Source organism: Antennarius striatus, chromosome 12 (assembly GCF_040054535.1).
Source record: "Antennarius striatus isolate MH-2024 chromosome 12, ASM4005453v1, whole genome shotgun sequence".
Classification (NCBI taxonomy): Eukaryota; Metazoa; Chordata; class Actinopteri; order Lophiiformes; family Antennariidae; genus Antennarius; species Antennarius striatus.
In genome coordinates this window covers 20887864-20959338 of record NC_090787.1, presented here as the reverse complement: position 1 = coordinate 20959338, position 71475 = coordinate 20887864, and the positions used below count along the sequence as shown (strand labels likewise).

General features: G+C 45.2%; 3 protein-coding genes across 7 annotated transcripts; 2 read left to right on the top strand and 1 right to left on the bottom strand.

Annotated features, from left to right (window-relative positions):
* Positions 1–21705: 21705 nt before the first annotated feature.
* Positions 21706–33533, top strand: LOC137605179 (organic cation/carnitine transporter 2-like). Of its 3 annotated transcripts, none has more exons than XM_068329654.1 (11): positions 21706–22189; positions 22651–22869; positions 24559–24662; positions 25924–26078; positions 26243–26414; positions 26650–26776; positions 26853–26953; positions 27439–27653; positions 28592–28774; positions 29605–29740; positions 32231–33533. In XM_068329654.1, the coding sequence occupies exons 1-11, from the start codon at positions 21980–21982 to the stop codon at positions 32331–32333; spliced, it is 1725 nt and encodes a 574-aa protein (XP_068185755.1). In that variant the 5' UTR covers positions 21706–21979; the 3' UTR covers positions 32334–33533. The 3 variants fall into 3 exon arrangements, with proteins under 3 accessions (XP_068185755.1, XP_068185754.1, XP_068185756.1); XM_068329653.1 differs by having other exon boundaries at positions 22648–22869; XM_068329655.1 differs by lacking the exon at positions 32231–33533 and having other exon boundaries at positions 22648–22869; positions 29605–30041.
* A 140-nt stretch (positions 33534–33673) lies between these two features.
* Positions 33674–58860, top strand: sestd1 (SEC14 and spectrin domains 1). The gene is made up of 19 exons (XM_068329128.1): positions 33674–33902; positions 37388–37457; positions 37542–37650; positions 38790–38880; positions 38981–39094; positions 41476–41589; positions 41858–41952; positions 42036–42091; positions 45412–45483; positions 50110–50267; positions 53337–53459; positions 53670–53864; positions 54695–54809; positions 54910–55075; positions 55166–55247; positions 55364–55486; positions 55571–55762; positions 55880–55983; positions 57375–58860. The coding sequence occupies exons 2-19, from the start codon at positions 37388–37390 to the stop codon at positions 57661–57663; spliced, it is 2268 nt and encodes a 755-aa protein (XP_068185229.1). The 5' UTR covers positions 33674–33902; the 3' UTR covers positions 57664–58860.
* A 2-nt stretch (positions 58861–58862) lies between these two features.
* Positions 58863–63637, bottom strand: dnajc15 (DnaJ (Hsp40) homolog, subfamily C, member 15). 3 transcript variants are annotated; one of them, XM_068329129.1, is made up of 6 exons: positions 63505–63637; positions 62805–62856; positions 62578–62651; positions 61804–61972; positions 61649–61714; positions 58863–59377 (listed from the first exon to the last, which is right to left on the bottom strand). In XM_068329129.1, the coding sequence occupies exons 1-6, from the start codon at positions 63610–63612 to the stop codon at positions 59307–59309; spliced, it is 540 nt and encodes a 179-aa protein (XP_068185230.1). In that variant the 5' UTR covers positions 63613–63637; the 3' UTR covers positions 58863–59306. The 3 variants fall into 3 exon arrangements, with proteins under 3 accessions (XP_068185230.1, XP_068185231.1, XP_068185232.1); XM_068329130.1 differs by having other exon boundaries at positions 61649–61719; positions 61804–61880; XM_068329131.1 differs by having other exon boundaries at positions 59313–59377; positions 61804–61880.
* Positions 63638–71475: the final 7838 nt, after the last annotated feature.

Here is a 71475-nt window from a genome sequence, read left to right as displayed (position 1 = left end):
TTTAAGACTTCAGCCAATCACTGGAACTTTTTAACGACAGACAACAGCAGTGGAACATTTTCCTTAAATAAGCTTATTTACTTTCCATTGTGTTGCTGCTTTTTGTGCATGCTAATATTTTAATTTAAAGGATGTGTTGTAAATAGTCTCCTGAAAGCTTATTTATGATTTTCAAAGAACCGTACAGTTAGTCCATCTGAGGTCCGGCTCTGGACAAACCCTTTAACTCCACCTCTGTTGCCTGTCCTGTGGCGCCACCCTCAGGATAAACCTCACATCCACTGCTCTTAGAATAGTCTAACGATTATGTGTGACAAAATAATCCCTTCAATTTACTGTCCACTGACCAATGGGACATAACCATCGCCCTCTTCCCAGTCGATACGAGACCAGTGCTCACAGATACCAGTGTGGCTGAAAGCCTAGAAAACCATCAGTAGATGTTTTTTTTTTTGCATCCATCATATTAATGTTGGAAAGCTTTAAGCATTTCAAGACATCAACATAATGAAGCTAACACGATTTAATGGTAGATTGACAATCATGAAAAAACCAGGAAAAACCACAGAAAAAATGCAAGTTTGACAAAAGTCTGAAAATCAGTCAGTCGTCATTTGTTCTGTTTCTTAACCAAGAAGTACATCAGGAATTGGAGCAATGAGGGTTTTGTCTCTTTGGCTGGAGGAACTTTAAAGATTTATTACCTACAGAGACACCAGACACAATGACAGTGGTGTGCATGTGCTTTAATGTGTTTTGAATACAACAAATGTTAAATATATATCAGTGATTGCAGCTGCTGTTTTTTGTAAATCTAAAAATCTTAATTAGACACAGTACAAAGCACTTTCTAGGAATTATTTCCGTCATGATCTGTGTACAAACCATTTGAAAAACGTCCAGCTGCAGTCTGTCAAATGTGAAGTGTGCATCCAGACGTTCAGGTTCGGGTCTGGTCCGGCTTTGGTGACTGGTTTAAGGCTGAAGTTTGTCCCAGGAAGCTGCGCTGCTTTCTTCTGAGTGTGACTGCATGCGACAAAAACACATTCTTCTTTTCATTTTGAAAATGAGCACTATGGGATAAATAATACAGGTAGAAACACGTGATGTCATAGTCTAACTGGAAAATGTCATCATCACGTGAGGGTGAATGTTTCGATGGTTTTAAATGATCAGTATTGTTCTCTCTGTCTTCTCGCCTCCTCCTGAATAACTTGAAGCATCTCAGTCTTCCAATACTGAACAAACACATTTAAGGACATTATTTGTGCGTGTCTATCTATGCAGTGTTTGGTCTCACCATGCAGTAATGCAGTCTGTATCACCAACGTGCGGCTGTAGGGTCAAAGTGTCAAATACATGTTGATTTCGCTTGTCAAGCTCCACGTACGCTGCTGGACAATAACTTGCTGGAATCAAAGCTCTGAGCTCTTCAACTGAATTCCCTACATTGTCTGATGATGTCATCATGATGCAATAATGTACAGCTGCTGGGTTTTTTTTTTCCTTATCAGCAATACTGACGCCTGAGTTGCGATGTAGGACTGAAACAATCATGGATGTGTAACTGCAAGCCGTGTTTGTGTTTGAAATGATGCAAAATGAGCATTTCTGTTGAAACAATTGTGATGTTTTATTGAAAAATTGAGATGGTGTGTCTGTGTGTGTGTGTGTGTGTGTGTGTGTGTGTGTGTGTGTGTGTGTGTGTGTGTGTGTGTGTGTGTGTGTGTGTGCGCGCGCGCGCGTGCGTGTGTGCATGTACGCGCGTGTGTGTGGAGTCACTCCTTGCTGGAATTGTACATTTACTGTCTGAGTTAATAATTGTACTTGCAAAATAAAATCTCATTTTCCATTAATCCATAGCACACACAGTGTCACACTGTTCTATTCTGAACCAAACATTACATAATTTTCCGGACTATAAGGCGGGGAAAAAAAGCCTTTAATTTTCTCAAAAACCAACAGTGCGTCTTACAATCCAGTGCGCTTTATATATGGAAAAAGTTTTTAAAATGTCGTAGTTGTTTTTTTACACATCAGTTACATTTAAATAATAGACCAAGAATACATTAAAAAAAAATTTTTTTTATTTATTTGATTATTTATACAGGAAAGGATTAAAAGTTACATCATAAACAATCAGTTACAATTAATCGGGCCTGACTCAGTTAAAACTGGTTTACAGCAGGTTCCTGTTCTATAGCACATGAAAGACAGAAACACATCACAAAACAGTCAACAAAACAGACCACAAAACATTTAAAGAGGCAGGGGCTTGAATGAAGTATGCACACGTTGTGGGTTAGGTTTGTGGTTGCAAGTGTATCCTTCCATCAGGTAGTGTTTATATGTCTGTTTAAAACGTGTAACAGAGGTTCTTGTTCTAAGATAATATGGTATATCATTCCAGAGTTGGGTATATGTGTGAAAAAATGGTCTCTGACCATAGCTATTTTTGTAAGCCGGTACTGGGATAAGTGTTTGGGAGACTGATCTAGTGAGACGTTCCTGTCTCATGTTGGGTCTTGGAACCAGATCAGTGAGTGTTGAAGATGTGTTAATGTTTTGAATCCAACGGTAAAATTTCATAGCCTGATTATTTGTATAGTTCTGGAAGGTCAGGGCATTAGAATGAGAAAGTGCAGTACCGTGGTGAGTCCAGAGTGGACATTTACCATGAATCTTATAAACTCTGTTGTACAGTCTTGCTATTGGCTCAGTAGTTTCCTTTGTGGTGAGGGACCAGATTGGGAGGCAGTAAGATAGTGTTGAAAGAATTACTGCATGAAGATACGTATGTGTTAGAGACAGTAATGGTAAGATATGGTCTGATCTTGGTATACACGTACAGTTTCTGGTTGAGCTTCTTTGTTAAATAATGAACATGATTTCGGTAAGTGAGATGTGAATCAAGAACTACTCCTAGATATTTATAGGTTTCTGTAATGGATAGCTTATGACTAGCAAAGTGAATTGGGTCTGAGATGAATATGGATTTCTTAGGAGAGTGGAAGTAGATGCATTTTGTTTTCTTGATATTAATAGTTAAATGGTTAGCATTCAACCAGTCATGTAGGATACCGAGATCAGAGCAGAGTTTAGAGTTTACAATATTAGGGTCTGGGTCAGAAAGAAAAAGGACAGTGTCATCGGCTTATAGCAAACAATTGGAGTATTTACACACATTTGGAAGATCATTGATGTACAGTAGAAAGAGTAAGGGTCCCAGTATGCTACCCTGTGGAACTCCCATATCACACGTTAAAGGGGACGATGTTACATGATCAATTCTAACCACCTGAGACCTGTTTGATAAATAGGAGTAGAGCATCATTACCAAGAAGAAAGTTGGAATGAGCTAAACTTGTGCAATTAAATCTAATGATTCACTGTATCAAAGGCTTTACAGAAATCAATGGAAATGGCTCCAGTGACATGACCTTTGTTGAGTGAAGTACGTATTTGTTCAGTAAAAAATAATAATGCAGACATGGTTGATCGTGTGGAACGGAAACCATGTTGGGAGTCACTGAGCAGGTTATTACTTTCAAGATGGTTGCTTAAGTGATTACAGAGGATTTTTTCCAATAATTTAGATAAAACTGGGAGAATTGATATTGGCCTGTAGTTTGAAACTAAGGTTGGATCTTCAGATTTGAAAATGGGGGTGATTTGAGCTGTTTTCCAGCCACAAGGGAAAACATAAAGCCTGATACAGAGATTTATCAGATATAGTAAAAGACGTATGAAGCTGTCAGCATGAATCTTTAAAAAAAATATATTCAAACCATAAATATCATGGGCATGTGAATTTTTCAAAGAATTCAAGGTCTCTAACAGCTCTGTTTGTGTAATCTCAAAAAACATGAAGTGATGTAAGGTAGAAGAATAAACCAATGGGGGGCAAGAGGGAGCATCAAAATTTGATGCTAATTCTCTAACAGATGAAACAAAATACTCATTGAAAGCGCTTGCAATTTTTTCAGATTCAGGGATGAGAGTTCCCTGTAGAGAGATTTGAATATTGTCATTCTTTTTTCCTCATTTTCCCCAGTGGTGACTTTAAGTGTCTGCCATAATGTTTTAGGTTTAGAGGCAGCTTGAGTAATTTGTTTTTGGAAGTAAGCAGCTTTAGCCTTATATAGTTCAGTCGTATAAGGAACCATCACCTTACCGTGGTGGAGAGGTTTGTGTGCCCTAAGGATCCTGGGAGCTATGTTGTCGGGAGTCTTGTACTCCTGGTAGGGTCACCCAAGGCAAACAGGTCTCAGGTGAAGGGCCAGACAAAGAATGGTTCAAATATCCCATGAAAAACGGAAAAGGGAAAAATGTGACCCTGCCCGGAGGAAGCCCGGGGCCCACGTCTGAAGCCAGGCCTGGACGGAGGGCCCGTCAGCGAGCGCCTGGTGGCCGGGTCTGCCACGGGGCCCGGCCGGGCTTAGCCCGAAAAGGCAACGTGGATTCTTCCCACCCCTGTGGACCCACCACCTGCAGGGCAGACCGATGGGGTCGGGTGCGCTGCCATATGGGTGGCAGTGACGACAGGGGGTCACGACGGACCAGACCCGGGCGGCAGAAGTTGGCTTTGGGGACGTGGAATGTCACCTCACTGGCGGGGAAGGAGCCGGAACTTGTGTTGGAGGTGGAGCGCTACCAGTTGGATCTGGTGGGGCTTACCTCCACGCATAGCCTCGGTTCTGGATCCAAACTCCTGGATAGGGGTTGGACCTTGTTTTACTCCGGAGTTGTGTCAGGCGTGAGGCGCAGGGCGGGTGTGGGGATACTCACAAGCCCCCGGCTGAGCGCCGCTGTGTTGGAGTTTACCCCGGTGGATGAGAGGGTCGCTTCCCTACGCCTTAAGGCTGTGGGGGGGAAAACTCTGACTGTTGTTTGTGCATATGCACCAAATATCAGTTCAGAGTATTCGGCCTTCTTGGGGTCCCTAAATGGGGTCCTTGAAGGGATCCCTGCAGGGGACTCCATTGTTCTCCTGGGGGACTTCAACGCACACGTCGGCAATGATGGAGACACTTGGAGGGGCGTGATTGGGAGGAATGGCCTCCCTGATCTGAACCCGAGCGGTGTTATGTTGTTGGACTTCTGTGCTAGTCACGGATTGTTCATAACTAACACCATGTTCGAACACAAGGATGCTCATAAGTGTACCTGGTACCAGAGCACCCTGGGTCGGAGGTCAATGATTGATCTTGTGATCGTATCATCTGATCTTCGACCGTGTGTTTTGGACACTCGGGTGAAGAGAGGGGCAGAGCTGTCAACTGATCACCACCTGGTGGTGAGTTGGGTCCGTTGGCGGAGGAAACCTTTGGATAGACCTGGTAAGCCCAAACGAGTAGTGCGGGTGAACTGGGAACGTCTGGAGGAGGACTCTGTCCGTGAGGCCTTCAATTCACACCTCCAAAGAGCTTCTCGTGCATCCCTGTGGAGGCTGGGGGCATTGAACCTGAATGGTCGATGTTCAAAACTTCCATTGCTGATGCTGCAGCTGAGAGCTGTGGTCTCAAGGTCTTGGGTGCCTCAAGGGGCGGTAACCCTCGAACACCGTGGTGGACCCCGGTGGTCAGGGAAGCCGTCCGACTGAAGAAGGAGGCCTTCAGGGGCATGTTGTCCCTGGGGACTCCTGAAGCAGTTGCAGGGTACCGACAGGCCGAAAGGACTGCAGCCTCGGCTGTGATGGAGGCAAAACAGAGGGTGTGGGAGGAGTTCGGAGAGGCCATGGAGAAGGACTATCGGACGGCACCAAAGTTGTTCTGGAGGACTGTCCGACACCTCAGGAGGGGGAAACGGGGAACAATCCAAGCTGTATACAGCAAAGATGGGACACTGTTGACCTCGACTGAGGAGGTTGTCGGTCGGTGGAAGGAACACTTTGAGGAACTCCTGAATCCAACTACCCCAACTGACCCGTCCTCTGTTGCAGAGGCAGAGCTGGAGGATGATGGGGGATCAGAGTCAATCTCTCGGGGCGAAGTCACCGAGGTAGTTAAACAACTGCACGGTGGCAAAGCCCCAGGTGTTGATGAGATTCGCCCGGAAATGCTGAAGGCTCTGGGTGTTGAGGGGCTGTCGTGGATGACACGCCTCTTTAACATTGCGTGGAAGTCTGGGACAGTGCCAAAAGAGTGGCAGACTGGGGTGGTGGTTCCTCTTTTTAAAAAGGGGGACCAGAGGGTGTGTGCCAATTACAGGGGCATCACACTCCTCAGCCTCCCTGGGAAAGTTTACTCCAAGGTGCTGGAAAGGAGGGTCCGGCCGATTGTCGAGCCTCAGATTGAGGAGGAACAATGTGGGTTCCGTCCTGGTCGTGGAACAATGGACCAGCTTTTTACTCTCACGGGGATCCTAGAGGGGGCTTGGGAGTATGCCCATCCAGTCTACATGTGTTTTGTGGACTTGGAGAAGGCATATGATCGTGTCCCCAGGGATATACTGTGGGAAGTACTGCGGGAGTATGGGGTGAGGGGGCCTCTCCTCAGGGCCATCCAATCCCTGTACGCCCAAAGTGAGAGCTGCGTTCGGGTTCTCGGCAGTAAGTCGGACTTGTTCCGAGTAGCTGTTGGCCTTCGCCAGGGCTGCGCTTTATCACCACTTCTGTTTGTGATTTTCATGGACAGGATATCGAGGCGTAGTCGTGGTGAGGAGGCTTTACAGTTTGGTGGCCTGAGGATTGCATCACTGCTTTTTGCAGACGATGTGGTCCTGTTTGCGTCATCAGCCTGTGACCTGCAGCGCTCACTGGTCCGGTTTGCAGCCGAGTGTGAAGCGGCGGGGATGAGGATTAGCACCTCCAAATCTGAGGCCATGGTCCTCAGCAGGAAACCGGTGGAATGCCTTCTCCAAGTGGGGAATGAGGTCCTTCCACAAGTGAAGGAGTTTAAGTATCTTGGGGTCCTGTTCACGAGTGAGGGAACAATGGAGCGTGAGATTGGACGGAGAATTGGGGCAGCAGGAGCGGTATTGCAGTCGCTTTACCGCACTGTTGTCACAAAGAGGGAGCTAAGCCGAGAGGCAAAGCTCTCCATCTACCGTTCAATCTTCGTTCCTACCCTCACCTATGGTCATGAGCGATGGGTCATGACCGAAAGAACGAGATCGCGGATACAAGCGGCTGAAATGGGCTTTCTCAGGCGGATAGCTGGTGTCTCCCTTAGAGATAAGGTGAGAAACACTGCTGTTCACGAGGGGCTCAGAGTAGAGCCGCTGCTTCTTTGCGTGGAAAGGAGTCAGTTGAGGTGGTTTGGGCATCTGGTGCGGATGCCTCTGGGACGCCTCCCTAGGGAGGTGTTTCTGGCACGTCCAGCTGGGAGGAGACCTCGGGGCAGACCCAGGACCAGGTGGAGGGATTATATCTCAACACTGGCCTGGGAACGCCTTGGGATCCCCCAGTCAGAGCTGGTGGATGTGGCCCGGGAAAGGGAAGTTTGGGGCTCCCTGTTGAAGCTGCTGCCCCCGCGACCCGATTCCGGATAAGCGGTAGAAGATGGATGGATGGATGGATGGATGGAGTTCAGTCGTACATTTATTTCTGATCTCAATAAAATGTGTTTTATTTTCCAACGTTTTTAAAGATCTATACATTTTAAGAGAAAATGCCTTCTGTTTGAGTGACTGTAAGATTTTGGAATTTACCCACGGTAATTTACTCTGCCGAGACCGTACCTTGTATGCAGTAGTAAATTTTTTACGTACTGACTCCATTCTTTCATAGAGTTGAGACAGGATTTGTTTTGGGTTTTCAAAAGTCAGTTCATTGCTCCAATCAATATCATTAATTTCGGCATTAAACTGAGGTAGTTTTGAGTTTGGGATTTTTGAGAAAGAACGACAAGTATGGCTTCTTGAAGGTTTTACATTTTTTCTAATGGCATAGATTAATGAGTGATCTGATATTGCAGTATGAATTACACCAAACAGTGCATATTTAGATGGTTGATTTGTAAAAACGAGATCAAGGACTGAACTGCGTGTATTCCTGAATCTAGTGGGGTCTTTAATTAATTGATAGAGACCAAACTGTTGCAGCAGCTTTCAGTGATTTGTATGAGCTGGTATTCCAGTCCATGTTAATGTCACCCAAAATAACAAGCTCTTTCGTTTTTACTGATTTTATTATATCGATAAATAACCCATTGGTAACTTTTAACAGTTAATTATTCATTTTCCTCTCCAAGGAACCATCACCTTATCGTGGTGGAGAGGTTTGTGTGCCCTAAGTATCCTAAGAGCTACAGTATGTTGTCGGGAGTCCTGTACTCCTGGTAGGGTCACCCAAGGCAAACAGGTCTCAGGAGAAAGGCCAGACAAAGAATGGTTCAGCAGACCTCATGCAAGAACTAAAAGATCCAAACTCCTGGAAAGGGGTTGGACCTTGTTTTACTCCAGAGTTGCATCAGGCGTGAGGTGCAGGGCGGGTGTGGGGATACTCACAAGCCCTGGGCTGAGCGCCACTGTGTTGGAGTTTACCCCGATGGATGAGAGGGTCGTCTCCCTACACCCTAACCTGCAGGAGGGAAACTCTGACTGTTATTTGTGCCTACGCACCAAATACAGTGATGAAATTAACTGGTTCTGGAAGAAATTTCTTAACTAGAAAATTCCGTAAGTAGAGACGCGTTTTCCATGCAAATGCCCTGATCCGTTCCAAGCCCCCCAAATTCAGACATAAATATTTTATAAAGCATAAAAATGCATCGAAATATGTAACAAATAAATGTTTCACTTAGATTATTACACAATAAATGAAAGTTGTGCATAACATAAAAAACAAAGAATAAAGATTAAAAATGATGGTCATTTACCTTTTAACTACTGTCCTCATTGTTTTTTGCCCTCTTTGGTTCATGCGCTCCTATCTCATGATGCTGAACAACAGAGTGAATTCCAGTCCTCCTTCTGAACTTCTCCAACCACCCACGTGATGCCTTAAACTCCCGGTGTTCTTTTGCCGACTTTCCATCGCCTGAATCCTCCTTCACGAGGTCATTATAAATGACAGTTGCCTTTTCGAAAAATTATGGCCTCGGTCACTGTATCACCAGCCGTCTTTCTCCTTTATCCACACGAGTAACAACCTCTCCATCTCATCGTTCACTGCTGACCTCCTCTTTGAAATTATAGCAAGGCCTTTGGAAGGAGTTATAGCTTTTATGGCTTCCTTTTGTTTTAATAATGTGGTGATTGTAGATGCATTACGGCCATATTCTTTGGTGAGATCAACCAAACGCATCCCTTTTTCATGCTTTTCTATTATCTCTTGCTTTGTTTGTATGGACAAACAAGAGGCAACATTTTCCTGTTGAGGTGTTTCGTAACTTGAAAATTTTGTATGAAGAGAAGTTTGTAAGTAGAAGTACCACTGTATCAGCTCAGAGTATGTGGCCTTCTTGGGGTCCCTAAATGGGGTCCTTGAAGGGATCCCTGCAGGGGACTCCATTGTTCTCCTGGGGGACTTCAATGCACACGTTGGCAATGATGGAGACACTTGGAGGGGTGTGATTGGGAGGAATGGCCTCCCTGATCTGAACCCAAGCGGCGTTATGTTGTTGGACTTCTGTGCTAGTCACGGATTGTTCATAACTAACACCAGGTTCGAACACAAGGATGCTCATAAGTGTACCTGGTACCAGAGCACCCTGGGTCAGAGGTCAATGATTGATCTTGTGACCGTATCATCTGACCTTCGACCGTGTTTTGGACACTCGGGTGAAGAGAGGGGCAGAGCTGTCAACTGATCACCACCTGGTGGTGAGTTGGGTCTGTTGGCGGAGGAAACCTTTGGATAAACCTGGTAAACCCAAACGAGTAGTGCGGGTGAACTGGGAACGTCTGGAGGAGGACTCTGTCTGTGAGGCCTTCGATTCACACCTCCGAAGGAGCTTCTTGTGCATCCCTGTGGAGGCTGGTGGCATTGAACCTGAATGGTCGATGTTCAAAACTTCCATTGCTGAAACTGCAGCTAAGAGCTGTGGCCTCAAAGTCTTGGGTGCCTCAAGGGGTGGTAACCCTCGAACACCGTAGTGAACCCCGGTGGTCAGGGAAGCCATCCGACTGAAGAAGGAGGCCTTCAGGGGCATGTTGTCCCTGGGGACTCCGGTAGCAGTTGCAGGGTACCGACAGACCAAGAGGACTGCAGCCTCGGCTGTGATGGAGGCAAAACAGAGGGTGTGGGAGGAGTTCGGAGAGACCATGGGGAAGGACAATCAGAAGGCACCAAAGCTGTTCTCGAGGACTGTCCAACACCTCAGGAGGGGGAAATGGGGGACCATCCAAGCTGTATACAGCAAACACGTGACACTGTTGACCTCGACTGACGAGGTTGTCGGTCGGTGGAAGGAACACTTTGAGGAGCTCCTGAATTCAACTACCCCAACTGACCCGTCCTCTGTTACTGAGGCAGAGCTGGAGGATGATGGGAGATTCGAGTCAATCTCTCTGGGCGAAGTCATCAAGGTAGTTAAAGAACTTCACGGTGGCTTAAGGCTCTGGGTGTTGAGGGGCTGTCATGGATGACACGCCTTTTTTTCCCCTTTTTATCACCAATTCTGTTTGTGATTTTCATGGACAGGATATCGAGGTGTAGTCATGGTGAGGAGGGGTTACAGTATGGTGGGCTGAGGATTGCTTCGCTGCTTTTTGCAGATGATGTGGTCCTATTTGCGTCATCGGCTTGTGACCTGCAGCACTCACTGGTCCGGTTTGCAGCCGAGTGTGAAGCAGCAGAGATGAGGATCAGCACCTCCAAATCTGAGGCCATGGTCCTCAGCAGGAAACCAGTGGGCTGCCTTCTCTGAGTAGGGAATGAGGTCCTTCCACAAGTGGAGGAGTTTAAGTATCTTGGGGTCCTGTTCACGAGTGAGGGAACAATGGAGCGTGAGATTGGACGGAGAATTGGGGCAGCAGGAGCGGTATTACAGTCGCTTTGCTGCACTGTTGTCACAAAGAGGGAGCTAAGCCGAGAGGCAAAGCTCTCCACCGAAGTTCAATCTTCGTTCCTACCCTCACCTATGGTCATGAGTCGCTTGTGCTTTCTCTGGAGTGCATTGTTGGCTTTCTATCTGTAAAGCGCTTTGAAATGTCTTCTGATATGATTCAGCGCTATATAAATAAAAGTTGATTGATTGATTGATTGATTGAACAAGGACATGAAGGTAGTTGGTGTGACAGAAGAGGATGCAGAAGACAGGGTTAGATGGAGGCAACTGATTCACTGTGGCGACCCCTGAAGGGAATAGCCGAAAGGAAAAGGATAAGGATAGGTAGAAAGAATGAGCAGAACCCTGAAGGATGTATTGGCTAAAATAATGTGTACGCAAAAGATAAACTGGCTAACTGCATTGCCTTTACCTGTCATGACAGTTAGAATGTCGGTGAATTCCCGGATGGGATTCACACCTTTTGAACTAGAAACTGGAAGATGTTTTCCTGGGCCCTTTGCACCATCACCACCTCCATTGGAAGAGGGTATGAATCTACACACCTCGCACTATGAAATTGTTAAGTTCTGTGGTTCCAGGTTCTTCAGATAGACGCCTGAGTGTGGGGCTAATTCCGAGTCCAGCCTCATTGACTTGACCCGAGGTGTGGCTGAAGGTGCTTATGAGGAAGTGGACTGAGCCTTGTTGGACTGGTCCATACAAGGTGGTCGAGACGAAGATGCAACACTTGGTTCCACAAATCACAGTGTGCACCACACAGGAATTCCTCAGCCGAAGGTTTCTTGCCCCAGAGTGATCAGCTGGCCCCTAGATCAGCGAGCCAGCTGACTACCACCACCGTCGCTGACGAGAGGAGGAGACGACAGCAGTGATTGGTGAAGTCAAACTCATCACTGCAACGAGACCAATATCTAGACGTCCGATCTTTTATTTGTTAACCATTTACATGGTCAAAAGGGGGACTTGAAGGAATATTAGTTTCATTGTCCAGGTCTTTACCAGGGAATAGCATTTAAACCCTTTCATCATTATCTCACCCTTAGGTTTTGTCACAATCAGCTCCTGGTTTTCCCCTCATCCGCCCAGCTCTACCTGCCTTCCACTCCAAACTCATCAGTGCAACTGCCTTCACCTGTGTTTCCTCACCTGATTATCACCTGCCTGCTCAGTACATATACCCTCCCATTCCTCTCAGTCTCTGCCAGATTGTCTTTGTGTCATGCATAGCTCTCTCGCGTTGATCTCCGGACTGCTTCCTCGGTTACGACCCTGCCTGTCTTCAACCCGTCTTCCTCGTCTCTGCCCCGGTAAACTGACCAGCCTTCTGTCGTTGACTACTCTGCCTGCTCGTTCCTTGTCTGATACCTGTCACCTGGGATTCCTGTTTACGGAGACTGTTTGTCTGGAATATTGCTGCCATTCTGTGCGAACCTCAGAATAAACTGTTGGACTATTCCTGCTCTGGTCTCAGTCTGTGCTGTACGTGGGTCCTACCTCTGACCCGTTACAGTACAATCTGGCCATAAATGGATCCAGCACAGGTTGATCACCGGATCTCCCAGATGGAGGACATGCTTAACGAGCTGGTTGTGAATTCCGTTGCGGCTGCAGCAGAAAACCAGCAGGTTCTGGCACAAGTTCGGTGTGATGTAGCAAGTCTCCACGCCCGCACCCAGGCCCTGGGGCTAACTCCGTCTGTCTCACCGGGAGCCACGTTCTCGTCACCTGCCTCGGCGGGCGCTGCTGCTCCGCCGTCCGCCTCAGCGGGTGTCGCCGCCATTCCACCTTTGATCCGGGAGCCTAACGTGGGAGCACCGGAGCGTTATGACGGCGATCCTGCCACCTGCAATGCCTTTCTCTGCAACTGTTCCATCATTTTTTCCCTCCAGCCGCTCACCTTCTCCTCGGAGGAGGCTAAGATGGCTTACACCGTCAATCACCTCACCGGGCGGGCACGTCTGTGGGGCACTGCGGAGTGGCAGAGAGGGACTCCCGCCTGTCGCTCTTTCCGGTCCTTCGCCGACGAGCTCCGGAAGGTTTTTGGTACTGGACCTCTGGGGGCCGACGCCGGACGAGAACTGCTGGATCTGGTCCAGGGCAGCCGTTCAGTCACGGATTACGCTATAGACTTTCGTACTACGGCCCCTCTGTGTGACTGGAACCCGGTCGCCCTCCGTGATGTCTTTTTGCGGGGCCTGGCTGGATACATCAAGGACGAGCTGGTTGCGTATGAGCTGCCGTCAACACTGGAGCACCTGATTGAACTCGCCACCCGCATTGATCTGCGCATCCAGGCACGCCGGAGAGAAAGACGCTCTGAGCTCCCACCACGCTCTGCCCGTCCCCGCAGTCCTCCTCGCTCCAAGCCTACAGCGGCGCCGACCTCTCTCCTGTCTGCTTCAGTTGCCCCTGTGTGTGAGGGGGATCCGGAGCCGATGCAGCTTGGCCGCACCCGCCTCTCACCTGAGGAGAGGGGGAGAAGACAGCGCTTGAACCTCTGTATGTACTGCGGTCAGCCAGGGCACTTCGTCAGCCGGTGTCCAGTAAAAGCCAGAGCTCACCAGTGAACGGAGGCATACTGCCCTTATGACTGTGCGATTGACTTATTAACGGGCACATCTCCTCCCAAAGGACGTTTGTACTCTCTCTCTGCCCCTGAGAGAAAAGCCATGGAGGTATACATTAAAGACTCCTTGGCGGCAGGGATCATCCGCCCCTCTTCTTCACCTGCTGGTGCAGGATTTTTTTTTGTGGAAAAGAAGGATAAGACACTGCGCCCCTGCATAGACTATCGTGGACTTAATAATATCACGGTTAAGAACCGCTACCCCCTCCCGCTTCTCTCCACGGCTGTTGAACTGCTCCAGGGGGCGACGGTGTTCTCAAAACTCGATCTGAGGAATGCTTATCATCTGGTTCGCATGCGGGAGGGAGATGAGTGGATGACTGCCTTCAACACCCCGACAGGGCATTACGAGTATCTTGTGATGCCCTACGGTTCAACGAATGCCCCTACAGTTTTCCAAGCCCTGGTGAACGATGTGCTCCGAGACATGCTGAATAAGTACGTCTTTGTGTATCTGGATGACATCCTGATCTTTTCCCGCAGCCAGGAGGAGCACATCGTCCACATCAGATCCGTCCTCCGCCGCCTCCTGGACAACGCCCTCTTCGTCAAGGCGGAGAAGTGTGAGTTCCATGTACCCTCAGTCTCCTTCCTGGGGTACATTATTGCCAAGGACTGCATAAAAATGGATCCTGCTAAGGTTTCTGCTGTAACCTCCTGGCCTGTCCCGGAGACACGCAAGCAACTGCAACGTTTCTTGGGGTTTGCCAATTTCTACCAGCGCTTCATCAGAGGTTTCAGCTCCATCGCATCTCCCCTCTCTGCCCTCACCTCATCCAAGACCTCTTTCCGTTGGACCGATGCAGCTCAAGGAGCCTTCGACACCCTCAAGACTCGTTTCTCCACTGCACCCATCCTCTAGATCCCAGATCCAGAGCGCCAGTTCACCGTGGAGGTGGATGCATCCAGCGTGGGGGTGGGGGTGATCCTGTCCCAGCGCGCCGCCAAAGACCAGAAGCTCCATCCCTGTGCTTTTTTCTCTCGCCGTCTCACTCCCACGGAGAGGAATTATGACATTGGTAACAGGGAGCTTCTGGCGGTAAAGGCGGCCTTGGAGGAATGGCGCCATTGGCTAGAGGGGGCCGAGGTGCCATTCATTGTGTGGACTGATCACCGCAATCTGGAGTATATTCGCTCTGCCAAGAGACTGAACTCAAGACAAGCCCGCTGGTCACTGTTCTTTGAGAGGTTTAATTTCACGCTGTCTTATCGGCCAGGCTCCCGTAACACCAAGCCAGATGCACTCTCCCGCCGATTTCCTGAGAGCCCAGATGAAAGACCTGAACCCTCCACCATTATTCCAGCCTCCTGCCTCGTCGCTTGCGTCACCTGGGAGATCGAGGAGAGGGTGCGGGCAGCCGCTGAGGATCAGCCCGGTCCTAGTTCCTGTCCTCCTGACCGCCTGTTTGTTCCGGCTAGGCTCCGTTCCGATGTGCTCCAGTGGGGGCACGCCTCCCGGCTCACCTGTCATCCAGGCATTCAGCGCACCTGTGATGTCCTGCAGCAGCGCTTTTGGTGGCCTTCGCTGGAGGAGGATGTCCGTGGCTACGTCAACGCGTGTCCTGTTTGCAACCAGAATAAGACCCCTCGTCACCCACCAGCCGGCCTCCTGCACCCCCTGCCTGTCCCTCATCGCCCTTGGTCACACATTTCCCTGGACTTTGTTACCGGTCTACCCCCCTCCCGGGGTCACACTGCCATCCTCACAGTGGTAGACCGGTTCAGCAAAATGGCACACTTCATTCCCCTTCCCAAGCTTCCTTCTGCCAAAGAGACTGCCAGTCTGGTCCTCCAACACATCTTTCGGCTCCATGGTCTGCCCACCAACATCGTCTCTGACCGGGGCCCCCAGTTCACTTCCATCTTCTGGAAGGAGTTTTGCAGTCTGCTGGGGTCCTCAGTCAGCCTCTCCTCTGGTTTTCACCCCCAGTCCAACGGGCAGACTGAGAGAGCTAACCAGGACCTGGAAACCACGCTTCGCTGTCTCACGGCTGACAATCCTGCTTCCTGGTCGGAGCAACTCATCTGGGTGGAATATGCCCACAACACCCTCACCTGCTCCTCCACGGGCCTTTCCCCCTTCCAGTGTGCCTATGGGTATCAGCCGCCGCTCTTTGCTAACCAAGAGAGGGAAGCTGCCTGCCCGTCAGCTCAAGCCTTTGTCCGTCGTTGCCGGCGCACCTGGGAACGAGCACGCACCGCCCTCCTGAAGTCTGCTGACCGCTATGCTGCCGCCGCCAACAAGCGCCGTAAGCCTGCTCCCGCCTACCAGGTCGGCCAGAGGGTCTGGCTCTCCACCCGTGACCTGCCCCTCAAGGTGGAGAGTCGCAAGCTGGCTCCCAGGTTTGTGGGGCCCTTCCCCATCTCTCGCATCATTAACCCGGAAGCGGTCCGCCTGCAGCTCCCAGGGTCCATGAAGATCCACCCGACATTCCACGTCTCCAAGATCAAGCCTGTCCGGGTGAGTCCTCTTGTTCCCCCTACACCACCCCCTCCTCCTCCTCAGCTTGTCGATGGTGGTCCTGTGTATGCTGTCAAGCGCCTCTTGCGCTCTCGCCGCCGTGGACGTGGTATGCAGTATCTGGTGGACTGGGAAGGTTACGGTCCGGTGGATCGTTCCTGGGTTCCGGCCCGGTTCATCGTGGATCCTCGGCTCATCGCGGACTTTCACCGCCTGCATCCGGACCAGCCTGCTCCATCCTCCATCCCGTCCCCTGGGGGACCTGCTGCTGATGGGCCTGCCGACCCACCGGAAGATGGTGGCTCGGATGTGGACACTTCCTCCGGCTCATCTTCCTCTTCTGCAGACGACGATGTGGACTCCGCTGTCTCAGAGGAGTTTTAGCCCCCCTCCGGCCTCCCCCCTCCCTCCCCGCTCAGTCTGGGACGTCTGGAGCCGTCCCTTGAAGGGGGGGTCCTGTCACAATCCGCTCCTGGTTTTCCCCTCATCCGCCCAGCTCTACCTGCCTTCCACTCCAAACTCATCAGTGCAACTGCCTTCACCTGTGTTTCCTCACCTGATTATCACCTGCCTGCTCAGTACATATACCCTCCCATTCCTCTCAGTCTCTGCCAGATTGTCTTTGTGTCATGCATAGCTCTCTCGCGTTGATCTCCGGACTGCTTCCTCGGTTACGACCCTGCCTGTCTTCGACCCGTCTTCCTCGTCTCTGCCCCGGTAAACTGACCAGCCTTCTGTCGTTGACTACTCTGCCTGCTCGTTCCTTGTCTGATACCTGTCACCTGGGATTCCTGTTTACGGAGACTGTTTGTCTGGAATATTGCTGCCATTCTGTGCGAACCTCAGAATAAACTGTTGGACTATTCCTGATCTGGTCTCAGTCTGTGCTGTACGTGGGTCCTACCTCTGACCCGTTACAGGTTTGTTCTCAAGGGTTGTTGCTCAGGTTTATTGCTCAGGTTAATTACACAGGATACTGGAAGTAAACATTATCTAGACCTTGTAACCTTTAGGGTTAGAAGAACTTTAGTTGAACCCCTTCCATAGAATTTATCCTACACACACATACACTGGCTTGCCTTTAGGCAGTGCAGGAACACATGCACTCAGGCTGTCAGAAAAGCCAAAGTCACTCATTATCTGGACAAATTTGCATCCTGTGGTACTGATTCCCAGACATTCTGGAAAACGGTCAAGTCCATGGAAAATAAGCTTACCCCACCCCGTTTTCCTAGTGCAATGACCTTTGGTGACACTGTTGTCACTGATAAGTCTCACATGGCCTCACTTCTCAATCAACACTTTGTAAATACAGTCCATGCCTCTTCTGTCAAGTCCCCCACTACTGCCCCCTCATTTTCACCTACACCTTCCAGCTCAGGCACCTTCTCCTTTAATCCCATCCTGACCTCGGAGGTTTTAGAGGAACTCACCAAACTCGACTCTAACAAGTCAGCTGGATCTGATGGGCTCGACCCCTTATTTTTAAAAACTGCTGCTCCTGTCATTGCCACCCCCTATTCAATTTATCTCTGGAGCTGTCTGTTTTTCCTTCAGATTGGAAATCTGCCTTGGTCGTTCCACTTTTTAAAGGTGGCTCTAGCTCTGATCCCAACTGTTACAGACCTATATCCATCCTGCCGTGCTTGGCCAAGATCCTAGAAAAATTGGTTCATAGACAGCTCGGCCACTTCATTGCTTCAAATGATATTCTGTCCAACCTACAGTCTGGTTTCCGGCCTGGCCACGGGTGCACTACAGCCACTTTGAAGGTTCTGGATGATGTTGTTACCTCCTTGGACTCCAAACAGATCTGCATTGCTGCCTTTATTGACTTATCCAAAGCCTTCGACTCTGTCATCCACTCCATCCTCCTGCAGAGGCTCACTAGCATCGGTCTGTCATCACACTCCTGCAACTGGTTCGCTAGCTACCTAAACAACAGTTCAGCAAGTAAAGTCTGTAAATGTCTTGTCTGACCCTCTTCCCATCGTGAAACGGGTGCCTCAAGGTTCCATCCTGGGCCCAACGTTGTTCTCCATCTACATCAACAATGTAGCTAGGTTTGCCGGTAATTCCAAGATTCATCTATATGCCGATGATACCATCTTATACTCAGAGGGCCCTTCTCTCCACTCTGCAGCATCCACACTCCAACTCAGTCTCACTTCTGTCGAGCAGTACTTTCATGGCCTTCATCTCTCACTCAATTCCAAAAAAACCAAATGCATTATTTTTGACCGGAAACACGATTCCACCGCTGCCCCTAAAATCCTCTGTGCCGATGGCTCTGAACTGGAGTTTGTGACCAGCTATAAATACCTTGGTCTCTGGTTGGACTCATCTCTCTCCTTCTCCACCCACATCAAGCACCTGCAATCAAAAGTCAAAGCTCGCCTGAGCTTCCTCTACCGGAATAAGGCCTCCTTCACCCGTTTAGCCAAACGCACGCTTGTGAAAATGACCATCCTGCCCATATTCGATTATGGTGACACCATCTATAGGATGGCTTCTCAATCTACTCTTAGCAAACTGGACACTCTCCACCACTCTGCCATCCGTTTTGCCACAGGAGCTCCATTCAGAACTCACCACTGTGACCTGTACAACCTGGTAGACTGGACATCCCTCCACACCAGACGGCTCCACCACTGGCTTCACCTCATTTACAAATCCATACTAGGAAAAACACCTCCCTACCTCTCCTCCCTTCTACACCACTTCCGTCCTGCCCGCAATCTTAGGTCCAGCAAGCTCATCAAACTCTCCATCCCTAAAGCCCGTACTGTCTTTGGTCGCAGTGCCTTTCGATTCGCTGCAGCTAATGATTGGAACAATTTTCAAAACTGCCTCAAACTCACTGTCCCCATATCACTCACTGCTTTTAAACAAAACCTACATGAATTTGTAGCTGACAGCTGCACTTGTTGAGTGTCTCTCTCTCTTTTTCTCTCTCTCTTTCTCGGCCTCGTTCTCTTGTCTTGTATTTATTTTTCTTATATTTTCTGTATAGTATATGTTTTTGTGTTTATTTTAGACTTCCTCCCCTCCCCCACACCTCTAAGAGCCACTGCTCTTAGCTCAGGCAGCATTTGTAAATAAGAACCTGTTCTTAATTGCTTGCCTGGTTAAATAAAGGTTAAATAAATAAATAAATACACACTTTTTAAACATTTATTTATAAGCCCTTCATTGAAGGTGCGCCTTACAATCCAGTGTGCCTTATGGTACAGAAAATACTATAGTTTTTTTTTTTACACATCAGGTACATTTAAATAATAGACCAAGAATACATTAAATAACCCATTGCTAACTTTTTGTAACAGAGTTAATTATTCATTTTATTAAATGTGATGTTTTTGTTGTCCAGCTCAGCACAACTAACGTGACTTTAATGGTTCGATTCTCAGTTTGAGTTTAATCTGATGAAAAAGATAAACGAAGCTTTAAATTCTGTAATTATATTACGTGAGTAAGTGCACTGCAAACAAACCACCAAATATATCAAGTCAAAGTTTCATTGGCCTTTTATATTAAATTTCAGGCTCTGTTGTGTTCATTCTGATATATTCATGATCAGCCTTCTGGTGATTCACAACCTGCAGATGTTTGTACTGGAGGACTGACCAGTACTGTCTTTGTAACAGAGATACACGGGACTGGAAACTTTGACTGTTTTAGAGTATCAGATTAAATCCACACGCTTCAGGAAACTCCAAGATCTAAATAGATGTGAAAAACCACACACCTTCACTCAGATCTGTGTTGAGAAAAGTCAGCTGGGCTTGTAGGAAATGCTTGAAGGTGTTCCACCTCCCATCTAAGGGACTTCTGAACAGTATTTATCTAGTCAACACAGAGAAATACAATGACCTGAATGACCAAGAAAGTTCAGTGTCGGGCTGGTACCGAAACAAACTGGAAATGCTGAGATTGTCCAGTAACAGCAGAGAGAAAACTGGATAAACTGGAAACATTAACTGGTTTGACGGCATCACCTGTTTCCTGCTCCGGATCAGACCAGTTCAAACAGGATAAGATGTATCTCATAGGGAAATATGACAATGAATAACTTTGAATAACACTGTAAAAACAACTATCTTATAGTTTAAAGCCTCGCTGTCATTAATTAATTTTTCTGTGACCAATTGTCCTAAGCAGGTTTGCTGGAGCTGCGCCAAGCCGCCTCCAGCAGCCCAAAGTCAGCTTTAGACGGATCTGGATACATTAGTTTATCACAGGTCACGTACACACACAACTTATCATACTCAGATTCAAACTTTTGTGCAATTTAGAAGTTTAGAAGTTTACATTGAGGTAAAAAAATTGACATCTACATCTGTGTTTCTTGAAGATCAGGTTGGGACCAAGTATCTTCATCGAGGAGATCTGGGAATTAGTTGGTTTGTCAGTAGGATTATAATTGCAGATGTATCTGGATCCATACCAAAATATGCATTTTCTTCACTTTTTTAACAATTTAATTTTTTTAAAAAATTTTTAAACATTTTTTTAATTTTATATACTGGTTTGATCCCCGAAGGGAAATTAAGAAAGCACACTCTAGCTACTGATTACAAACGCATGCATACATATATGTGAGTACAGGCCCCTGTATCACACACACACACAAAGGGGCCTGTAGGCATGCAGGGGAGGTAGAGTGGCAGGCAGCTCCTTCTTGGTGCGCCTCAAATGAGCAATTTGTAAAGGGGACGGCACCTTGCTCAAGGGTGCCTCGGCAGTGCTCCGGAGATGAGCTGACACCTCCCACTGTTAGCTCACCTCCGGGTATTTTTGGGGGTATTTTTGGGGGGGCGGGAGCGGGAATCGAACCGCCGATCTTAAATCATAGGACGACCCGCTCTACCGCCCGCTTTACCACTGAGCCACTACCGCCCCCCTGAGCCACTGCCGCCCCCCAAAGCCACTGTTATGATGTAACATTTATAAATATTTTTATTATTTTGTCAGAGAATGCATGGCTCTCAGTGGAAGAGGTCAGGAATATCGATGTCTATCTATACATTTGCTTGTCTACAGCCACTAATATACCTGGTGGGGGGCGGGAAGGGGTTCACAGCTTATTCTTAGAGTATATCTCAGCAGACTATGGGTGAGAGGTGGGGTACACATCGGACATGTCGCCAACTTGTTGCAGGGCCATACGAAAGACAAACCACCACTCACACACACATTCACACCTACGGTCAATTTTGAATGATTATTCACCGAAATTACATGGGAGGTGAGTAGATCCAATAAAATAAAATAGAATAAAATATAAAAATAATTGATTTCAGGCTGTCAAACCTCCTGCTACATAAAATCATGTTACAGACTGGCCTTTCCAACCTATTCCAACAATACAACCTTTTTGGAGCGTCCAGGGGAAAACATTAATAGAGACATAACATTATCTAATCACATAACCCATTTCATAAGAACTTCTATTACACTTCACATGTGAAATATTTCCAAACCACACTTGTGAAAACTAGTTTCACACATTTATTAGTACTGTACTATCATAAAGATATCGTCATGTACCAACATAACAAGCAAATCTTTTCATGTCCCCAAAACCCATTACATTCACCTCGAAAAGGCACACAGCAATTTTCCTTCCATTGTCTTTCCCTATTTCTGACAGAAGTGTAATATTTCTAGCAGGAGTACTCGTGAAAAGCAGTTTATGATATTTACAGAACATACTTTGCAGAGGAGGGGGAAGAGAGGTGGAGTTTGCTTCAGCTGCTTCAGGTTATAAACCTGTGAAAACCCAGCAACCTTACATAGAGAAGACGGCACCGCTGCAAAGGGAGTCCTGACAATATTTATGCTCCTAAAAGCGACATAATTGCTCAAGTAATACTTGGAAATCTGAGGTCCTGACTGCAGCTGAGAAAATCTCCACATAGAACACAATTGGAGAGGATGCAGGACTTTGAGAAGACTGTGTCGTTCCTGAGGACCTGGGGTCCATTCCAGAGGAGAATCCTCTTCCTCCTCTGCCTCACGGCCATTCCAAGTGGATACAATCTCTTGTGTGTCATCTTCCTGCTGGCGACGCCACCACACCACTGCCGTATCCCCGCCCACAGCAACCTGACCCCGGAGTGGACACAGGCCATCATCCCTGTGCAGGTCAGAACCACTTAGAACGGTACCCGGAACATAATGTTCATTTAATCATTTTTAAATCAAAAATCATATGATGTATATAATTTGTCCACACCACCAGAATGGAATCGATTATAAAATGGGAAATTATACTGTTAGTGTTGTTAGTGTGATCAGTACAGACGTCTTCAACCATGAGACACGTTTAAATGATGTGACTGTCAAGGCTCATTTAAATACTTTATTTACTGGTAGTCAGTGTAATCTACAGTTTACATTGAGTACTTGCGTGAGTATAACTATGTATTTCTTTAAAAGTGATTTTATTGTGAAATAGACCACAGCTGAAGTCTGAGCTGAGCAGCAGAGAGTCTTCTACAGACTAGTACATTTAACTTGAGTCTATTCCGTTCTTACCATACAGAATGAAACTTGGCTGAACTCTATTTTTTTAAACTTCTGCTGTTGCGACACCCGCCCAGCAGGTGCTGGGGCAACCGGAGAGGAGCAGTTGTAACCGGTATGAGCTGGAGCTGGTGCAGAACCTGTCCGAACATGGAATCAGACCCAGTCTGGAAACCCTCCACAACATGTCTACACCAAGTTCAACTCCAGCCAGCTTCCTATGGAGTCTGAATCAGGAGGGCTGTAAAGATGGATGGACCTACAGCACTGAGCATTACACATCTACAATAGTCACCGAGGTACTACACCAGTAACTATTCAACTTATGACTAACTAATAATACCTTCTGTCAAACAGCTGTCAGGAATGTGATCTCGAGTATAGCATCAACCAGTCACAGACTGCGGGCAGACCTCATATAAAACTGGAATAACTGGACTGGAGTAGGTATTATGCAATAGATGCAGCGACTGAATTTGCATTTAATGCTATTGAGAAAATGATTTTTAATGCTATTCCATATTGTATAAACTATTTGTCTCATTACCTGTTTGTGCAAACACCATGCACCATGGATATGAGAGCCTGCTGAGTTGAGCAGATGTTACCCTGGGGGAATTTTTCTGTTCGGCCTCTGAGCCGGTGAAATCCTTTTTTTCTTGTTGAGGATCTCTTTCGGTTCTTGAGTAATCCAGGGCTTATTCTTTGGGAAGATGATGATGGTTTTGATGGTTTTCAACCCGGTTTCGATAAAATTGAGAATGGAAGCAGTTCTGTATTCATGCAGATGGTTTATATTAACCTGCAGCGCATCTAGTCTGCTCTGCTGTGAGCAAACATTAGCTAGAATCACAGGAGGGAGTGGCCCGCTTTAGTCTGGCTCGTATATGTGTGTGTGTGTGCGCGCTATGTATATATGTGTGTGTATACTGTATATATATACAATATACATATACTTACACATGTTCTTTTCTTTAGGCTTTTCCCTTCAGGGGTTGTCACAGCGAATCAGTTACCTCCATTTAACCCTGTTTTCTGCATCCTCTTCTCTCTCTCTCTCTCTCTCACACACACACACACACACACACACACACACACACACACACACACACACACACACACACACACACACACACACACACACACACACACACACACACACACACACACATAATTTATATATACTGTATATATATTTAAATTTATGTAATTTTTTTGGACATGTTGATATAACAGACTTCACACCTTCATCACATTTACAACGTCAACAATAACATCTGGATAAAAAAAAGGCTGATGGGTAGAAGCCAATAGGCTTGTGAAATTCCTGTCCCCCAGAATCAACAAACATCTCTCTCAATACTATGTGTTGTCAACAAACTCAATCATTAAATGTTTTCAACCAGTTCATTCATTGAATTTTGACAGACGTTCATACCTTTATCCACTTCCTGAGCCTTTTAACTTAGAGCATAACCATGTTAACATTCTTCCTAGGAACAAAAGGACAGGAATTTCACAAGCCTATTGGCTTCTACCCATCAGCCTCCCCCCCCCCAGATGTTATTGTTGATGTTGTAAATGTGATGAAGGTGTGAAGTCTGTTATATCAACATGTCCAAAAAAATTACATAAATTTAAATATATAAATATACAGTATATATAAATTGTGTGTGTGTGTGTGTGTGTGTGTGTGTGTGTGTCTTTGTGTATATGTACAGTATATATACACACACATATACATATACACACCCATATATATGTGTGTATATGTATATGTGTGTGTGTGTGTGTGTGTGTATATATATACACACACACACACACACACACACACACACACACACACACACACACACACACACACACACACACACATATATATATATATATATATATATATATATATACATATACATTTGTTAATTACTGCTTTTATTGCAGTCAATATTTTTGCAGTATAATTTCTATATCTGTTTGTTGCCTTCCAGTTTAACCTGGTGTGTAGTGACCAATGGAAACAGCCTCTGACCTCTCTTGTATACATTCTGGGAGGACTGTGTGGATGCTTTGTCTCTGGACAGATATCTGACAGGTAATTTTCCTGTAGTTGGGCATCTGAGCATCTACAGATTTGGCACAGCTTCTATACTGGAAAGCTGCTTGTCAGCTAACACTGACCGCAGAAACATTTCAAGAGAAAAGACATGTAGCGTACAGCACATGGGATTTGGTTAGCCAAGTGTCATATATTTCCTGAACAGTACATACCCTGTACATTCAGAAACAGCTGGTTTGTAAATGTTCATTGTTAATCTGGACATCCACTGTGCTTGTTTCAAACGATCTTTGTTAGCCTCTCTTCTTTGAAATTAAATTGTTATAATAATAATAATAATAATAATAATAATAATAATAATAATAATAATAATAATAATAATAATAATAATAATAATAATAATAATAATAATGGATTATATGTATATAGTGCTTTTCTAGACACTCAAAGTCACTTTTACAGTGGAGCCATTCTTCATTCACTCCTCATTCGTGGTGATGGTAAACTACATCTGTAGCTACAGTACAGCTGCCCTTGGGAAGACTGACAGAAATAACTGAAACAAGGCAGTCAGAGACTACATCATCCCGCGACACCCCTGAATTCGACATTTTACCCTGACCTACACATTTTTGTGCCTTTGGCTTCCTGAAAATGTTGCTCTTTGTTTTGTGATTATATCTCATTAGGTTCCAGTGAAGTGTATCTAAAAAGGTATACAGTGATCCCTTGTTCCTCTCGGTTAATGCAATCCAGGAACTAAAACGCGATTAACGAATTCTGTGATAGAGTGACAAACTATTTATCTTATTATTTACGGCAATTTAAATGTTTCTGAACGCTCCCCATACTGATATTAAACCACCTTCTATCTGTATTACCTTTTCCCACACTCTGATAGACTGTTTAAAACATTTTTGTGTTTCACGCAAGTCCGAAACTCACAGAACGTAGCGCACTTCCGGATGCCGTCAGCCAATAGAATGCGCGTACGGTATCACGTGACTGCCTTCCAAAAATTTGCGATGAGTACAAAAGTTGAAATTTGACCTTGACCTAGTTTTCTCAAGGTCAAGGTCATTTTGATCCACCTTGCTGCCTGAGTAATGTGCTTTTTATTTCATCTTTCTATCTGCAACGGTTGTGAAGATATTTGGTGGACGGACGGATGGACGAACAGATGGACGAACACACAAACACTGACAATTACTATATATCACCGCTTTGCGGGATGTAATAAGGGCCATCATGATGAGGTCACAGCTAATATCACATTGTGGTTATTTTTTTACCTCAGGATTGGCCGGAAGCCTGTACTGTTTGGTGGAACTGCCCTGCTTACCATTTTCTCGATTGCCGTGGCCTTTGCACCTTCCTGGCCAGTCTGCGTAGCACTCTTCTTCATGTTGGGCCTGGGTCAGATTACCATCTACGTAACTGCGTTTGTAATGGGTATGCATTCTTTATTTTTATTCACTGATTGTTTACATTGTTCTTTTTTATTATACTGTAACCAGGGACCTTTATCTTCGCCTTGCCCGTTGGTTTGATATGGTTCCAGCGGATGATCTGTATGAACTCACTTAGCACTCCTCTGATTTATTTCCCCTTCACAGGTTCAGAACTCCTAATTGGTTGGGCCAGAGTAATGTTCTCCAACCTATGCTTACCTTTATTTTACGCGGGTAGTACTTTGCTGCTGCCTGGCACTGCCTATCTGGTCACAAATTGGAGACATCTGTCACTGGTTTTGGCTATTCCTGGTATTGCCTGTATCCCACTCTGGTGGTAAGTTATCTAACAGACAATTCAAGACAATTCAAGACATGTCACTTTTTTCATTTACCATTTTATTACTATTACTACTTATTTATTCACTACTATGTTTATTTATAATGAAATGTTTGAAGAGAGGAAAAAAAATAGGCAATCACATCCTCCAATGTCTGTTTAGTGAGTGAGTGATATGGCAAAATACAGATGAAAACAGATGCTACTGTGTTTGTATTCATCTGTCTGTCAGGGCTATTCCAGAATCTCCTCGTTGGTTGGTTTCCAATGGTCATTTGAGGGAAGCAGAGCGTGTGCTAAGGTCAGCAGCCGTACAGAATCGAGTGGAAGCTCCAGACATCATTTTTCCCTCAGCCATTGTAAGAAACTAGCCTGAGTCTTGTCGGAATATTAAATGCTTGTGACATGTCTACTGCAGGTTCTTTCTGTCCACAGGTTGAAAAGGCACCAAGCCAAGAATCTGACTCTCACAGCTTCTTTGACCTGCTAAGAACCAAAAAAATTCGCAACATCACAATTTTGTTGTGGCTCATCTGGTGAGCTGAAGTACATTTACATACTTTTTATTGCTACCACTATCGACAGCATGGGCCATTGGTTAGTCGATTCAGAACAAAATACAGCAATCCCTCCAGTTGTAGTTTATTGTAGATGTTCACTGTTCTCTGGTTTACCACGCCGAAACTCGGAGCGTTCCTCAAGTGTCACAATCAAAACAAATTTGGTGTTTTTATTCTGGTAAAATCGTCTTATTATACTGAGATTCGCAGCCCTTCTCCGCCAATGATGAACCCCCCTTTTTATACTATAGTAGAGAAGTGATTTTTTTTTCACTCACACACAGGAAATGTAGGCATGACAATCACGAGAGGTTTATGAAAAACAATTTTCAAGCTGCTCTACCAATATTTTAAGAATAACTAAATCATCATCATGTTATTTGTTCAGTCTAAGACTCAGACTGGTCGGTCCCTGCAACATTGGGTTCCCTAATAAAGTCTTGTGTTTATCTTGTTTACAGGTTCTGTGTAAATGCAAGCTACTTTGGGCTGTCATTCAACATGTCAAGTCTCAATGGTAACCCTTTCCTTAACTACTGCCTGCTGACGATTATTGAATTACCAGCATACTTCGCTGGTTGGTTGACGGCACGCTGTCTTCCTCGCCGTCTGTCCCTCATTGTCTTCAACCTGCTGGGGGCGCTAGCTCTGCTTCTCATCCAGATTACGCTGCATAGTAAGTAGGACTCCCACAAACTGGCTACACTCTATAGCTGAGCACCTCTTGTCAAATTAGAGAGTTGGTTCGGAATCAATCCAACCTGTTGATGTTTCCTTTTCTCTTTTGAGATGTTTACATTCTTTTTTTTTTTCTCACCAGAGATAACATTTAAATATGAATAGATTTCTCCCACGAGAAAGATGTACAAATCATCATCATCATCATCATTTTCCAACCCGCTTAATCCGCTAACGCAGGTCGCGGGGTAGCCAGTGCCTATCCTGGCAGTCTCAGGGCGTGAGGCGGGGGACACTCCGGGCACGACGCCAGTGTACCGCGGAGCCACATAGAAACAAACAAGCATTCACACACACACTCACTCCTATGGTCAATTTGGGACCGGCCAACTAACCTGAAGCGCATGCTTTTGGAGGTGGGAGGAAGCCGGAGAACCCGGAGAGAACCCACGCAGACACGAGGAGAGCATGCGAACTCCGCACAAAGCGGGACTCGAACCCGGGTCCGCCGTGATGTGAGGCAGCAGCGCTAACCACTGCGCCACCGTGCCGCCCAGATGTACAAATCCTATTATCTAAATACTATGAAATACTTGCATTATTTACATCAATATCGATTGCTCTTCCAGTGTACACCAATGGTATACACCAGCATTTCTTCTGCAGCACATCCAATTGTTTTACCACTATTGGTTGAGTGAAACCACTAGAGATATGATGTTATTCTAATCCTATTTGGAGGATCACTACAGGAAAACATACCACGGTACACACGACTCACGTGTGTGGGGTAACAGAACTTGCCTTCTTAAGGTATTCTTGGATAAGCGGTCTTCAGGGGAGGTCTATCGTCAGCAGTTTCATAGCAGTCCAGTGTTACGGTTACTGTACTTTGTTTTTGTGGTCACTAGTTTACAGAACTCCTCATTCCTGCAGGTAAGCCAATGGTCGCCCTCTCCCTGGTGCTTGTGGGTAGATTCGGCGTTCTGGCTACCATCGGGGTTTTGTACACCATAACCAGTGAGATGTCCCCCACAGTCATCAGGAATACAATGCTGTCATCCTGCGCCACATTCTCCAGAGTGGGATTCTCTGTTTCCCCATACCTACTGCAACTGGGTTAGATCTCACTCTTCATATATCATACTATTGAGAGTACATTTTTCATAATAAAATTGTGCATTTTTGAGACTTTTATGTGGGTAGTATAAAAAACATCTATTTGTTTGGTTACTCTTTCAATTCATCATTTGTGCATTCTGAATATTCAGGGTGTTTGATTTATGTACATCTATTAGGGAAATGTAATAAATTTTCATTATATTCAAGTGAATTATTTCCTCAAACTAATATGCAACACTCAATCTTTTTTCTGGTAACAACACTTGAAAGTACACAATCCCTCAAGTCTCCCCAGTGTAAAATACATTTACAATACAGTCCTGAGTTTTCCGCGAATTATACTACAATTGCAATAATGCTACATGAAGCTATCGGGTAGTAATTTTTCAGTAAGATCCAAATCTTATTCAAAGATCTACAAAGGAGCAAGAGGGCATGATTTTATCTGAAGCCACATAATTGGTCAAACAAGGTGAGATTCTTTTCTTCTCCCTTTAGCAAAATTTTTAGCCAAGCAAGAGTTTAGTGAACCATTGAGCACTGATCTGTGATCAACTATGAAGAATTTTTATGAGTAACACTGAGTTCTTCTTCTAACTCTTTTTGCTAATAGCTACTGTGAAAGCCATGATAGCTGCGTGTAGGAACAAGCTGTGACGACTGCTATAAAAAAAATGGGAATTTTCAGTTGTGGCAACTTGGTTAACCCTTTAAAGAGCAGTCATTGAAATACTGTTATTGGAGGACAAAACAAAACTTAACATAACAAAACTTTTGTTGTTTTTAAGAATTTAATGATCAAGCATGATCTCTTGTTTTGTCTGCAGCTGTGTTGAGTGAGTTCCTGCCATGGATTATTGTGGGTGGTCTTTCGTTGCTCAGCGTTGTGCTCTGTCTTTTTCTGCCTGAGACCTTCAGGCAGCCGATGCCCGACACAATCCAGCAGCTGACATACACGGCACGGTCAGTCTGTAGAGTTACATTACCATGTATGTGCTGAGAGAACTACTATCTTTGTTCAAGGGTGAATTTGAGACATTTTTATCCTTTTACTTTTTTCAACTGATCCTTTGGTCCCCAAACTGGACTCCCGGCTGCGCTTAGAAATTCTGTCCATAAAGATTATGAACAGAACCAGTGATAGAGGGCAGCTTTGCCAAAGTCCGCAATGCACCTGGAACAGGTCTGACTTACTGCTGGCAACGTGAACCAAGTTCCGCGTTGGTCAGACAGGGACTGGACAGCCCTCATCAAAGGGCCCTGAACCCCCTACTCCCGGAGCACTCCCCACAAGATACCACGAGGGACACGATCGAATGCCTTCTTCAGATCCACAAAACACATGTGGACTGGTTAGGCAAACTCTCGTGAACCCTCGAGCACTCGATGGAGAGTGTAGAGCTGGTCCAACGTTCCACGATCGGGACAAAAACCGCATTGTTCCTCCTGAATCTGCGGTTCGACTATCGGTCCAATCCTCCTCTTCAGTACCCTGGAATAGACTTTTCCCAGGAGGCTGAGGAGTGTGATCCCCCTACACAGTGCACCCTCTGTCTTTGTGGTCAACGCATTTCAGGAACCACACGCGATCGAGGAATCCGTGATCAAGATTGCGATTTATTTATTTTATTATTTACGGTAATTTATATGTTTATGAAACCTCCTCATACTGATTTTAAACCACCATCTATCTGTATTACCTTTTCCCACACTCTGATAGTCTGTTTGAAGCACTTTTGTGTCTTCCGAAAGTCCGAGACTGACGGAACGAGCGCACTTCCGGAGGCTGTCAGCCAATAGAATGCGCGTATCACGTGACTGCCGACCAAAAATCCGTGATGAAGTGGAGTACCAATCATTGATGCGCGATCGCGCGAGGGCGCACCGTAGTTGGAGCACACACTCCGGACCCCTTTTTGAAGAGAGGGACCATAGCACCCATCTGCCATGCGATGTTGTAGAGACGTGTCAACCATGACAGTCCCTGGACATCTAGGGACTTGAGGTACTCAGGGCGAATCTCATCTACCCCCGGTGCTTTGCCAACAAGGAGTTTGGCAACCACCTTTGGTGAATTCAGTTTGGGTGATGGAAGACTCCACCTCTTTGACCTCAGGCTACAGTTCCTCTGTGTAAGGCATGGTAGCGAAATTGAGGAGATCCATCCATCCATCTTCTAATCACCACTTTATCCGCCGCAGTGGGTCACAAGGATCTGGAGCCTATCCCAGCTGCCTTAGGGTGTGAGGTGGGGGAAAACTCCGGACACAACACCTATGCGCTGCAGGGATTGAGGAGATCCTCAAAGTACTCTTTCCACTGCCCGACAATATACTCAGTCGAGGTCAGCAGCACTCCGCCTCTACTGTTCAGTGTTGACTTCCAAGCAGCCGCTTTGACAATGGAGGTGGAGAACATGGTCCACTCTGATTCAATGTCCCCAGCCTCCTGCGGGATCTGGGAGAAGCTCTCCTGGAGGTGCGAGTTGAAGGCCTCACTGACAGAGGGTTCTGCAAGACGTTCCCAACAGATCAAAACACATTTGGGCCTGCAAAGTCTGTCTCAGCCCCTGCTCTGCCTGAGGATCCAGTTCACCACCAGGGGATGATCGGTTGACAGCTGCGCCCCTTTCTTCACCCAAGTGTCCAACACACACAGTCAGAGGTCGATGAAGTCGATCATCAACCTTCGGCCTAGGGTATCCTGGTGCCATGTGCACTTATGGACATCCTTGTGGTTGAACAAGGTGGTCATTATGGAAAAACTGACGAGCACAGAAGGCCAATAACAGAACACCACTCGTATTCAGATCGGGGCAGCCGTTCATCCCAATCACCCCTTTCCAGGTCTCACTGTCATTGTCCACGGAAGCGTTGAAGTCCCTAAGAAGAACAATGGAGTCCCTAGTCGGGACACTATTTAGTACCCCTCCCAGGGACTCCAAGAAGGCCGGGTATTCCATACTGCTGTTTGGCCTGTAGGCCGAAACAACAGTGAGACACCTGTGCCCAACCTGAAGGCACAGGGACACGACCCTCTCACCAGCCCGACTATATCTAGTTTGTACCTCTCAACCTCCCTCACAAGCTCTGGCTCCATCCCCCCAGCAAGGTGACATTCCATGTCCCTAGAGCTAGACTCTGTCTGGGGATTGGGTTGTCGAGCCCCATGCTGATGACTGCCACCCAACCGACACTGCACCCATCCCCTACGGTTTCTTCGGCGGGTGGTGAGTCCACCAGAGGTTGGGCCCATGTCATCTTTTTGGGCTGAGCCCGGATGGGCCCCGTGGGCAGAGGCCCAGCCACCAGGCGCTTGCATATGAGCCCAAACCCCGGCCCTGGCTCCAGGGTGGGGCCCCGGTTGCGCCATATGGCATTTAATACGCTATAAAATGTGATAAAAACATTAAATACTCCTTGAATAATGTATTTTAATTTATCTGGCTTTCAGGTTCAGGTGGCCATGGCTTTCCACACCTCCTCCAAAGGATGATGAGAAGTTATCTAAAAACCAGACGACTACATCTGAAATCATCTGTACAGCTTATTTATAATACTCCTTACAGACACACACACACACACACACACACACACACACACACACACACACACACACACACACACACACACACACACACACACACACACACACACACACATGGATGAGAGTGGTAATAAGTAAAGAACAGTAACACTTTGCAAGGTTATAATATTACCATATATGCTTCAGTGGTCTGAAACTGTATTGGGCGGGGTTTGGATACATGTGGTCCCGCCCCCAAAGAATGGACGCAAGCGTTATAAATGTACAGAGGGTGTCACCGAAGAGTGGCGATTGGCTTCAAAATAAAAGCTTGGAAAATAGATAATCTTTGGCAAATTATTTATTTGCCAAAGATTATTATCGTGAAGGTTGTTTCGACTTACAAAAACAAACAGAAACTAGAACCAATGCAGTTACAGAGCAAAATATCTCGTCTCGCAAGTTCGTAGCATTTACAGGTGCCGGAAGACCCACAGCGCATCCTTCAAAGAAAATATGGCAAATACTGTATGCAGGGATGTCAAAGTCGAACACACAGAGGGCCAAAAGACCAAATTTGCTTCAAGCCAAGGGCTGGACTGGTTCAGTGTTTATTAAAGCACATTGAAATGATTGCACATAGCCTATTGAACCATGAAGGTATATTATTGAATCATTAAGCGAATACAGCAATGTTTTCTTATTTATCTGTCAGAAATTTCTTGTGAAAACATTTTTTAACAGGCACACAGACAAAAATGAACTTTCTTCAAAGAACCATCACGTCTTTGTGTGTTTCTGAGATGTTTGATGGTGTCTTCTTAGATCATATTCTTTCATTACAGCCAAACTTTCTCCACACAGAAGACACACAGTTTGTCTTTTAACCCCTGTTCTCAGCGTCCACCTTTCTTTTATCCATTTTTGAGGAGGGGGGAAGCTCAAACTTAACTTCTGCTCTGACTGCTGATGAATTATGAAGCCCCACTTGCTGCAGTGACTTTGCGGGCTACCATTGCATTGTGGGGAATGTAGCGTTGGTGTGTGTAAAACTCCAGCAGGCGGCTGTGGCCTCCAGGCCGATTCTAATAGTAATTAAATATCATCCAGGGGGACATAGATCATTCACTCCCCCGGGCCTTGACTTTGACGTACGTATATGTTTTAATGTGATCTGAATGAACTGTCTATTCTTCAAAAATTATGGATTCAACTAACAGTTCCCTTAATTTCTGGCACTACAGTATATTATATGTAAATATGTGAATACAGTATTAAAGTATGTTCCGTTCGTCCACGACGCCTCCAGTCTTTTATTTTGAAGCGCCCTGACCGGAAGTTGTGTGCGTCTTATTCCGCTTGACTGCGGCTGCGCGGAGCAGCGAGGTCCGCCTGCCTTCTGCGTCTCCCACTGTTATTGAAGGCGAACGGGTAACAAACGGAGATATTCACGGTTTTCCAATGGAGAAACATTTAATCTGCTGATAAATCAGGGATTAAAGGAGGAAGAAGACGAGAGGAAGAATTTCGAAGAAGGAAAAAGGGAAGATCTGGGAGGGAATAAATCGGGATACTAGAATGCTCCAGATTTGACTGAAAGGTGAGAAAATCCTCCTGGACAGTACTTTTGATTATTGATCCCGAAGTTGTCGATGCTGGGTGAGTTTGGGTCGGCTTGAGCCGCAGCTGTGGGCTGAATGTAGGTCATTGTGTCTGTGGGCCGAGCCGAGCCGAGCCGAACCGAGCCGAGACAAACCGAGTCGGTCCGGGCCGTCCTGCAGCTGCAGGCAGGCCGCAGGCATGAGGAGGAGGAGGAGGAGGAGGAGGAGGATGAAGCTCCACAGCAAGGAGGAGGCTGTTACAGTCACCACACACATGGAACACCAAGAACACATCCTCCACTCTTATCTCACCTAATACAGTACATTCTGCACTATAAGGCGCACCTAAAAACCGTTGATTTTGTCAAAAACTGAAAGTGCGCCTTAGAGTCCAGTGCGCCTTATATATGAAAAGGGTTTCAAATGGGCCATTCATTGCAGGTGCGCCTCATAGTGCAGAAAATGCTGTAGTCCTTTTTTCAACTATGAGAGCATAAAACTCCACCCAGGCAGATCAGTGAGCTCCAGAAACGATCACCTCAGACAGTTACCCAGACCTCAGAATTATACTGACACCATCAGTGTGTTACGTTGGTCCTTCAGGATGTGGTTGGGTGACATTGGTCAAATTTTGACACCAAACTGAGTCGACACAGCTTCAGAATCAGATGCTTTGTTGTTTCAGATACAGTTTGATCGTAGCTGTTAAAGTAGCAGCTTTTCTGAATGTTAACGCGTTTGATCAGCAGATCTTAGATTCAGATCAGACTTGTGTGTGTGTGTGTGTGTGTGTGTGTGTGTGTGTGTGTGTGTGTGTGTGTGTGTGTGTGTGTGTGTGTGTAATCGGAGGATGTCGTCTTAAAACTTTTGTCGTGAGTTTCTGATTTTACAGTTCTAGACTCAAATGAACGTATGGATCATAATATTGCATCTGGCTGAATATTTTATTTATTCAATCTGTACAGCGTTGTTCATTTGGATTAATGACAAAAGGGTTGCATCATTAATCGATGATTAATTTTTAATAATCCCCATAGGGAAATTATTTTTTCCTGATTTTAAGATCAGTGTTATTCACAGATTCACCCAGTTTTTCACCCAGGGAATGAATTTGTGGTGTTTATGAAGGACTCCTACCTCCAGCAATATAATTAACTTTATCCATAACATAAGTAATCCTGAAATATTTTCCAAACCAAACCAAAACTAAAACTTGTAGTAAATGTTCATCTGTGACATGGAAAACAACTATAATATTGTCAAACAGTAATTTCTCATAAAATAAAACTTTTTAATCATATCAGATTTATCCAAAACATGATTTAAGGTTACTGAATTTCTATTTGCAATTGTAATTCAGTTTCTCTTGGACCCAAACGAATCTTCCAGCACCTCTAAATACTGTTTGATTGTTTTTAATGTAGATTTTAGCTTTATTCCCTGACAAATGAAACAAGAGTTCCTGTAAAAAAGCTGACACTTCGTCCACGTGTGTGAACTGTTTCGTCCAGTCCATTACAGCCAGACCTGCAGATCAGATTCCAGCTCCAGAGACCTGAAGAACATGGCCAGTTAATTCTAATGAAACTACACACAGATCAGAACTACACACGTAAATGTTGTTTTTGTCGCCTAATCCAACAATTGTTAAAGCACCAAATTGGTAGATCATTTTGTAAAATAGAACAAACTTACATGTTCAGAACTTTTAATGTTGGTAATGTCTAAGCCAGTCAGAACACTCAGCATGGTAGCGCATTTCATTTCAAACATACAGTACAGCAGTATTACCTTGACGCAGTTGTTTCTGCATTTGTCCTTCACCACAGCTCAAATATATTTTTTAAAAACTTATCATTGTTTGGCTGAAACACTTCTGAGAAGACAAAACTACATCAGCTGATAATTTAAGGAACTGGAAAATCAAAATGATCCAGGTGTGTAAACATTTAGGTGGCATTTTTATTTTTTTATGATCAATGGGGACCTTTTGGCCAAACAAAATATATCATAAGTCACGATGGGCTCTCTCACAGCGGAAGTGATGCAATTGTAGACATCGGGGTAAATCCATATCAGCACCGTGTATATAAATATATGGCAAGCGACAACGTAACAAACCAACATTATCACATTTATTTATCATGAAATCATCTCAAATCATGTCATCATCATCAGATTTTGCTGCTCTCCATTGCTCTCCAGTCTTCCCAGAAGGTATTCTGAATACAGATAGGTTCCTATCTTTGTGTCTACCTCCTGTGGTGTTGGAACCTCCATTCACCTCACAGGTAACCATGACTTTATCTGATTTATCGCTACATTGATCGTATTGTGTTTTAATGGCTGCCCTGACTGATGAAGGGACGGGTGTCGCCGATGACCTATGACCCCACGTGACGGAGATGCTGCAGCGCAGATTTTAAGGTGTCCTGACACCAGGGATGATGGCAGACATCAGGAAATTTTTTAATTTTAATTTTTTCCACAATGATAAAATATACATTACTTGTCAATGAGTTTCTCAAACCTTTAAGCAATAACTACAGTAAGTTAGAGAAAACTATAGAGAAAACCATTGCATTCCGACCTGATAGTCAGGTAATGTAGTATATTTTGGAGAAGTGATCAAAAATTTCAACAGCACAAGTTCAAATCCGACTACTGGCTGAAGGACTTTATGAGACCACCTGCCTGATGGTCTCGTAAATACTATGATCCACAACACAGTCAGAATCGTTAAAAAATACAACTAAAAGTCTGAGATATGATGCCGTACGGTTCACTAACTGGAAAACTAATGAAATAACTTGAGGATAAGTAAATGAGCCTGTGGGCCCCCTGAGTCTGAGGGCCACAATTGAGCATGAGGGCCAGAGAATCATCCTCAGGGCTACCAAATTATACTGAGGACCAGTGAAAGCCTTGGGATTAGTGAATGAGTCCTGGTCACCAGAGTTACTGGTGTGTGGGCGTGAGGACCAGTGAATCAGCCTTGAAACTGGTGAACGAGACTGAATGAGTTGATGAGAGCGCTTGAGTGACCGTGGAAAAGCCAGGGGGCTAGCCAACCACTCTGGGGGCTACCAAAGGACCCTAAAAGAACCCGATGGCCAGTAGGTTGAGGACCAGTGAATGATGGTGAGGGTGAGTGAATGAGCACCATGACTAGTGAATGACCCTGTTATCTAGTCATGTAGCCTGAGGGCCCATGGATGATCTTGGGGACCTGGGAATGAGCCTTACGATGAGGAAACTCTGAGACTGTGGTCTTACTTCCTGAAGTTTCCTCCATCGTTTTGATTGTTTTGTCTTTTTTCCGGTCGTAACTCATCTGATAAATCCTGTCTGGATATTAGGAATCAATTTCATGTGAATTAAAATTCAATCTCTACGTCATTGTAGCTTTGACATAGTTTGAGATAACCTGAAGGTCTACAAACATACAAACCTAACCTTTAATGGTGTGTATGTCTGTTGACAGATGTCCAGCGTTACCATGGAAGCAACCAACATCCTCCCTGTTCTAAAGAAGAAGCTGGCCTTTCTGTCAGGTATGAAAGAAAAAGATTAGATGGTGTGTCTCCATAGACGTGTGGCGCTGTCCTCTCAGTGTGTCTCTGCTGGTCCATCCTCAGGGGGCAAAGACCGGCGCAGCGGTCTGATCCTCACCATCCCCCTGAGCTCCGACCAGACCAGCATGGAGGAGCTCAGCGCCACACTGGACTACCTGCTCAGCATCCCCAGGTACACACACACACACACACACACACACACACACACACACACACACACACACACACACACACACACACTATTCAAATCATGAGATGTGGAGAAAGACTTTTTTGAGCCCCCTGTCCTCCCTAGACTTTTCTTCTTTATAAGTGAATCCCCTGCTTGGAAAATACTACACAAATCGCGCGCGTGTGTGCGTGTGTGTGTGCGTGTTTGTGTGTGTGTGTGTGTGTGTGTGTGTGTGAGTGTGTGTGTGTGTGTGTGATGTCAGTGTTTTGTCAGGTTGTTGCCAGCTTGTTTTTTTCTGCCGATGTTGGGTGACGGTTGTAGTTCTTGGCCTCCAGCCTGACAGATGATTGAGTCTCTACCGTTTCTACAGTAAACATGTTGGTGCCTTTGACTCATCACTGCAGTTTCCTTCACATCGGTAAACTCTTTTGAATTCCTGCAGGTTAAACCGGGACGCACAAAAGCTTTTAAAGCTGTTGAAGACAGAGTACGACTCTGCCATCACCTGTTTGTCCATCTGTTTGTTGTTCTGTTAGATGTTCGGTAACTTTGATGAAACGTTCTGCAGTTCTTCAGGATGTTGGACCAAATGAGAGTTTATTCTTTGGATTTCCTTATTACCTCCTTGAGCATAGTGAAATAAGTTTTATTTTTATTTACAATATTTTCCGCACTGTAAGGCGCACATAAAAGATTTAATTTTCTAAAAACAACAACAATGCACCTTATAGTCCATTGTGCCTTACATATTACACGGGCGTAGCTGGAGTCGATCCCAGCGGACTTACGTGGGGAGACTCTGGGGACGTCACCAGAGCATCAAGGAACCACACGAAAAACCGAACGACCACTCATGCACACACTCACACCTACGGACAATTCGAAACCGACCAATTAACCTGAAGTTGTTGGAGGTGGGAGGAAGTTGGAGAACCCGGAGAGAACCCATACAGACGCGGGGAGAACACTGGACTGCAAAATAATCATAAGAGTAATTGATTGTGTCTCATGATCACCATTAGAGGAAAAGGAAGAAAGGGGTTTAGAATGAAAATACATTTTCCATGCATGATACAGTAAGAAGAAACCGTCCTTTTGTCATACAGTTCTTGTTCTTGAAACCCTTCCTCTCCTTCCAGTGAGAAGTGTAAGGCTCGGGGCTTCACTGTCATCGTGGACGGACGGAAGTCTCAGTGGAACACGGTGAAGACGGTGGTGCTCATGTTGCAGGTACAGACGGACATGCGCCCCATACAGCAGCATGTGAATGCATGACTTATTCAGGAAGATGAAGATGATGATGATGACGAGTATGTGGATGCTGTTTCAGAATGTCATTCCTGCCGAGGTGTCGCTGGTCTGTGTGGTCAAACCAGATGAATTCTGGGACAAGAAGGTCACGCACTTCTGCTTCTGGAAGGAGAAAGACCGTTTGGGTTTTGAGGTGAGTCCATCGGACACAGATTAGCTGAAATTCAATAGTTGGTCGCCTTCCGGAAGCTGGATTTGTTTTATACTTTAATCCATATTTTAATCCTCATCATTGTTGATGCTTCTTCATCCATCGGTGGTCCTCTGGCTGTGGTAACAAGGTTATTGTCACCCTCCTAGTGCTCACATCCATCAGGAACACACTAGTATCTTCAGATGCGAGTTTAGTCCGTTGTGTGACTGAGTTCGTAAATTTTCCCCATATAAAATAACTCAAATCATTTTAATCCATCACAGTCTTGTAAAATAACCACAAATCCTCTAATTTATGAAAAAAACAAACATTTTTTATTAACCAATAGACATGCAGATTTTACCTGGATATAATGAATCATATGTAAGTTACGTAACCAATGATAAAGTATAAAAGAAACGCAAAAGTCATGAGAGCACACCAACTACGGTAATTCACCTCATCGCAGATTTTTGGTAGGTAGTCACATGATACCGTACGCACATTCTATTGGCTGACGGCATCCGGAAGTGCGTTGCTTTCCGAGATTCACGGAACGCAACACACTTCCCTGAGACACCAAAGTGCTTTAAACAGTCATTCAGAGTGTTTTAAAGGTAATACAGATAGAAGGGGGTTTAATATCAGTATGGGGGGGTTCATAAACGTTTAAATTACCAGAAATAATAAGATAGTTTGTCGCTACATTGCGGAATTTTGTTTTTGCGGTTGGTTCCTGGAACACATTTAACTGCGAGTAATGAGGGATTAATGTATATACGTTATGTTACCAATGATCACAGATCAAACACACGAGCCACATGTTTACTCCGTGACATTGAACTTCATGGCTAAACTCCGTGGAGGTGTGAGCTCCTTCCAGACCATCTGTTTTATAGTCTGTTTGTATTTCCAGTTTTCACTCCCGGGGGGTGGGGTGGTGCTTCTTTAACACTGTTGCCTCACACCAGGAAGGAATCCCAGTGGGCGGGGCATTTCATTCCAGAGTTAACGGGTTCTTTATGGGTCTCCTCTACTGTCCATGCAGTGACTGACCGTCCACACGCGTGAACGTAGACGTGAGTGGTTGTTGGTCCGTGTCTGTTCACCCAGTGGTGAACTGGTCACCTGCTCAGGGTGTCCCCAGTGTCGACTGGGAGGAGGTCGGTGCAGTGTGTTAACAGGACACATGTCCAAACCCGTGTGTGTGTGTGTGTGTGTGTGTGTGTGTGTGTGTGTGTGTTTGTGTGTGTGTGTGTGTGTGTGTCGTGTTCTCCTCCATCACAACAGCTTTATTGAAGGAGATCAGCAGTTGCTGTGACCCAGATTTCTGTTGGCTTTGGTGGCTCTGCCGTTGTTGCCACGGTAACAAGAGCAAGTTGTTGGGTCTGTCAGTGACTTGCAAGTTGGTGCAGATAGATAATCCATCACAGTCAGAAAAAAAACCGAGTGTAGAGGCTGCAGCAGTCAGAACGACGGAACCCCACCTCTGAGATGTCAGCATTTTATTGTGTTAAATGTTGTTTAACATTATTAGAAAGACTAAACAGTTTGACGGGAGGAACCTTTGTTGTTCTGTTTTCAGAGCAGGGCTTCAGGGCCGAGTTTGTTGCAGGAATCTGTTCTTTGGAGCAGCTGGAAGGGAATTTTCAGCAGCTTCATCTCTTTAAATTCTAAACACTTGGAAGCGACTCTCAGCTGCTGGAAGGGAGATTCCAGTGACGGCCCTGAAATGTGACTCATCTTCACTGTGTGTGTGTGTGTGTGTGTGTGTGTGTGTGTGTGTGTGTGTGTGTGTGTGTGTGTGTGTGTGTGTGTGTGTGTGTGTGTGTGTGTGTGTGTGTGTGTATGTGGATGTCACAGTAGGGTGTATGTCGTACAGCTGCTTAAAAATGTGTGGCTTTAAACACACACACACACACACACACACACACACACACACACACACACACACACACACACACACACACACACACTCACACTGAGATGAGGCCAACAGCATCTGCTGCAGTGACAGGCTGACTCCCAGCTGTCTCACTGTTTATTTGTGGAGGGACTCAAAGTGATGATGATACAGAATAAAAAGAGGCAGAGCAAACATGATACTGATACTATTACCCATCATTCCTTGTGCCTGACATTACATCATGTATACTTAACTACATTAATCCCTCGTTACTCGTGATTAATGCGTTCCAGGAGCCACCAACAAAAACAAAATTCTGCGATATAGCGACAAACTATTTTATTATTTACGGTAATTTAAATGTTTCGTCAAACAGCTGGTCCATCAACCTGAAACAAGTTGGGGTTTTTTTGCTCTTTTTGATGTCGCTGATCTCCAACAGGATGAACCTCGACCTTTCTGTGTGTCTCCACAGGTGATCCTGGTTTCGGCCAATAAACTGACCCGTTACATCGAACCCTGTCAGCTGACAGACGACTTCGGAGGAAGTCTGGACTACGACCACAGCGACTGGCTCAGCAAGAGACTAGTTAGTGTCTGTTAGGATAAATAGTTTATTATTAAATTATTATTATTATTATTACATTCTTTACACTCTAGTTTATTAGACACATATGGACCAGAACACATGCACACACACACACACACACACACACACACACACACATACACACATACACACACACACACACACACACACATGAACTCATGAACTCGGATCATTAAATCTTTTGCCTCCGTTGTCATGGTAACCAGGCGCCGCCTCAGTGAATGACTGTTTTTGTTGTTTGTTGCAGGTTTTTGAGAAGTTCACCAGGGAGTCAACGTCACTGCTGGACGAGCTGTCCATCATCAACGAGAGCGACAAGAGCAGCTCGATGGACAAAGACAAGTATGGAAGAACACACACACACACACACACACACACACACACACACACACACCAGAGTTCACCAATAAGTGTTCTTCTTTCAGATCAGCTGAATGTGTCCTTCTGCCATCGTTTGACCCTGAGACGGTCCTTCAGACGGGTAGATACGGCAAACACACACACACACACACACACACACACACACACACACACACACACACACACACACACACACACACACACACACACACACTAAGATATCTCACACCACACACTGATGCACATAAGATCATTCCATGGCAGCTCTACTGGGGAGACTTTATCCAGAAAAACAGCAGGAATGAATTTTGTTTTATTTTATTGTCACGGCTTTGGACAGAGATGTGTGTGATATGTCTCACATTTGCTGCTCGACCCTGAAATTAGCCTCATGCTAACTGGGACAAACTTGTACATGTAAGGCTGAATAGCGACTGTGGACCTGACGATACAGGACAATGGATGGATGTTTTAGCATAAAAACATTAATATATCGTTGCTGAATCATTTTATTGCGTAGCCTTGGTTACAATTAGATTTTAGTCTAATTTGTTGGTAAAATACAAACCATCAGTTTAACTGACTTCAGTCTCCGACTTTTAAAAACAAACTGACAACAAGTCAGAATTGGTTCGGGATGCCGTGTCAGCAGGTGGATCCTCCTCCACAGCATTCTTCCTGATTATGCGTTTAAAGACTGATCATAACAATAGGACACCATTACTGCCCCCTAAAGTATACAAAATAAAAATAATGTTACGAGGGTGTGTAACCTGCACTGAGTAGCATTGTTTTGCTGTTTTTTTGCAAAGTCAGTTTATTCACATTAAAGCAGTTGCGTGCGGTGAGGGGGGGCAGGTGAGGACGACCTCACCTGCCATCATGAAAAAAAGAAAAGGAAAATGGAAGAAATAAATTAAATGGTTATATTTATCCATTGATGTGTATTATAAAGTAATTTTCTGTTTAACATGTCCAATTCCAGATTATTTTTACTAAAAATCGCTGAATTTTCACATTTAACGCTGAAATACTGATCAGAAATCTGGAGTGAGACACCAGCCAGCCAAGCCTCACCATGGATTGATCAATAGATTGATCATGGATTGATCAATGACTCCACTAGCTGTGCTGGTAGCTAAACAGTGAGACCGTAATGCTAACTCTATATGTCGCTATTAAAATGTTCAAACACGTTTGATCTATGAACTAAATTCCCAAAATTGAGCTAATGTATATAATGTACAGTGTTTTTCTATCAACAACTCCATGTGTGTAACGTCTCTCTGGAGTTGAGCGGTCCTGAAACCGCTGGGAAAAGGCACCAAGTGAGGCACGCAGTTCTCCTGCCTCATGGTAGGGGGCGCTGGTGAATCCCAGGGATTCGGCTGAGGATTCCACCTTGCCTTACTATAAAAATGGAGGATTACACATCTCAACTCAAATTTTTTCGATGCTTTTGTTCAGAAGGTGCGGCTCATGGACTTCATTTATAAGTAAATGTAACATAAAAACATGCAGGTAACAACATAACAAGTTTTTTAATCCAATGTGCTTATTTGTGTGTTAGTTTGTACGTGTAAATAATTCTGCTCTGAGACTTTAAACATAACCCACTCACTGTTGATAATTAAATGGTGAATTAGCTAAACTGTAGGTTAATATGTTTGATAATCTGATTAGGATGAAATCAGTGCCTCACCAGCATGAACCTCACTGCGCGTCGCTGCATTAAAGGTTTGACACAGGATCACAATGTAGAACCAAAACTCCAAATTAATTTTATAAATGATCACAATCTTGTACAAAGACAAATACAAAGCATGAATTTGGATTTTTAACATGAAATATTTTCAGATTTTGTTCATTTTTACATTGATTTCATTCCAGTTTTAAGATATTCTCATTTTGGATTGGAGGACAATGTTTTGGCTCCTCCAACAGGAACAGCATCCTCAGTTGTTCAGGGGGTGGAATGTATCTAGTGGACATAAAATCAAAATGTCTCTCACTGTTGAATAAATTGAAAAATCCATAATCTGCTCCCCCTCTTTAGCCCTAAATTTAGTAAAATTGAAAACCACTGGGGCCAATAATCAGTCACAGACGCTTGTAGGACCCGAGTTGAGTATTGCAGGTAGGACAGGTGTGAACGACGTCTTTCAGTCGCTTCACACAGAACGGGATCAGACAGCAACCCAGAGCGAAGCCAAAGACGCAGAGTCCTGTGCAGAGCAGGAAGGTGAGCAGACCGGAGGAGTAGTCCACCTTGGACAGGACCGTCATTCGGCACTTAGGACAGAAGATCTGGACGGGGCTGTCTCCCAACTGGGCGGGCACAACATGTAAATTTGCAATCATTCCTAAACAACAGACTGCAGCGTTATCAGTAGTGTAAAGGTTTGTGACGGTACGATTGTCTCCATCCTTGAAACCGTTCTAATATATACAGTACACATCATAGGAGACTTTGATGTCTTTGAGACTTTACATCAAAAGGCAGTCAGACACGCAACATCCTGCGACACCCCTGAAATCAACATTTTACCCTGAACCTACACATTTTTGTGCCTCTGGCTTCCTGAAAATGTTGCTTTTTGTTTAGTGATAATATCTCATCGGGTTTCAGAGACGTGTACCTAAAAAGGTATAAAAGTGAAAATTTGACCTTGATCTAATTTTTCAAGGTCAAGGTTGTGATCTAATTTTCATCCCCTTGCCTCCCTGAATATAACGCCTTTGGTTTCGTCTTTCTATCTTATATGTCTACATGGCCTGAGATATGGGCAAATTGTTTTTACAAAAGTTGACATTTGACCTTGACCTAGTTTTCTCAAGGTCATCATCTCATTTCTATCCCCTTTAATGTGCTTTTTTGTTTCATCTTTCTATCTGCATCGGTTGTGAAGATATTTGGTGGACGAACGGACGAACACTGACAATTACAATCCTTCACCGCTTTGACCTGGGATGTAATAATCAACATATAAAATAAAAATATAAAATGAGTCAGTGAAACGCTGCTCTGCAGCTCGTGACAGTTGGTGGTCGACAGACTGACTGAAGGGTTGCTATGGTGTCGGAGGCGTCTATTAGTCGTGACTCTGTGGTGACAGAGCATTTAGAGCGTGAGATTAACAACTCTCCATCCAACACTTGCTCTGCTGTGAACGCTTCTGATGGGATTGAATGGAGTGTAACGGTGCATCTTATTGGTCAGTCCGTCAGCAGTGACCCCATTTAGAGGAAACAAGTCAGTGGGGGCTGGAGTTGATCGACACGTGAAGACGTGACGGTCTCTATTTCCGGATGTGAAAGCAGGCTTTGTTCGCGGCGCCGCGCTCCTCGTTCTAGCGGCTCCTTTCATAACCTATCAGCGTGTGTCATTGTTCCTGACGCCTTCATGACCTTCATGACCCCGGTCTGTCCTTCTGTCTGCAGGTCATGAGCTGCTGTCGGAGCTGCAGCAGCGGCGCTTCAACGGTTCGGAGGGAGGAGGAGGAGGACAGGGAGGTGAGGAAGGCGGTTCACTAATCACTGTTATATATAGGATCATGTGGAACATGTGCAAAACATCCAGTTACAGGTAGTCCTCAACCTACAAACACAATTGGTTCTGAGACGTTGTTGGTGAGTCCTAATCTATTAAATTCTAATCTATAATCTCCATTTGAGGTCATTTAACTGTCATTAAATACTAAATGCTAAAATAAAATACTGTGGAGGTTTGCAGGAACGAGGCAAGGGTGCGGGTGAGTTCAGGGTATTTATTCACAAGTGTCTCACAACAACCAACACAGTTCCTTTAAATACCCGCTTCCTCTATCACACCCTTTAACCCCGTGACGTCACACCTCCCTTGTGCCTGCCTGGTGTGAGACAGCTCTCCCAAGTGTCCACTACACAAGCCCCCCCCCGAACATCCAGAACAGGCCAACCACCGAAAAAGTCTCAGCCTAGCACGGGCGGCCTGATAATGCGGCCACAACGGTTACGCCTAACAGCGGGCAGAGGCCGTGCAGGGGTCGTGCAGGGGTCGGGGGCAGCTCCTCTGGCCGGCGGGCTGGCTTAGAGGCACGACCTGAAACAAAAGCAGAAGTTTTTACGTGATGAAACAAGGGGCAGGCGGCCGCGGCGCGGGGGCTGAGCCACCTCGACGGGTTCCTCTGACAGTTGATGCGCAGCCTTAAGGCGGTCCACAGAAACCCGCTCTGAACGTCCCCCCACTTCCACTGTGAGGGACTCAATCACCCTGAAGGGCCCGTCATAAGGAGGCCGGAATGGAGAACGGTGAAAACGTATTCCGCAGCGAGAAGGTCCTTCGGGATGTACGATCTGGGGAGACAGTGGTGGACAGGCACAGGGACACAAACACGGTCAGCATTGGGGGGCACGGGCCGGGGAACCACTGCTGGCCTGGGGGCCGAACCCTCCGGCAGGAACTCCCCAGGGACCCTCAGCGGCTGGCCGTAGACAAGCTCCGCTGATGAAGACCGCAGGTTCTCCTTTGGAGCGGAACGCAGGCCGAGCAAGACCCATGGCAGTCGATCAATCCAGTTGGTGTCTGTGAGTGCGGCTCGAGGCGCTGCCTTCAGGGACCGGTGAAAACGTTCGCACAGCCCATCGGCCTGTGGGTTGTACGCCGTGGTGCGATGGAGCTTCACGCCCAAGCTCCCCGCTACTGCCGTCCAGAGCTCAGAGGTAAACTGTGGCCCCTGGTCGGATGTCAGGTCAGAGGGTGTACCAAACCTGGCCACCAAGGCAAAAATGAACGCCCGGGCAACCTCCACTGTTGCGGTGGAACACAGGGGCACCACCTCCGGCCACCTGGTGGTCCTGTCCGCCATGGTGAGGAGGTGAGTAAAACCCCCAGATGGGGGAAGCGGATCCACCAGGTCCATGTTGACGTGGTCAAACCGTTTCTGTGGGATGAGAAACGGCTCCAGAGGTGCTTTAGTGTGTTTGTGCACCTTGGCACGCTGACAGGGCACGCAGGCAGCAGCCCAACCCCGGACGTCCTTCTGGAGGCCCCGCCAGACGAACCTTGCCCCCGCCAGCTTTACCGAAGCTTTAACGCCCGGGTGTGAAAGGGCATGCACAGAGTCAAAAACCCGGCGGCGCCAGCTGGAGGGGACCAAGGGGCGGAGCTACCCTAGGAAAATGTCACAGAGAAGCGTGGCCCCTAAGCCCTGAAAGCCACATCCTCCAGGTGCAGCCCAGTCTCGGCCATCCGGAACGCCTGGACCTCCCTGTCTGTGAGATGGTCAGCGGCCATGGCAGAGTAGTCCACCCCCAAATGTACAGAGGTGACCTGTGCTCTGCAGAGGCAGTCAGCAACCAGGTTATCCTTCCCTGCCACATGGCGAATGTCAGTTGTAAGTTCCAAAATGGCAGAGAGGTGGCGCTGCTGCCTCGCAGACCACGGCTCAGTGGTCTTGGCCATGGCAAAGGTGAGAGGCTTGTGGTCCACAAAGGCGGTGAAGTCGCGGAGCCAGCAGCTCCCTGTCAAATGTACTGCACCGCCGCTCACCGTCCCTCAGCGTCCGGCTGAAGGAGGCCAGGGGCTGCCATGCGCCTCTCACCCATACTCACAGACTGCCCCCACCGCAGAATCTGAGGCATCTGTCGTCAGGGCCACAGGAGCAGCAGCTGATGGGTGTGCCAGCAGGGCTGAATTGGCGAGTGCAGCCTTGGCGTCCTCAAAAGCCTGCACCCTCTCCGGCGACCAGTCCACAGGTGCGCTGGCCTTTTGACCCTTCAGCACCTCGTACAGTGAGGTGAGCTGCCCTGGGAATGAACCGGTTGTAAAAGTTCACCATGCCGAGGAACTCCTGCAGGGCCCTAACAGTCCGGGGTTGAGGAAAGGCAGAGACGGTCTCAACCTTGGCAGGCAGGGGGACAGCTCCCAGGGGTGAGACACGGTGTCCCAAGAAGTCAATAGCAGCCTGGCCAAGTGTCAGTTTGGCCAGGCTGTTCACAATCAGTCCATGTTCACTTAACCGAGCAAACAGCAAACCAAGATGTGACAGGTGCTCGTCAACCGAAGCACTGGCCACCAGGATGTCATCCAGGTAAACGAAAATAAAGGGCATGTCTCGCAGGACGGAGTCCATCATCCTTTGAAAAGTCTGCGCTGCCCCTTTAAGGCCGAACGGCATCCGCTAAAACTCGAATAATCCGAACGGAGTGATGACAGCAGTCTTAGGAATGTCCAGCGGGTGGACTGGCACCTGATGGTAACCCCGCACCAAATCCACCTCCGAAAAGATTACTGCCCCCGCCAGGTGCACAGAGAAATCCTGGATGTGCGGGACGGGGTACCTGTCCGGGGTGGTGGCATTATTGAGGCACCGGAAATCCCCGCAGGGACGCCAACCCCCCTCCCGCTTCGGAACCGTATGCAGGGGGGATGCCCATGGACTGTCTGAGCGGCGCACGATGCCGAGCTGCTCCTTTGTGGCAAATTCTCGGTATCCAGACGCCGTGGCGGGTGAAAACCGGCGGACCAGCTGTGGTGATGTGATGCTCCACACCATGCTTCGCGACCACAGCCGAGAAAGTCGGGATGGTCAGGGCCGGAAACTCAGCAAGGAGCCGCTGATATAATTTCCCCTCTAGCGAGGATGTTGGCGAGCGGCGCGGCGCTCCCCAGCGTGCAGGGGTAGGTGGCAAACGAAACAGCGTCAATCAGGCGGCGATTCACTACGTCCACTACCGAGACAGAAGCCACAATAAACTCCCACCCGAACCGTCGTCCATTAAAAGACACAGCCACAAACCTTGAGCAGAGGGTGCGAATGGCCGTCCCGTTCGCAGCGTCGAACGGAGGTCCGACGCCGCCAGCCAGGGCATCCGTGGCTGCTGGCGTCAGCCACGGATGTCGATGCCCAGACAACTCGTACTCCACGAAAAGCAGCCGTTGCGCCAGTGCCCACAGCTGCTACTGAGCACCAGCCCTGGCGTTTCCCTGGTTGCAGAAGGAGCAGGGCAGAATACAGCGCCTTGCCTTGGCTTCATATCGGCGATGATAAAAACAGAGCTCCCGATTGTCTGTCCGGCGCACCGCCACGGCTGACGCAGCCCCATCCTTTGGCGGGGGCTGTGGCTGTCCCGGGAGCACCGCGTCCACGTGAGAGCAACGGGACGCCAGCAGAATCCTGTCGCCCTCCTCCGCCAACCCTCGGTAATCCTTCGTGCGCGTGAGAGCAGTTGTGGCGAGAGCCGTGCGCACTGGCGGTGGAAGCTGGCGGAGGAACAGCTGGATAAAGAGGAAGGAAGTATCACTGAATCCCATCAGCGCCAGCGTGTTCTCCATCCGCTCCGTGGGCTTTGCGTCCCCCAAGCCGTTGAGCGACAGCAGCCGCTCCGCCCGCTCGGCGTCGGATAGCTGGAACACCTGCAGCAACATGGCCTTCAGCGCGCCGTACTTCCCGGTCAGCGACGGGTCTTTCAGCTGCCCCATGATGCGGTGGGTGGTGGAGGAGTCCAGACCTGAGACCACATGGAAATACCTGGTCTCATCGGCTGTGATCCCACGGAGGTGACACTGGGCCTCGATATGTTGGAACCAGGGATCCGGGTTGTGCTGACCAGAAACAATTACAGGACATAAAAACAACGCATAATAAATAAAATATTGTAGTATTGTAATGTAACTTTAACATCTCTACCTCTGCTGAATGAATTTTATCCTGGGGGGTGTAGAGACTAAATCCAGCTTTAATCCTCTGAGGTGTTCCACCACACTGACGTGAGTGACCCAATGATGTCACTTCCTGGTCATCAAAAGTCAGACACGCCCCCTTTACGTAATCTTTTTTCTTTCCATGAAGTTTCTCAGTGAACTCGATCAATAGTTAACATCAAATGGCAATTCAGTTTTCAGTAGTTGAACCTGACCGGCCAAATTTGGTTCCTTCATCATTTGTTTCCTGCAAATATCTTCCCTTTGGGGATTTATAAAGTTGATTCGTTGTTTTAATCTTAATCTTAAACCTACAGGAGGACGGTCCTGTCAATAATTAAATATGAAATAACTCAGCAGATATCAGACTGCTGATATCTGCTGAGTTATTTTGACACAACGTGTGAAATCTGACTCTTATGATGTTAATGTTGTGCTGCCCGTTTCTCCTGCAGGTCCAGCCTGGCGTCCGATGGAGGAGGAGCTTCTGGCTCAGCCTCAGGTGATGAAGCTGCTCGACTCGCTCCGGGAGCAGTACACCCGGTACCAGGAGCTCTGCAGGCAACGAAACAAACGCACCCAACTGGACGAGATCCACGCCAAGGTCATGCAGGTAGCTCACGCCTCCATCTGTGTGTGAAAGGCGATAAAAAGTGTTTTAGGTGAAGTTCAGGAGACGGTGGTGAGGACAGTCATGATGGATGGATTAGAGACAGTGGTGCTGTTTGTAATGGGACACGCCCAAAGGAGGAGGAGAAAACATGAAAATGTTTGATCAACATATCATTTCAGCAAAATGTTGTTTTTCAAATTCATGTCAAAAGATAAAGATAAATTTCTTGTTCATAGATAGTGAAACAGAGTGAAAGTGGTTTACTGTGGCGACCAAGGATGATGGGTAAATGTCTGACTTGGAGAACGAGCTAAGGTTGCCATGGTGACCAAAAAATATCGGTCATTAGCCTGGAGGATTGGGGATGGGAGGATTGGCCTATTTCTGGTTTGTGTGTCAGAAGCATCGCTGACCTGATAAATACAAGTATATGATAATACTGAGACACACACACACACACACACACACACACACACACACGGTCCAGATGTTACTTTAGTGTATAAAATTGTAGTAGAAAAAAAAACCTAAAATCAATTCTGATCAGTGTCAATGATTTTAATTTGTTATTGATAAACAGGAAGCATTTTCAACAAATTCTGTAATTTTATGCATATATATATAATGTAGTTTTTTTATTGTAAACAGAAATGGAAAGTTAAATCTGTGTGGGGCTTTTCCACACCCGGTTCAAGGGCCTCTGGGTAACGTAAGAAAATTATGTTTTATAAATTTGGGCTATACAAATAAAAGAGCATCTTTGGTATTCCCTCTCTCTGCGTGGTTCAGTCCTGGTTGCAGTGTTGTGAATGTTAAAAGCCAACATATTTCAGCTTTTCTGGCTCCAAATCATTTTTGAAATGTATTTCTACGTACAGGTAGTCCTCAACAAATGAACAAAATTGGTTCCGAAAGGTTGTTGGTAAGTTGAATTGTTTGTAAGTTGTTAATTAATCAAATTTTAATCTATAATCTCCATTTGAGGTCATTTACATGTCATTACTACTCTAAATATGGAAGTGAAAAAAATTCCCTAAGACTGACCAGAAACCATTGCAGGACATAAAAACTAGACATAATAAATACAGGTACAGGTTTATTTCGAGTTGTGCCGTTCTCCGTTATACATCGATTTTCACGATTCAAGTTTAAGTCATTTCACTCGACGTCTGTCCACCACAAATACTGGACTCTTAAAATCACTGGAAAACTGTTAAAGGCACATAATATCATGTCACTGTACAGTAAATATTAATTTTTAAGAAACCTATAGAAGAAGAAACATTATTGATCTCACAATGGAGAAATAATTTTTTCCACTTATAGCTGATATACATGCATCTACAGTATACAATTGTGTATACGTAATATTCATGATGATGAAGTCGAATGTATGTTGAGGGCTACCTGTATATGTGTATATATATATATATATATATATATATATATATATATATATATATATATATATATAGCAGCTGGATAGTACAGTGGTTAAGTCAACTGACTTGAATACAGGAGTGAGGATCCTTAGGCAAGACCCTTAATGCTATACGAGCCTACCTCAAAAATATGAGTGAACACAATAGAGACAGAGTCATACCGGCTCGGACGTCGCCCGGGTTAACAAGGTCCGCGTCCGATGCTAGGGAACCAGGGCAATCTGATGAGAAATGGGCTACTGGAACAAGACACACATGGACAAGGGCGGAGAATACGGAGTTGTTGGAATGCTACTACACAAGTAATCCCAGAGAGAGGGGATATATGGGGCGGATGTGGGACCGATGGATGCTTTGAAACCCACAATCAAGGCTAACAAAGAAACAGCTGTTAGCCCAGTGTTCCAACATCCGTAACCGAAAACTGCTGTCACAACTAGAGATCGATGAAATACTACAACAATGCTACGGCAAGGGGGAGCCAGGACGCCAGGTCAGCGGGGGGATATCACCCCCCCCCCACAATCCAAGATTGGGTACCAAGCCCCAAGAGACATAGACAGCCTCAATACAAGAGCTGCTGACCTGCGAAGGAAGATCGTGACCCAAATGGAAACCTGGAGCCTCCGACAAATACCGAAGCTAAGTTGTCAAGTACCTTCAGAAGATCTGCTAGAAGATGTGAATGCTACAATAAGAACCATCCCCACAGGGAACATAACTGAGACCAACCAGCAAAGGTGTACTCTCAGTGGCAGGGAAATAGCATCCGGCCAGACCCACCAAGAGCTGAGGTGGAGAAATACTGGAAGGGCATATGGGAAAGAGTAGCATCACACAACACCGATGCCCAGTGGCTAGTGGACCTGAGGACTGACCACAGCTGCCTCCCAGAACAAGAACCAGTAACCATCTCAATGGCAGACATCCAAGAAAGAGTGTCAAAGATGAAGAGTTGGTCAGCACCGGGCCCCGATATGATCCATACATACTGGCTAAAGAAGCTGACAGCACTCCATGAGCGGCCAATAACCTGTCTCAGTACAACATGGAAGCTCCTGTCAGGCATCATGGCCGCTAAGATGAGTAGGCACATGGATCAATATATGAGCGGGGCACAGAAAGGAGTTGGTAGTAACACCAGGGGAGCCAAGCACCAGCTACTGGTGGACAGAGCAGTACACAGAGACTGTAAGAATAGGCAGACCAACTTGTGCACCGCCTGGATAGATTACCATAATATATATATATATATAATATACTGTATATATATAGTAATCTATCCAGGCGGTGCACAAGTTGGTCTGCCTATTCTTACAGTCTGTGATAGCTCCAGCCATGCAGCTGGGGCCCCAGAGAGTTTTTCCACAGCATCAGAATTTACAGTATTTTCCGGTCTATAAAGCACAACTAAAGCCTTTAATTGTCTCAAAAACCGACAGTGCGCCTGTGTGGAAAATACTGTGATGGTTTAAATATAAAGGTCACCATTGCAGAATAAATTCTTATTCCTCCTCATCCAGTTCTCTCGAGGAAAAGGAGAAAAACAGGCTTTCACTGCGCTACGAATCACTCGTCTCATCTCACTGAGATCGTCCTGAAGCCGTGTTTCTTCTTTCTCTCTCAGGTGGTCACCTGGCTTCAGGGTCCGGGTTCAGAGCTGCTGAAGACCCAGCAGGAGATTGGAGACTCGATACGAGCCGCCCAGGCCCTGCAGCAGAAGCACGAGGAGATCGAGAGCCAGCACAGCGTAATGCAACACGCAGCACATACATGACGCAAACTCATGAATGACACGAGTTAACACTCCATACTTTGATCCATGCTGGACTTGAACCGACCACCCTGTAGTCGTTGGATGACAGTCCTACCGCTGAACCTTATGACTATGTGACAGTCAGCTGTTCTCAGTGCAGTGGCGATCACGAGGACGGCACTGATTCTGTGTCTGCGTGTGCAGGAGTGGTTTGCGGTGTACGTGGAGTTGAACCAGCAGATTGCTGCCTTGCTTGTGGCTGGAGAAGAGGAGGACGTGGTGGAGCTGAAGGCGCTGCAGCAGCAGCTGAGTGACGTCTGCTACAGGCAGGCGGCGCAGCTGGAGGGCCGGCAGAACGTCCTGCAGGCGGCGCAGGGCTTCCACAGCACCACCCAGGAGGTAACGCCCCGGGGCAGAAGCTGCTGGGGTGGATGTTTGTGCACCCACTAAACAGCTGGGTCTTTCTTTTATATTATTTTCTTCATGAGATGAACTTATGGATGTGCAAACTTACAACTAAAACCTCAAGAGGTAGAGATGTTAAAAAAACATTATGGTACTGCAGTATTTTATTTCCTTATGTGTTGTTTTTATGTCCTGTTATTGTTTCTGGTCAGTCTTGGAGAATAGTACAGTATTTTCCGCACTATAAGGCGCACCGTTAATGAATGGCTTATTGTAAAACTTTTTTTCATATATAAGGTGTTTTGGATTATAAGACATACTGTCAGTTTTTGAGAAAATTAAAGGCTTTTAGATAGATATAATATATATCTTCTCATCTTCTCACAAGATAAAATACTGACAAAAAATACAAATAAATACACATGGCAGTGACTGACACAGACAAAAAGACGTTACCCAAATTACATAATTTCATAATTAACATAATTAACTATAAAAGTACACCTAAATAGAAAGGAAGCATAAGGAAATGAAAGAAGCATAATAAGACATAGAAGGAGCATAGGAAGAAGATATAAGAATAAGTGAATGAACTGAACTGTAAGCTGACACCAAGGACCCCCGCAAAGTATTCCACAGGTGTGGAACACCATAGGTGCGCCTTATGGTGCGGAAAATACTGTACTTTAGTATTTGGAGTAGTAATGGCATTTAAATGACCTCAAACGGAGGTTTTAGATCGAAATGTATTAAATAACGACTTACAAACAATTCAGAACCAATTGTGTTTGTAAGTTGAGGACTCCCTGTGTCCGTCTCTCCAGTTGTCCCAGCAGCTGGACGGTCTACTGGGCATGCTCTGTGCCGACGTGGCTCCAGCTGACGGACCTTCGATTCAACAGAATCTCAAACTGTTGGAAGAGAAGCTGCAGACTGTCGGTTCGTTCTGTCATGAAAGTTTCTCTAAAATTATGAAAGAGTTTTAAATGATTAAACGTTTACATCCATGAACCCTCCCCCTCTGCACCCTCCGTTGCAGAGGCAGGCCTTACCTCTCTACGTCAGAAGGGGGCGCTGTTGCTGGAGCAGATGTGCGGACAGCAGTCGTGGTCGCTGGAGGAAACGGAGAGTCCCGCTGGAGAACAGCCGGAGAACGTTCAGCACATCCAGGCAGTGATGGAGGAGATGCAGCTCCGCAAGCAGAGGTACGAGTCACGCACTTCCTGTTGGCTGTGGTGGTTACCGGGTTTGTGAATGTAATATAGTATTTATGATCACGTGTGCGTGTTTTGCAGATGTGAGGACATGGTGGATGTGAGGAGGCTGAAGATGCTGCAGATGGTTCAGTTGTTCAAATGTGAAGAAGATGCTCTCCAGGCAGGACACTCACTGACCACAGGATAGAAAGACTCACAGCAGTGCGTCTGTATGCAGATGACATGATGGTGTGTGTGTGTGTGTGTGTGTGTGTGTGTGTGTGTGTGTGCGCGCAGGCAGTAGAATGGCTCGGTGAGCTGCTGGATGCCCTGTTGAAGACCCACGTCAGACTGGGCGACGACGCTCAGGAGACCCGGAACATGTTGGACAAACACAGGAAGTTTGTAGACGTGGCTCAGGTGAGATTCGTTACAGGTGTTTGATTTATCGATCGGTCCATGAAGAAACTATCAGAGCTCCTGAAAGCTGACTGTCCTCCTCAGAGCACCTATGATTACGGCCGTCAGCTGCTGCAGGCGACCGTCGTCCTGTGCCAGTCGCTGCGCTGCACCACCCGCTCGTCCGGAGACACTCTGCCGCGCCTCAACCGGGTGTGGAAACAGTTCACCGTCAGCACCGAGGAGAGGCAGCAGAGGCTGGAGATGGCTCTGAGCTTCCACACCGCCGCTGAAAAGGTGGGACGGGCTGGGCGTTACGTCGCCGTCGTTGTTAGTGTTAATAGCAGTGAGAGCTGCTGCAGAGGAACAAACCACAGCCTTACCTGTGTGTCACGTGTGTGTCGTGTGTGTCAGGTGTTACAACAGGACTGTGTGGATGTGGACTCTCTGGATGAAGTCGACTCGACGGGGAAAACTCTGCTGGACAGACTGACCACACCTGTCATCTTCCCTGATGGGTATGTGAACACACACACACACACACACACACACACACACACACACACACACACAGGGGCCCTGTGAGCATGCAGGTAATGGAGGGGTAGAGCAGCGGGCATTGACTTCGTGGTGCACCCAATGAGCAGCTTATAAAGGGGACGCTGCCTTGCTCAAGGGCGCCTCGGCAGTGCTCAGGAGGTGAACTCACACCTCTCTTTGCCAGTTCACACTCCGAACTTTTTTTGCCCAACACGGGTCTTGAACCCGTGTCCCCCATCCCGTGTCCGGTCTCAGCTGATGTTGGATCCATCCGCCCCCTACTGGTGGTGTCGTGAAGCACAGCTCGTATGTCGCATTTTTGCTGTATGTTGGATGCAAATAAGGACAGAGCAACGATGTTTCGAGGTGTTACTGTATATAACACTTTCTAAACCGTCCAGTCTGATATCACCACCTTTGAACTTTTTTGGTCCCAACCAGCTTGTGAGAAAACAGATGATGTCGTAGTGACGTAGTGACGTAGTGTCTGTGTCATCATCTGTTGCGGTGCTGAGCAGGTAGCGTAGCTGGATATTGAGATATATTACACCTGGTAAAAGCTGCTTCCTGCATCTTAAATTAGTGGATCGTGAGGCGAAAACTATCAGAGTCAACAGTCCCAGGAGCGCTGTGGTTACCCCACGAAACGATTACGTTCTGTAAGGGATTTTAAGTAGACACCCTGATAAATGTAGACTAGACCACGTGTCAAACTCAAGGCCTGGGGGCCAAATGTGGCCCTCCACATCATTTTCTGTGGCCCGCGAGAGCATAAAAGGTGAGGGTGTCTAAAAATAACGTCAAAAACTGTGCTTTGACCAAAAACTACATTTCCCACAATGCAGTAGTTCAGCCCATTTTAACTCTGACAAAAATGTTGTGAACAAAGTTAATGTCATAACTTGTGTCTGATGTTATTTTTCTTTATTGATTGATAGTTTGATCCTTGATTGATGGAGTTCTGTGGGTTTAATAACCTGACAAATGAAAAGGATTTATGTTAGAACAGAGAAACAAACATGTTTTTTCTGTCTAACTGTAATGTTTGGAACTAGAATCAGTCAGAAATTCAGTTATTTAACATTAAGGAGTAGTTACATTTAGTTACATTACACTGAGTTACATTTAGTTACATTTATTAGTTACATTAAGGAGTAGTTACATTTAGTTACATTACACTGAGTTACATTTACTTACATTTATTAGTTACATCTGGCCCTTATGCTGATGTTGCCCTCGGTGAAAATGAATTTGCACCCCTATAAATCTAGAAATATTGATCACAGCAGCTTCTGAACCTAGACTTCAAACCCCATAAATTGACTGTCGACACGTTTCAGGCTTCTAACTCAAACTGATGTCGTTTCAGGACCGAACAGTTTTTTGGGAGCCCCACTGAAACGGCAGCAGCAGCAGAAGCTGTCAAAGAGCGCCTCCTGCTGGTGGAGGAGCAGCGCCTACAGCTGCAAGAGCCAGGACTTCACAATAATGATGATGACGATGAGGAGGAGGAAGAAGAGGTGGAGGACGTGCTGAACGGGCAGGAGGTGTCGAGGCTGGATGTGATTGGAGAGGAACTGAGTGAGAAAGAGGAGGAGGAGGAGGAGGAGGCGGGGCAGCAGGATGAAGACTTGCAGACAGCGATGCAGGGCTGCTAATGGATTGCTGATGACGTCACATCGAGTAGAAGGGCAGCTGACGGATTTAAACCAAAACCTCAACTGAAGATGAGGAAGGCTCTAATTTGGTCGTGCCTGTTTGACTGCAGCAGGTCGTTTTTCCTGAATTTTCTTTACAGACTACACTTCCCATCAGCCTCAGTGCTTATCCTCCCCGAATGAGGATCAACACGTTCTGCAGAAACTGTGACAGCTTTGCCTCTTCTTCCTCTGGGAGAACAGCGTCCCCTACTGGTCAGCCATTCAACAGATTTCCTTCCAAATGTGATTCATTTGGTCACAAATGTGAAATACTGGAAATATTTACTGGAATAATTAATATTCGAATGTCTGGATGCTCATTTTGATGATGATGATCATCAACTGTTAAATAGTTTGGGTTGGACTTCTCTTAACTCCTTTGCTTCCAAGCGAGCCACTCATTCCTTAAAGACAAAGCTTCCATGGTGCTATCTCTATTACCGATGATCATCTCTCCAATATTCCCACTAAATGTTACACATCAGTTCCTTTATGGGTCCAAACAGCCAAACTGTGACTGAAACAAAGCAGCGATGAACATGTTATCTTAGTTCCTGCCTGTTATCAGAGGACAATGTTAAATAAAGGGGCGCTAACTCAGCAGAAACGTATATAAAATTCAAGTGCTTGCTCAGTGCGGTAATTTATGCTCCGGTTTAAGCGCACATTCCATTGCATTTCATTGTAAAAACACTCTGAAGTCTTCTACTTGAAACTTCAGCTTCAGGATTCTGGGGTGCACACATTCTTAAGGAGACAATAAGAACTTCTGAGCATGAATAATGGATAATAATTACAATAAAATATCCAGATTTGACCCCTATTATAGGATTAGACCAGCAAATACCAAAGTGGAATAAAGATGAACTGGTTTCATAACATTAACTGATGGTGAACGTCCTTCAACACGTGGACCAAGACAGTGGAGATCAGACCCGAGCTGCTCGTCTGGTGACGTGGCTGCAGCTCTGAGACCGACTTTTTGCCGACACGACGTCAGAACCGACAGATTTCCGTTTTACAAGCAAGCTTGATGTAATTGGTTGGTTTTGACCAATGATGGCTGCTGTTGTTACATGTAACTGCTAAATGATGCATCTTGTTTTATCCTTTAATTCCAATGACATCCTCTTTTAAATAAACAAGTGATTTGAAGGTGCTGTTGGAGGCAAACTTTTATTTTATCCCACAACTGAAAATAACAGCATGTTTCAGTCAAACTTAAATCTTTTTAAATAAAAAATAAAAACTTTCCAAATATGGAAACCTTAACTATTATTGTTTCTAAAAGTCAGATGGCCACATAATATAGTATATCCTCATATATAGATGCGTTACAACTTTATACCACAAATAAAGAACCCTTCAGGCTCACTTTTCTGAGCTCTGTCTCACTGAAGAGGAACCACAGCTTTAACCTTGCTGTCAGTTATAAAACCTGTTGCGGCTCTGTTGACATACAGGTTTAAATCTTCACAATACTGAGGATTTCTAGTCCAGAAACTTGTTGGTTTTTTGCCCTCCAGAAGTCAAGGTGTTTAAATTAAGGTCAGAGTCACTGTAAGGTGATGACGATCTTTAGTTTGGGTGAAGAGCGCAGGTCACCGCCGGGCCTCCTTGTCCAAAAGGTCTTTGGCTTCGTTGATCTTGGCAGCGAGATACGGTGACCCTCCTGCAGACACACAGACAACAAATAAAACCCACAGTGGTGATTTATTCTGATTCCTGTAGAATGCATTGGTGGGTGGTCACGGCCAGCAAGGCCTTCTCTGCTGGTCTAACATAAGCAGAAATCATGTGATAAAAGTTAATTATATTTTAATGCATTTTCCTTCAGTAAATATACTAAAATTTATGTATAAATATATAATTATACATTTGGATATAATATGACATAGGCCAACACTGGGTCAGTGTTCTATTTTTAGGTAAGAGGTTTTATCCAATCAGAATTCAGCTAGCTTGTGTTACCAGGTTGAATGAAATCTGCCCAGGACCTTCAGAATCTAGAATGCAGGTCTCCCTGCACTGAGAGTGAACAGGAACATATACTGTAGTTAATAGACAGATGTGATAGCCAATCAGATCACGAGTTGGCGACACTAGGTCCTTCTAGCTGGCTTCACGTTCACCTGACATGTATGTGTCCTCTGATTGGATACTCACTCTGAGAAGGCGGGGCTATACAGACGCACATTTGAAGAGAAGCTCTAGTGAGACGAGGGTCTGATCCCTGAAGGAGCTAACCTGTTCTAGCTAACCTGTTCTAGCTAACCTGTTCTAGCCCACCTCAATTAGCTAAACTGAACTAGCTAACCAGAAGTAGCTAACCTGTTCTAGCTAGTGGAGTGTTCTTGAGGAATGGATTTTGTGTTTAAATCAGCCGTTTGAACATCTGTTTCGGTGAGTACAGTCAAACCTCGGTTATCGAACATTTCTGTTCTCGACCAAATCGGTTTTCGACCAGAAAATTCGAGAATTTTACGTCTCAGAACTCGACCAAAAATTCGGCTCTCGACCAAACCGAAAGAAGCCCAGCGAACCCGTGCGGCCGCTCTCCTTGGCGAGGGAGAGAGGCGCGCGGAACGGAGATGGACGGAGCGGTCTCTACCGCTCAGTCACAGCGACTCACTCGGGAGCCAAGCGAACTGGAAAGTCCAGGATGCTTCCTCCGCAGCGCATTCGTGTTCAAAGTTCGTTCGGAGCAGACCTGTTCGTTGTTATTCACGCAAATCTGACGTTTTTTTAAAGTTTTGCATCATGTACTAGCCCCTAATCATGGGTCCAAAGAAAGCAAGTGCAGGTGGTAAAGCTGGTGAAGAAAAGAGGAAAGTAGTGCGCAAAACTATTGAATTTAAAAAAGAATTAACAACAAAATATGAATCAGGTGTGTGTCTGTGTTGGCTAAGGAGTTCGGGATGGCGAAATCGACGATAAGCACCATCCTAAAAAATAAAGACCAGCTTAAAGCAAGTGATGTGGCTAAAGGATCTACTGTTTTTAGCAAATTAAAATAAAACACAGTGTCTATTTCTACCCTTTTTTATTTATGGTAAACGGTATACAGTGAAGTTTATGGTGTAAAATAGTTTTAAAAAACTTAGAAAAAGTTGTCTTTTAGACTTGGAACGGATTAAAATTATTTACATTAATTATAATAGGAAAAATAGTTTCGGATTTTGAACAAATCGCTTTTCGAACAGCCTTCTAGAACGGATAATGTTCGAAAACTGAGGTTTGACTGTACAAACATTTCATTTATTCAAGTTTTTAGATTTAATGTTCTTGTAATTTAATTTTATTTATATCAAATCAATCATAATGAAATTAAATATCAAATATACTAAAAAATAAATAAAAAATCTTGCTCTTCTCCAATGTGTGTAAATAATGGGGTGCACTTGTGCAGCTGTGTGATTGTAGTGGAAATACACAAAGAGACTTGTGTCCCTGCTGGAAAATAGTCTGTTTTATACCTGATAGAGGTGATCAACATCTAGTATTGTGTTAGTGTATGTCTGTATTTCATTTCTCTAGCTGTGGTGTCATAAATGATGGTCATTTCAGTCGGTTTTGTTCTGTGACGTAGTTGTGTGACGTCTATAAAAGGTGTGGCCGCGGGATTCTTCTATGCCAGTGTCAGTGACGCTGGCTTTTGTCCCATTTGAGAGCAGTTATAAATCAGTAGGAAATATATTTGAACTGCCCCCAGCCTTCAGTGAACAACAATGAAATATTCTGGAGCTGGACCTGGATGAAAATCTGGTTCTGGGTCAAGAATGAGTGACTGTGTGTGACATGGTTTTTGTGAAAATAGTGAATGGAAGGCCAATCATCTGTGACAGTATTTACTAAACATACACATCTGTTCCACATTTACAACCATCTTGATTTCTGTACTATCGTCTCCCTTTCGTCTTTAACCGACAGAGTCTCAGCTCACCTTTATCTGGGTGGTTCAGGACCATGATCCTCCGGTGGGCCTCGCGTACCTTTGCCTTCATGCTGACTGGGCTACACAGAAATAAATTAATATATTGATGTGAGAGTCACTCTGGAATAATGTAATTGTAATGTAACAGATAGCATTACTGTTACCTGATGCCCAGAATGAGGCTAGCCTCTCGTTTGGACATCTTCTGCTCAAACCCTCCTTTGTAATATGAAGAGAAAGCCTGAAGGTGATGGAGAAGGATGGAGCATTGAGTTCTTTATGTACACAGAAAACATCAATGTGAACAGGAGTGGAGTCCAACCTGGGGTTCCTCTGGTTCTCCATGGGGTGTACAAAAAAAACATTTATCTTGAGTACAACATAAAGACCAAAAGATGAGAACTGAACTCAACAGCTGTCAGGAAACAGGCTGCAGATTGTGTTTCTGGCTTAAGCCTTCAGAAAAAACATGACATTGATGACTTTTTACTGTGCATTAACACCCAGTAATAGTTATAAGTCATGATTTAACTTTAGTTTTACTCATTTAATGATGCACTTACAGGCTTTGCTCTGAATACATATTAATATCCACACCAAACCTACTAATGAATATGCAGCACAAGTTTAAGAGCTAAAAATATGGACTCATTTAATTAAGAGGTGCTATATACATTTAATTAAGAGGTGCTATATATATCTATAATCTATATAATAAAAATGTGACATGTCTTATGCAAATATAGCAAACAACTGAAAATCAGTAAAGGTAGTCCTCAAGATACAAACATTTTCCGAAAGTTAATAACAACTTATGAACACATCAGCTTATGAACAGTATCTTGGAACCAATTTTGTTCTTAGGATGAGGACTACCTGTGTAACATTTATCAAAATTGAATTGTACGTGAATGTCATAGCAGACATTTCGGACTCACCGATGTGGGCATCTTCTTGACGGTGTCAGAGAAGACTTGTCCAAGAGGCTTCCACAGCTGGAATGCATAGCGGCCTGTGAATTCACCATAGTAAAACAAAATAAACCTGAGATTAATGACAAGCAGGCAAAGGATAAACTTTGGGAACATGTCTAGGTGCGGATAAATTGAAAAAGAAAAATAACAATGTCATAAACATGACTGATCTTGTGTCAAACTTCTCTTACCTGCAAAACCAGCAGCAGCCACTCCAAGACCCACTGCGACCAGTGTGCCCCCCTATCATCAGAGCAAAACAGTCAACACACAACAGCCATGAGATGTTTCAATACCAGATGGAGATTCAGGCTTACACAACAAAGGCTTTGCACAACACTTAGTTTTATTTTGATTATTACTGATCATGTTAAATCACAAATGAGTTTTTATAACGTTTGTCTGATTATTGACTATCCACCTCGACCACAATAAAAGTTCCGGGTAGAGATCGACGGAAGGCTGACTGTGTAACACCAGTCCGTAAACAGGTCTAACAGCGCACAGTGAGCCCTTCACGGCCTGTCGGAGAAAACCATCTCACCAGAATAGAGCTAATCTCAACGGAATAAAGCTAGCTTTTACATTATTATACAGCTATTGTTAAGTGCGGTAAAAAGTTCAGACTTTGTCGCCAGAAATTGGCCAATTTAAGGAGTAAGTTACTAATCTACCAATGTCAGGCTCGGTGAAACAAACGTTATGAACGAGAGGAAAAAGTAGCATTTGGATGGCTAAATTCGTTAAACGAGGACACCTGAACCAATCAGCTAACTAACGTGTCACGTGAGCGGTCACCGGGGTTGACGTTACGTCCTTCAGAACTAGAACGACCCTCCGACGGGTCGGTTTGGGTCCACTGAGGTCGTCAGCGCGTAAACAGATACGTACCAAGCGTCTGTCTATCTCTGCGTCTCCCTTAACGTTAGCTTGAGGAGCATATTCACTGTATGCCTCCATATCTCCTCTGCCCACTGTCACACCGCCTGCGTTCGCCATGTTGCGTTTGCCGGTAGGAGCAAGATGACGTCACACACTCGTAAACATCCGGTTGTTGCCTTCAAAATAAGACAGAAACCAACTACAGTACATATCCTTCCTCTCCATGTAGAAGGAAATACTGTATATACGTAAATATTTTAATATGATATATGTTTAATTCTGATTTATTCTACACCAACACGGTATTCTGTGATTCATGTCTGGTGCTGGTTGGTGTTGCATTGCGGATTCTTGTAAAATTAATGCGGATTCCTGAATTTGTTCTAGCGCTACAATAAATGGCCGTTGTTCATATTTCTGCCACCAGATGGAGCCAATCACCACAACGCATGTAGTGCCGTAAAAGACGTTTTCATGCCGAAAGAATAGGAATTAAAAATATTGTTTGATAAATACTTAATATAATGTATTTAATTGCAATCTCTGTGCCATGTTAAAATGACGTAATTACTATACTAATAACACAAACTCCTAAAATAAAACTCAATCATTACTTCTAATTCCAGAGCCTACTCTTTCTCACTCAACTTTGTCAATGTTACAGACATTTCTATTTATTTGAGTGAAACACACCCCCAGCTCGTATTCTCAGTGTTTATCTGAGACATTTTATCCAGTCTAATCCTCCAGTATTTGTAAAAAGAAATTAGTCCGCAAAAGGCAAAGCAGTCTAGTGTTTCTTGGGGTGAGCCTGCAGTATTGTCCAGTAAGCAAAAGAATCCTCTGGTTTAATAAATATGGCACGGATTTAAAGGATAACAGAATCACATTATTACATTTAACAAAAGCATCATCAGATAAAAAAATAATATAGACTTTTGAATGTCTAGCAGCTCGTAGTCAATAATAGCAATCCAGAAATAATTAGGTAACACTGGAGTCTGATACTCAGTGAAACTAATCAGGCAATCTAGCTTCATGCTAATCTATTGTGTTGGCCGCTCTGTTATATGTTCCTTTTCACAATTATACAATTATGGGATCCTTGTACAGATTTGTTGCACATTTTTATGTTTTGTTTGATTGTGTTCCTTCTTGATAGTTGCTCGTTTCCTTTTGCACATAACCATGTGTTTACAGGTGTGCTGTTTTGCCCCTGTGGTCCTGGCGGTCCAGCAGGAGTCGTGGAGCAGAGAGCAGCGGCGCTCAGGAGCTGATGGAGTCCTGAGCCTGGAGCCGGCTGCTATTGTTCACCGTAATTGGATTTGGTCTGGAAAAAGAGATGGCCGCCAGCGAGAGGCTGCCATCATTAGGTGTAAAAGAGACACGCTGGGCCAGGACTAACACACACACACACACACACACACACACACACACACACACACACACACACACACACACACACACACACACACACACACACACACACACACACACACACACACACACACACACACACACACACACACACACACACACACACACACACACACACACATTTTGGTTGTGTATCGAGTAGTGTGCCAATCAGAACACATCAGATACACACACACACACACACACACACACACACACACACACACACACACACACACACACACACACACACACACACAAACAGGTGTCCTCCCTAATTATAATGATCTCAAATGAAGCACGATTGTGCCCACGCTACGAGCCGACGCCGACGCTGAAACTTTCCTACAAACAGGGCAATTTCTTCTTCTTTATCATCTTCTGTTGTCCTAAGTTTCTGCACTGTACCATAAAAAGAACAATAATTCTTGTAAAAGAAATTAACATGACATTCAAATTAGGGACATAATCCTGCACTGGCATGGTTTGTCCATTTTATGTCCATTGTAGACCGACTGCCACAAAGGGCCCATTGTGAACACGTTGGTATTTTGCCCTTTGTCCCTCTGGCTATCTCAGAGTTTACAACTCCATTTCTCAAATGTTGGATTACAGGTAGGTGATTGCTCCACCTTCACAGCTTCAAAACCATTTAATGCACTGTGTCTCAAAGCAGAACCCAATAAATGTTACACACCAGAGTCTGTTTAATGTTCTGGAGTGATACGACTTGAGTCTGAGTAGTTTGACTGAACAGAGTGAGGGTTAGAACTAAATCTGGGGTGTTGTGTTTGGAACATCATTTTTGTCATGTTTCTTAGTTTTCACATTTACGATCCCATCACTGATGTGCAAATCATTGTAAACAGTTAAAACTGATAAGGAAAAATTACCTGTTTCAATTTTCACATCTATATGTATTCATTTAAAACATAAATCTATCCTTTTAGTAATAATAAAAGTTGCATTTTTTCTCATGTTTTAAATACATTCGTTGGTAGCACTGAGGGAGGTGTTCTATCAGAGTGTTTGCATATTAAAAAGTGTACCTGTGTTTTTTATGTGTGTAAATCCAACTTAATCTCAGCAAGAGGGAAACATTTACTGAACACACACACATATACACATGTTGTTTCCATGGGGACCAAACAGCCACTCTGCTCTTCAATAGCGAGTCAGAGAGCTGAGGCCATTGTGTTGTGTGTGTTTGGGGGGGACGGTGGCGGTTCGAGAGGGGTTGGAGGGGGCCAGTATTAAACAACGTACTAGACAGATGAAAGCCCCACGCATCCTTAAATCTAATCATAATTTAGTCATCACTAGAAGATGGTATGATCAAAATAAAGAAGGAAAAAGGAAAGACTGACAAAACAGAGCGAGACCTGAGTGCATGAGCCGAGGGAGGGGGGACGGGAGATTGCTGTTAGATGGGAAATGATGGAGCTTCGTGGACAGAGATGGCCTTATTCCTAAAGTTGATTCTTATTTGTAGCATCAGTCCTTATATTCAGGCGCAGGCACTTAGCGTAAAAGGGTGTCTAAGGCCCAGATGGAGCTACAGCGCTATAAAGATAATGAGTCACGGCCTCATACCTGGACTTCCATTCATGTCTTTTTTTAAATTCTGGCAAATCAAATTACAAAAGCTAAACGTTAATGGAATCAAATTTTTAAAAAATGTTTTTACTAAAAATGTTCTGAAAAACAGAAATGAAAACAATCTTTGAAATCTATCAATTTACTCTTGAGACCTGTAGAACTATTATCCTGCAGCTCCTTTACCACTATGATGGTCTCCTGTCTGTCACTTTGGGCTAAAGCCATCGAGAGAAAAGCTGAGAAAAGGAGCCAATGTAGTTTTTCTTAAATTGACCTTTGAAAGCTGATGATAATTTATTGGAGCTACTGATTATCTACAATTCATGCTGACACTGGAAATAATCAGATTGACCCCTTTATCAATATAAATATTGAGAAAAGTTTAACAGAAAGATTTTTTTGTGGTGTAAAATTTCTCACTCCATTGGTATTATTGTGAAGTAATTGTATATGTATTATAGTAGTAAATAAATTCATCCAAGGTCCTAAACCTGTGTTAATGTTCTTTTCTGCACTGCTTATCGTTAATGAAACCATAAATTATGGAAAAACAACATTAAACCTGAAATGTTTTAAAATATTCAAAATATTTTCTTTATAAAAATAGACAAAATAAAACAAAGAAAGTGATGATTTTTTTTATTGTGTAACTTCCCCTTGACAGGGGAAGTTACAAAGGGGAAGTTACAAAGGGGAAGTTACGTTCAACACCTCCTGGCCCTCTAATGCTGGTGATATTTCGTGCATGCACATATAAGATATTTTAGGTAGCCAGTATTTACTCATAAATACATGTTTTTCATATTTTAAAGGTCCCTTGGAGGCATCACGTATGAATTTAACCCTTGTTGAAATACAGGCTGGAAGATCGCACTTTCACTCTTCAAATATATTTTTCTCAGGAAGAAGACCCTGATATTAAAGGCTGTGGCAGCTTCAATCAGCCCACTAGAATTAAACTACACGACTACATGATACTCCTAGTTTCTCCTTCACTCTGGAGCCCAGTTTCTGTTGTGATCAGATTCATCTGTGTCACAACCGTCATTGAAAAATCAAAATACATGCATTACCTCCTGTTTTCAACTGTCGTGTTCATTATGCCTTTTCTGGATTTTAATTCCATTTCGGTGAAATAAAAATATCCCCTTGAGAGACACAGAAGGGAGTTACAAAAATGTGTAAAACTCATTAGATTAGTTAAAACTATACATCATGTGGGGTGAAGCGTTTGCATGCCATTTGAAGTATAGACTGCAATGATAGTAATACTCTCTGGATATGTGATGTAACTGTCATGTAAATATGGGAACCATGACATTCAAATAAAAATACTATTAAATACTACTTTTTAAACGTTGTGCTTTACTATTATATAACAGTAACAAAATGACATTTCCTCAGTATTAATTGAACAGTGGGGATGGCTGTTAATTTGTGATTGGATCATTACATTCATTACAATGGAAGGTTTAGGACAGTTACAAGATTTTGAATCAATTCATTGATAATGCTTGAACATAAATTACACAATTACATCACCATAGGAACCTACAACACATCAGTGTATGAAGACTGAAGTAATATTGCAGATCTGAAGATCCCAAAATATGTACATAATATGAGATCTTCTTCTTCTCCTTTCGGCTTCTCCCTTCAGGGGTCTCCACAGCCAATCAGTGTCCTCCATCTAACCCTGTCTTCTCATCCTCTTCTCTCACACCAACTACCTTCATGTCCTCTTTCACTACATCCATAAACCTCCTCTTTGGTCTTCCTCTAGGCCTCCTGCCTGGCAGTTCAGAACTCAGCATCCTTCTACCAATATATTCACTATCTCTCCTCTGGACATGTCCAAACCATCTCAGTCTGGCCTCCCTGACTTTATCTCCAGAACCTCTAACATGTGCTGTCCCTCTGATGGACTCATTCCTGATCCTATCCATCCTGGTCACTCCCAGAGAGAACCTCAGCATCTTCATCTCTGCTACCTCCAGCTCTGTCTCCTGTCTTTTCCTCAGGGACACTGTCTCTAGACCAAACAACATCGCTGGTAGCTGAAACTCTTCTATCACACATCACACCTGACACTTTCCTCCACCCGTTCCATCCTGCCAGTCCCACCTCCACCTTGAACTCCTCTGTCACACCTACACACACCTCACCACTGTCTTACATTTCTCATACATGTCCTGCACCGCTCTAACATTCTTCTCTGCCACTCCAGACTTCCTCATACAATACCACAGTTCCTCTCTGGACACCCTGTCATCAGCTTTCTCCAGATCTACAAAAACACAATGCAGCTCCCTCTGGCCTTCTCTGTACTTCTCTATCAACATCCTCAAAGCAAATACTGCATCTGTAGTACTCTTTTTTTGGCATGAAACCATACTGCTGCTCACAAATGTTCACTTCTGCTCTTAGTCTAGCTTCCACTACTCTCTCCCATAACTTCATTGTATGGCTCATCAGCTTTATTCCTCTGTAGTTGCCACAACTCTGCACATCTCCCTTGTTCTTAAAAATGGGCACCAGCACACTTCTCCTCCATTCCTCAGGCATCTTCTCACTATCTAAGATCCTGTTGAACAACCCAGTCAGAAACTCTACTGCCACCTCTCCTAGACACTTCCATACCTCTACAGGTATATCATCAGTACCGACTGCCTTTCCACTCTTCATCCTCTTCAATGCCCTCCTCACTTCATCCTGACTGATCTTTGCTACATCCTGGTCCACAACAGTCACCTCTTCTAGTCTTTGTTCTCTCTCATTTTCCACGTTCATCAACTCTTCAAAGTACTCTTTCCATCTTCCCATCACACTACTGGCACCTGTCAATAGACTTCCATCCCTATCCTTAATCACCCTAACCTGCTGCACGTCCTTCCCATCTCTATCTCTCTGTCTTGCCAACCGGTATAGATCAGTCTCTCCCTCCTTACTGTCCAACCTAGCATACAAGTCATCATAAGCTTCTTGTTTGGCCTTTGCTACCTCTACCTTCACCTTACGCTGCATCTCCCTGTACTCCTGTCTACTCTCCTCAGTCCTCTCAGTGTCTCACTTCAATTTCTGTGACCAGGAAGACGAGAACTGAAAACAAGACTGTTCCAGAAGCAGCTCCTGTTTTCTGCTGTAACATCAGATGTCGCTTAAAACTAGAATTTGGTTTCTATAAATTGACAAAAGACCTGAATAACTTTAGGAACATCTGGTGTTACAAAAATGTCCTATGCACTTTAGTTGATGACCACCTCACTTTTGCAAACTTCCTGTTATAATGTACTAATTTTTATATTGTATTTCCCTTTGTTTCTTGGTGTTTAATGTTTTTGAGTGTTTAGTGTTTTTGAAGTGTCATCTAATGAAAAATTGTAAAATGTTCTAAATGTTCTAAATGTTCTAAATGTTCTAAATGTTAAATGTGATTGAAGTTTTTTTTTTTTGAAAAAAATCTTCTGAGGCACTTTAGTGCTTCATCTAATGTAAAATTGCAAAATGTTTGAATGTGATTAAAGTGTTTTTGCAAAAATCAAAAATCACTTCTTCTTAGCTAACCTCTTTCTCTGTATGACAACTCTCTCTCTTCTAGGTATGCTCTGCATCACTTCATCAAAGTCCGACCAGAATATCTCCTTCTCCTCCAGCTCACATCCTACCTGTGGAGCATACCCGCTAACAACATTGAACATCACACCTTCTATTTCTAGCTTCAGACTCATCACTCTATCTGACACTCTTTTTACCTCCAGGACATTCCTAACAAACTCCTCCTTCAAGATAACTCCTACTCCATTTCTCTTCCCATCTACACCATGATAGAACAACTTGAACCCTGCTCCTAAACTTCTAGCCTTGCTACCTTTCCACCTGGTCTCCTGGACACACAGTATGTCTACCTTCCTCCTCTGCATCATGTCAACCAACTCTCTACCTTTTCCTGTCATAGTTCCAACATTCAATGTCCCTACTCTCAGTCCTATACTCTTGACGTTCCTCTTCTCTCTCTTCCTATGAACACACTTTCCTCCTCTCCTTCTTCAACCAACAGTAATCCAATTTCCACCGGCACCCTGTAGGTCAACAGCGCCGATGGCGGTCGTTCTTAACCCGGGCCTCGACCGATCTGGTATGGCAGTCAAAGGTTTGATTCGCATGTTTGATGTGGCAAAAGTTTTACGCCGGATGCCCTTCCTGACGCAACCCTCTGTATTTATCCGGGCTTGGGATTGGCTTGTGTCCTCTTGCGGCTACATTGTACATAATATGAGATAACTAATAATAATAAAGAGCGGAATCTGTGCTAATTAAGTTGTACAACACATTTTACATGTATGACATTACATTCGTGAAATATTGAGTTTCCGTACTGACCCATGACCATATGAGCGATGGGTCATGACCAAAAGAATGAGATCGCGGATACAAGAGGCTGAAATGGGCTTTCTCAGGCGGAAACACTGCTGTTCGCGAGGGGCTCAGAGTAGAGTCACTGCTCCTTCACGTGGAAAGGAGTCAGCTGAGGTGGTTTGGGCATCTGGTGCGGATGCCTCTGGGACGCCTCCCTAGGGAGGTGTTTCTGGCACATCCAGCTAGGAGGAGACCTCGGGGCAGACCCAGGACCAGGTGGAGGGATTATATCTCAACACTGGCCTGGGAACGCCTTGGGATCCCCCAGTCAGAGCTGGTGGATGTGGCCGGGGAAAGGGAAGTTTGGGGCTCCCTGTTGAAGCTGCTGCCCCCGCGACCTGACTATGGATAAGCGGTGGAAGATGGATGGATGGATGGATGGATGGATGGATGGATGGATGGATGGATGGATGGATGGATGGATGGACTGACCCACAAGGCTGATAAGTGGTTCGTCTACAAGATGATGGATGGGTGGTTAGATGACGCACTAATAATGGTATTGAAAATCATATCAAAAGTTTTTATTGTCAATACTGTATGTCATAA

Bases quoted from the DNA above. Each gene is read 5' to 3' on its own strand.
- dnajc15 (XM_068329129.1), bottom strand. From the start codon at position 63,612: ATGGCGAACGCAGGCGGTGTGACAGTGGGCAGAGGAGATATGGAGGCA. The intron at 62,857-63,504 runs GTACGTATCTGT...CTCTGATGATAG, and splicing joins CAGAGATAGACAGACGCTTG to GGGGGCACACTGGTCGCAGT. The intron at 59,378-61,648 runs GTGAGCTGAGAC...GTGTGTCTGCAG, and splicing joins CCTGAACCACCCAGATAAAG to GAGGGTCACCGTATCTCGCT.
- LOC137605179 (XM_068329653.1), top strand. From the start codon at position 21,980: ATGCAGGACTTTGAGAAGACTGTGTCGTTCCTGAGGACCTGGGGTCCA. The intron at 24,663-25,923 runs GTAATTTTCCTG...TTTTTACCTCAG, and splicing joins TCTGGACAGATATCTGACAG to GATTGGCCGGAAGCCTGTAC. The intron at 28,775-29,604 runs GTTAGATCTCAC...TTTTGTCTGCAG, and splicing joins CCCATACCTACTGCAACTGG to CTGTGTTGAGTGAGTTCCTG.
- sestd1 (XM_068329128.1), top strand. From the start codon at position 37,388: ATGTCCAGCGTTACCATGGAAGCAACCAACATCCTCCCTGTTCTAAAG. The intron at 39,095-41,475 runs GTGAGTCCATCG...GTGTCTCCACAG, and splicing joins AAGACCGTTTGGGTTTTGAG to GTGATCCTGGTTTCGGCCAA. The intron at 53,865-54,694 runs GTAACGCCCCGG...CCGTCTCTCCAG, and splicing joins TCCACAGCACCACCCAGGAG to TTGTCCCAGCAGCTGGACGG.